At 34.6% G+C, this 72,089-nt stretch overlaps 4 protein-coding genes and 1 long non-coding RNA gene across 40 annotated transcripts; 2 read left to right on the top strand and 3 right to left on the bottom strand.

Moving 5' to 3' along the window:
- Nucleotides 1-372: 372 nt before the first annotated feature.
- Nucleotides 373-1,313, bottom strand: LOC145950152 (uncharacterized). The gene is made up of 2 exons (XR_014428259.1): nucleotides 1,023-1,313; nucleotides 373-755 (listed from the first exon to the last, which is right to left on the bottom strand). It is a non-coding gene; the product is annotated as an uncharacterized LOC145950152 (long non-coding RNA).
- A 5,732-nt stretch (nucleotides 1,314-7,045) lies between these two features.
- Nucleotides 7,046-12,992, top strand: LOC109816334 (Pentatricopeptide repeat (PPR) superfamily protein). 6 transcript variants are annotated; one of them, XM_083061136.1, is made up of 4 exons: nucleotides 7,046-9,480; nucleotides 9,831-10,052; nucleotides 10,901-11,603; nucleotides 11,722-12,992. In XM_083061136.1, the coding sequence occupies exon 1, from the start codon at nucleotides 7,137-7,139 to the stop codon at nucleotides 9,030-9,032; it is 1,896 nt and encodes a 631-aa protein (XP_082917262.1). In that variant the 5' UTR covers nucleotides 7,046-7,136; the 3' UTR covers nucleotides 9,033-9,480; nucleotides 9,831-10,052; nucleotides 10,901-11,603; nucleotides 11,722-12,992. The 6 variants fall into 6 exon arrangements, with proteins under 6 accessions (XP_082917262.1, XP_082917259.1, XP_082917258.1 ...); XM_083061133.1 differs by having other exon boundaries at nucleotides 10,884-12,992; XM_083061132.1 differs by having other exon boundaries at nucleotides 10,901-12,992.
- Nucleotides 12,993-27,297: 14,305 nt separating this feature from the next.
- ABCB29 (ABC2 homolog 12) lies at nucleotides 27,298-33,045 on the top strand. Of its 2 annotated transcripts, XM_020381280.3 has the most exons (10): nucleotides 27,307-28,130; nucleotides 29,267-29,353; nucleotides 29,436-29,543; nucleotides 29,652-29,918; nucleotides 29,992-30,075; nucleotides 30,306-30,522; nucleotides 30,739-30,824; nucleotides 31,554-31,741; nucleotides 31,951-32,080; nucleotides 32,710-33,045. In XM_020381280.3, exons 1-10 carry the CDS (start codon nucleotides 27,588-27,590, stop codon nucleotides 32,854-32,856), a joined length of 1,857 nt encoding a protein of 618 aa, XP_020236869.2. In that variant the 5' UTR covers nucleotides 27,307-27,587; the 3' UTR covers nucleotides 32,857-33,045. The 2 variants fall into 2 exon arrangements, with proteins under 2 accessions (XP_020236870.2, XP_020236869.2); XM_020381281.3 differs by lacking the exons at nucleotides 31,951-32,080; nucleotides 32,710-33,045 and having other exon boundaries at nucleotides 27,298-28,130; nucleotides 31,567-31,707.
- A 12,128-nt stretch (nucleotides 33,046-45,173) lies between these two features.
- LOC109816332 (uncharacterized) lies at nucleotides 45,174-53,267 on the bottom strand. Of its 30 annotated transcripts, none has more exons than XM_020381296.3 (12): nucleotides 52,885-53,264; nucleotides 51,219-51,267; nucleotides 50,996-51,110; nucleotides 50,618-50,732; nucleotides 48,214-48,345; nucleotides 47,821-47,996; nucleotides 47,270-47,337; nucleotides 47,063-47,164; nucleotides 46,754-46,909; nucleotides 46,126-46,245; nucleotides 45,714-45,855; nucleotides 45,174-45,521 (listed from the first exon to the last, which is right to left on the bottom strand). In XM_020381296.3, the coding sequence occupies exons 5-12, from the start codon at nucleotides 48,321-48,323 to the stop codon at nucleotides 45,394-45,396; spliced, it is 1,002 nt and encodes a 333-aa protein (XP_020236885.1). In that variant the 5' UTR covers nucleotides 48,324-48,345; nucleotides 50,618-50,732; nucleotides 50,996-51,110; nucleotides 51,219-51,267; nucleotides 52,885-53,264; the 3' UTR covers nucleotides 45,174-45,393. The 30 variants fall into 30 exon arrangements, with proteins under 30 accessions (XP_020236885.1, XP_082917271.1, XP_020236892.1 ...); XM_083061145.1 differs by having other exon boundaries at nucleotides 48,214-48,401; XM_020381303.3 differs by lacking the exon at nucleotides 50,618-50,732 and having other exon boundaries at nucleotides 51,045-51,107.
- A 4,547-nt stretch (nucleotides 53,268-57,814) lies between these two features.
- LOC109816343 (rho GTPase-activating protein 5) lies at nucleotides 57,815-61,500 on the bottom strand. Its single transcript, XM_020381322.3, has 5 exons — nucleotides 60,985-61,500; nucleotides 59,760-59,880; nucleotides 59,453-59,572; nucleotides 59,084-59,314; nucleotides 57,815-58,706 (listed from the first exon to the last, which is right to left on the bottom strand). Exons 1-5 carry the CDS (start codon nucleotides 61,224-61,226, stop codon nucleotides 58,125-58,127), a joined length of 1,296 nt encoding a protein of 431 aa, XP_020236911.1. The 5' UTR covers nucleotides 61,227-61,500; the 3' UTR covers nucleotides 57,815-58,124.
- Nucleotides 61,501-72,089: the final 10,589 nt, after the last annotated feature.

A 72,089-nucleotide genomic window follows, 5' to 3' on the forward strand; every position in this document is an offset into this window, starting at 1 on the left:
TATAATTATACTATTTTACTCTTAATCACTTATAAAATAAAATTAATTATATTTGTACATGATAAACTATGTGCCCAAATGGACGGTGGAGGAAAAAACCTAGTGGTAAACTTATTGGGATTATCTTTCGTTTCAAAATGATCTCCTTTTTACTTTTGAGCAAATGCAAGATGACATATATGTTGACATGAATATATCTTTCATTCAATATTAGGAAACAAGTTTGGAAACCTAGTATTGTGATGTGTTAAGGCCACATAATTTATTAACTCAATAGTACATTTCTTAAATACCTAATAAATAGTCGATGGCGATCATAACAATTAATGATTGAAAAGAAAAGATAATTCAAATTTAGGGAAGAATAAGAAATAAAAAAAGAATGTAAACTTTTATAACTTGAACTCAATTGTCAATCGTCAATGTACATTATAAAAAAAATACATGATATCATTTTATGAATAGTATGGGGTGTTGAGGACTTTTTTTGAGAACCCAAAACCAGAATAATGATCAAATCTAAATCATACAAAAAAGAATGGAACCTAAAAAAAACCCTAATAGGGATAATCTCTTTAAGTCTTTTATACCTCTTGGGGAAGGTGAGATCATTTCTCTCTTACTTTCTTGGTTATAGCAAAAGCAACTCCTGCCAAAGCCATAACTATGCCTGAAATTATTATAGCTGATTTTATTGTTTGCAATGCATCCTTCTTTTCTCCTACATTTTTCTTTTGTTTGGCTTCATCTTGTTCCTTCAACCAATGTAGCAAGTGTATACATAACACCAATCAGTACATGATATAATTAATTCTACACAAGCTATATATATACATTTTTTTCTTCTTTCATATTTTTTTTGTAATTAAGATACTTCTTTGATCATATATATATATGTATGTATGTATGTATGTATCTGTGTGTGTGTGTGATGAAAGAAAAAAAAGTCTCATAATTAAAAAAAGGGTATTTTGATAGCATGTTCATCATACATGACCCCTTGTATATGAAAATGAATGTACCTTCATTTCCTTGGAAGTTGCAACTTCAGAAGATACAGGATCAACCTGGACGTGTGTGTTTGTCCCAGGATAGAGTTCTCCAACAACATCTACTGGTGGGAATGTAAGATCTGAATTCTGAGGTGGGCTTGCCATCTTCTTTTAGCTAGCTTTCAAGCAATGATTGTTATGGAATAATTGTAGGGAGGAAAAGAGAAGAGAGGAAATAACTTCCAACATTACCAAGGATTCATAGAACCAATGCCAAATAGTTGTTCATTATAAATTGACATGCGTGATTATTGTGAATTTTGAGGTTGTTATAGCTTTGTGGGTCTCAATGATGTTTCCTTTTTATTCTCAAACTTGCCGATGTAGTTACTCAAACTTGGCTAAACTTTCGCGTATAAGTAAATAACTATATTTTTTCCTTTAGAAAAATAATGAAGAAAGATAATCAACACATTTAAGAATGTAAAAGAAAAACTCACTATAATAATAAAATAAAGACTCACTTTGTTTCTATTTTTTGTTGTAAGAAAATAGAACAAACGATTGTTATGTCTCTTATTATAATTATTTGGTAAATGAAGAAAAAAAATAGAAAAATAACAGACAAAATCACTAGCACTAGAAATAAGTGATTATAGCATCTACAACAAGGACATAACATAATCTTTTAAGAGAAATTGTTAAAAAGATGAAAATAGTTGTTGTGTCTCATATAAGTTTTTGTTAGAGCAAGACTTTGCAATATTCATTTTGAATGAAATTAAGTTTCTGCATGATTTCACATTTGATTAAGTTAAAGAAATTTAGGTAGTTTTTGCATTGATTTAAAAATTTTATATTGAAGTTTATAACTAAATTGATTTTTAAAAAAACACCTAAAATATAAATCATTTCATTTCAAAATCAATCATAATTTGAATCTACCCGAATATCTTCTAGTTGTTTTTATTTTGATGTGGTCATGGGTACAAACATGAATATTATGTGACATAACACAAGATCAAACATCATGTCATTTGGTTGCGTTTAACATATATTTTGCATTCTCATTTATAGTCCACTTAACTTTGGACTTGTTTATCTCTTATGTGTCATTCCTTTTCTTAGGAACATATGGCCCAAGCTCAATAATATCTCACAGATCTACATCTTGTGATTCTAAAATCAACTTCTTTTTGGCCTTCAAGTAATATTAGTGTCTTCCATCAAATCCAGGAGGTATATTTTTTGAAGCCCTTTTGGGTACGAACATAGTTGGAGCTTACATTGGCATCATTCCCCCATGCTCTTTCTAAAAAATTATTAATTGTGCTCAACTAAAAAAGTTAAGCTATGATTTCGGTTGAAGTGATTAAATAACAAAAATAGGGGTTGCATTATTTAAAAAAAATGATCCTTTATTTAGTTCAAAAACTACTAGTTAATGTTTTAAAACTAGAACTAATGATCAACTCAATTAAGGCATTAACTCAATAGATCACTAGTTGAACTAGTACATCATTGATTGAATTGCATAAACTAATATATAATTATATAATAATTTTAAATTAACAATATATTGATATATAAATTATTTAAGTGACATATGTTACACTTAGACATAATGGTGCAATGGTTATTATGATTTCAGAAAGTTAAATGCATATGGGACATCACAAGCAAAATTAGTTTTATTATTTATTTTCTAAATTTTAGAAGCTCCTAATTAAGGTGTGAAACATGAAGAAATGTGCACATATTGGGTGGTCAACAATGTTTATAACAGTTTGATAACATAACCAATCCATTATAAGGCTTAAACCTATTTGACCATTTCAATCGACCATCCAATTGTTAAAACACAATTATTAGTTCAGAATGGAAAATGTATTCTAAGCCCAAAATGCAAATTTAGTTTTTTTTATTAGAAAAACCAATAGACGACTCAAAATGATATTAATGTAAGTGAAATTTATTGCTTTACTCAAATAATTTTTAAAAAGGAAAAGATAATAGAAACAATAAATTTATACTAGTTCACCCTAAACTCAAGGCTATATCCTAATCTCTTTATACTAGTGAGATTTTCACCAATATTGAACCTTAGTTATTACATTTGGTTACTCAACAACCACATCAAGTTGGTCCACAACATTGAGCACACTGCTATTTCCAAAACACCCACACACACACACACACACACACACACACACACACACACACACACACACACACACACACACACACACACACACACACACACACACACACACACACACACACACACACACACACACACACACACACACACACACACACACACACACACACACACACACACACACACACACACACACACACACACACACACACACACACACACACACACACACACACACACACACACACACACACACACACACACACACACACACACACACACACACACACACACACACACACACACACACACACACACACACACACACACACACACACACACACACAAACACACACACACACACACACACACACACACACACACATATATATATATATATATATATGTACCTACAGTGCACATGTACACTCACCAATTCCTTAACGACAACATTTCTCAAGCCTTGGTTAGTATAGCTTGAATAGAACAATAATTTTATTTGTGATGATGGGCATAGATGAAAATAACCCTCTCTATTACATAGGTTTTCACTAAGGAAATAAAACCTCATTTATATGTGTTTAAGAAATGAGCACTCAAATTGTTTAGAAATGAGTTTCTCTTTTATAAAGAAAGATGAAGTTGAAAATGGGTTTTCTCCACAAAGGATTTCTAGCACGAGTTACACTATTTTATCTTACTTTAGTGAGTGTTAATGTTCCATATTTAGGGTTTGACGTGCATAATATGATAGAGAATGAGTATTGTCTCTAAATCCAAATGATTGCACAAAGAAACACAACAATGATAAAAAAAAGGAGAGCAAATAAGAATTTAAGAGGGCATTGAAAGAAGATGAGAACTCAATGAATGAGTTGCTCACAATGGAAAATGAGAGTAATGGTGATGATGCATAAAGTTTCCTTGTTCATCTTGGTTCTGAATTGGGTCACTCGAGATCCTAATGTTTGCTAGATTAATTAGTTGTTAATAGATGATGGAAGATGGACTCTAGAAACAAATGACAAACTCCAGCAACAACAAACTCTAACAACAACACAAGATAAGAGTGATAATGGTCGTTGTGGGTTTGGGAGGAGTTGGAAAAAGACTTGAGAAGGGAATGATCTAGTGTGGAAGCTATGAGATACATATGTGAAGCTCAAATTAATCTAACAATCAATAAAGAGCAAGACTTGTATAAACACAATCCTGACACTTCACATTTAGGCACATCTAATTAAAAATTTACACGTCGTTAAATCTAAAATATAATTTTCTCTTTTTCATCCATTCTTTCTCACACCCTCCTCTATAATCTTGACAAGATCCCTTGTTGTTTTTCCTCTCTCACCCACCTCTATGCCTACATTACCTGGATCTTTGTCTCATGCTACTTTTTTCTTAGCATTAACCTTTCCCACACACAACTCATACCACCTCAATGTCATCCCTCATCTGGTTGCTAGATTGATATCAACTGTCCATATATTCCAATTTCCACATGTTGGATTGATATTTCGTTATAGGATTAAGAAAGTGTCTTAATGAGGAAAAATGCTTGGGGGAAAAGAAAAAGCTTCTTGGTGGTTTGATTTTAAAAAACAACTTAATTATAATAATTATTTTAATTTAATATATTATAATAATGATGGAGACTAAGGTGGGGAATGAGATTAGGTGATTTATGATGTATCATTATTATTTATCTTTAGATTAATTTCATCCTTACAGTATTATGGTGGACTCTCTACACCATATGTTTTTCTTGTGTCTTCCTTCCTCTCCTCCCACCATCTGTCTTTTCCTCTTCTTTCATTTTTTCCACACTCTTCACAATAAAATCCTTTTTAATGTTCAATTATTTTTATCAACTCTTCAACCAACACTCAAATCATCCAATTTCACAATGCTTTGCTTTGTGCATGTTTTCTCATCGAAATACCTCACAACTACTATGTTTCCAATTCATTTTCAAGCACATGGTGTTGGAAACAAAAAAAATACTCATTCTTTTATAGATAAGGATGCTAAATCACAAACAAACCAACACCATAAAGAAATAGAAAAAGATGACACAAAATATATTTAACGTGATTCCAACCTTCATGCCTATATTCACATGGATATTCATTATCTCAAAATATATTATAGATATATGAAAATCATCCCTTCAAATTGTGTGGACGAAACTTGGAAAACCATCTATCATATGACTTCCTCTCTCACTTAGGTCGATGACCCCTTTATAGGTCGAGTAGTTCTTTTCACGTCAAACCTATATTTATTAACCTAAAATCCTAATCTTAAAAAGAGAAAGAAAATCTTTAAAATAAATAATTCTACAAAAGTACTAATATCTTTTAAAATCTAAACAATATCTTAAATATTTAAATTTGGAAATTTGAATTATTTTCCCAAAATTTCTGCCCTCAATTAAAACTTTCAAACTTTATCTTCTTATTGTCTTGGATACTTGTCATAGTCATCTTTAATCATATTGTTTTTCTATAGTATTTCTTATCTCCATTTTGTGAGTATTGGAAATGTCGTATATCAATCTTCAATATTTAAGTGATAGGTCACTAGATTGCAAAAACAATGAGCTTTGATACCACTGTTAGGAATAAAAAAAAACTTATTTTATGAATCAGGATGAGGGAACACAAACAAGACAATGTCATACAAAAATAGAAAAAGATCACACGAAATTTATTTAACATGGTTTGACCCCTTATGCCTACATCCACAAGGATGTTCACTGTCTCAAAATATATTACATATTTATATGAAAATCCTTCCTACACGTTTTGTGGCTAAATCTTGAAAACCCCTTCTCATAAGATTTTATAGGTGAAACTTGGAAACCCCTTCCTTAAGAGTTTTAAGAATAAAACTTGGAATCCTTCAACATAAGTTTTATGACAAAACTTGGCAAATCCTTCATCATAGAACCCCTCTCTCACTTAGAGTGGTGACCTCCTAACAAGTCGAGTAGTTCTTCTCATCTCAAGAGCCTCTACTTATTGACCTAATATCCTAATCTTAAAAGATGAAACAAATTGCTAAAAATAAATACAATATATTTCAATTCTAAACAATATCATAAATGAAATATTATCTTTTAAAATCAAACAATATCTTAGATATTTGAATTTAAAAATTTGAATTGTTATCTCAATGTGTAGAAAGACTAATGATACTTCTTGTAAGTCACTAGTTTGACCTTTCTCAATAAAATCTTCTTTTTTAAACCTTTTAATGTCAACAAAGAACAATTTGATGTTTTCCTAGAAACAATATAACAAACTAGAACCAAAGAATTCATAAAGTATAATAGTAACATGCATAGTAGAAATAACTAAAAGTGATTATTTTTCTTAGGAAAATTTGAAGAGGGTACATGGTCTTTCTTTTTAGGAGTAACCTCCATCATATAATATTGTAATGAAAGGATGAAAAGAAAAAAAGAAAAAAAGAGTGGAAGGAGGAGGAAAGACTAAGGTTTATAATATACTTTTTTTTATTCAATCGTTGTAATTTTTTTTTTAAAAACTGGTCATCTAAAATTTACATCTTAAGAATTTAGGTTTTGTAATTTTGTTTTAATTTTTATAATACATCTATTTTTAAATTTTAGTCTCAATAATATTTTGTTTATTTTTAATTGGTCTTTTTAAAAAATTACAAAAACTAAAAGTAAAATATAAGGAAAAAACAATGAGTATATTACCATGATTAAAATAAAATAAAAAGAACCAAAATAAATTTGTGTACAAAGATAAAAAAAAAATACTACGTATATTACAAAAACAAAAATATATTTAAATATAGAATATAATATTAAAATTATATAAAGATTTTCGTCTAAATTAACCCTAAGATTCAAACCATTGCTCTCGCAGAGTTACTCTAAATCTAATGCCTAATAATTCCCCAAACAAAGTAAAATAAAACTCGGTGGCGTCGTATCGGGCTTGCCGATGAGCGTCGCCGAACCCCGCGCCACTGCGGCGGCGGCGCCGCGGTGGAACCCGACGACGGCATGGAACAACCAGCTCCGGCAGCTATCAAAGCAACGGCAATACAGAGAAGCCTTAACCCTGTACCGCCACATGCTCCGTTCCTCCTTCTTCCCCAACGCCTTTACCTTCCCCTTCCTTCTCAAATCCTGCGCCGTTCTCTCTCTCCCTCTCACCGCTTCCATGCTCCACGCCCACGTCATCCGAACCGGGTCACAACCCGACCCGTATACCCGCTCCTCCCTCATCAACGCCTACTGCAAATGCTCCCTCCCCGGCCACGCGCGCAAGGTGTTCGACGAAATGCCAAACCCAACCATTTGCTACAACGCCATGATCTCTGGCTATTCATTCAACTCCAACCCGCTTGACGCCGTCAGGTTGTTCTGTCAAATGCGGAGGGAGGAGGAGGAGGATGGGTTGGACGTTAGTGTTCACGTTAACGCTGTTACTTTGTTGAGTTTGGTTTCTGGGTGTTCCGTCGCTACCCATTTGACTGTTGGTGTTTGCCTTCATGGGTGCGTTATTGGGTTTGGGTTTGGGGCTGATTTGGCTGTAGCGAATAGTTTGGTTACCATGTATGTAAGGTGTGGGGAGGTTGAACTTGCGCGCCATGTGTTTGATGAAATGTCTGTTAAGGATTTGATCACGTGGAACGCTATGATTTCTGGGTATGCGCAGAATGGGCATGCTAGGAGTGTTTTGGAGGTTTATAGTGAGATGAAGTTGAGTGGGGTGAGGGCTGATGCTGTTACCCTTCTTGGGGTTTTGTCGGCCTGTGCGAACCTTGGCGCGCAAGGGATTGGTCGGGAGGTGGAGCGCGAGATGGAGCGGTGTGGTTTTGGTTGTAATCCGTTTTTGAGGAATGCGCTTGTGAATATGTATGCTAGGTGTGGGAACTTGACTCGGGCGAGGGAGGTTTTTGATTGCTTGGTGGAGAAGAGTGTGGTTTCGTGGACGGCGATCATTGGTGGGTATGGGATCCATGGCCGTGGGGAGGTTGCAGTGGAGCTTTTTGATGAGATGGTTGAGTCGGGTGTTAGGCCGGATGAGACGGTTTTTGTGACTGTTCTTTCGGCATGCAGCCATGCTGGGTTGACTGATAAGGGATTGGACTATTTTGAGGAGATGAAGATGAAGTATGGTTTGAAGCCTGGTCCGGAGCACTATTCTTGTGTGGTGGATCTTTTAGGCCGGGCGGGAAGGTTGGAGGAGGCTATGGATCTCATAAAGTCGATGAAGGTAAGACCCGACGGTGCTGTTTGGGGTGCGCTTCTGGGTGCTTGCAAGATTCATAAGAACGTGGAGCTAGCAGAATTGGCCTTTAAGCATGTTGTGGAGCTTGAACCCATGAATATAGGTTACTATGTCTTGTTGTCGAATATATACACTGATGTTAATAACTTAGAGGGGGTTTTAAAAGTTAGAGTCATGATGAGGGAAAGAAAGCTTAGGAAGGATCCTGGATGCAGCTATGTGGAATATAAAGGAAAAATGAACCTTTTTTACTCGGGGGATATGATCCACCACCAAAGTAAGGAAATATATAGGATGTTAGATGAATTGGAAAGTCTTGTGAAGGAGATTCATCCGCCAGATGAGAAATATGAAGGGAGGAATGAAGAACTCTTAATTGGTGCAGGGGTACACAGTGAAAAATTGGCAATTGCATTTGCCCTCTTGAACACTAGGAGTGGAACTAAGATTACTGTCATGAAAAACTTGAGAGTGTGTGTGGATTGTCATTTGTTTATCAAGTTGGTTAGCAAGATTGTCAATCGGCAATTTATTGTTAGAGATGCCACTCGCTTCCACCATTTCAGAGATGGAGTCTGCTCTTGTAATGACTACTGGTAAAAACAATGCAGCACTATTTCTGAAACTTTGGCTTTTGATAATGATGCCTGACCTCACCTAAGTGATTGTTGCTGTTGGTGGAAGGGAAAATTCATGACAAAACATGAGGGGATATAATAGTAATTTATAGATGTTCAAGTGAAAATCCCATTATTTTTAAGTTAGATAAGACATTAATGGAATGGGAAGAAATGACAACACTGGATGGAGTAACTCTTTTTGCTAGTTTCTTGTCTTCTCATTCAAGGACTGATCTCCCTGAAACGATGAGAAACAGTGTCTACTTCTCTAAAGTTCGTAGCGTTGCATTTCATTCTCTCTTGATGACTATAGATACTATCGTCGTACGCTGTGGCATGAATGGGGAGAACAAGACCCTTTTGAAAACATATGGGTTGAACCACCAAAGGACTTTGCTGGGTTCACGTGAAGAACTTTAGTGAAACAAGTAAGCATTCCCAAATCCCTATCCTGTAGATCTATTTGTTATGACTTATAATGTCTTATAACTGCTGGATATATGCTTTCATAGAAAATTAGCAATGCATGATAATTGTTGTCATTCTTTATTAAGTAATTATGCATGGTTGAAATTTTCATCAATGTTATTGATGTTTATATTATTTAATTATCAATGCTTGCTCCATGCAAATTACAAAGTAATCCAGGTTGCTCTCATTCAGTCATTCTTTTCAAGGTTAAGTTACATGATTTAATTTTGATCCACTATCAGTGTAAAAGTATTTTCACACTATCATCTAATTATTTATTGATCTGTCACAAATGATTGAATGATAGTGTAAAAATTGACAGTAGTCAATTAATCAAAGCCAGACTTGCAACTTTCATTCAATTCTTTTGACACATCTGAGATCGCTAAATGTTCAGGAGTTCCTCTATTCAATCCTTTTCCTTCTTCTTGTTGCTGGATATCTCGTTCGTACACATCTTCTCTTTGTTTCTCGAGTCTACTATGAGTTACAGACAGAGTTAAGGGATTTTTCCTAAATGGTTACATGTGTAAGTATCTCAAGTTTTAGTATTAGTCATCAGTATAAATGATACTCTGCATTTACTGCACTTTTTTACTTACATACATATTCTTTTAATTGCTATTTAATTTTTTTAAAATGGTATGGTTACTATCAAATGCTTTAAAAATGGCCAGGGTCATAATGCTTTGGAAAAGGGAAAAGGGATTAGAGCTTAAATTATGAAACATTATTGATTATGTGTACCGAACAACAGAGCTAACTAGTTTATTGTGACTTGTTGTGAGGATAAGAGGAGTGAATTCACATCTGGATCTTATGGGAACAATCACGATTGGAACACTAGAGTCATATGTGTCTGCATTGGAATTTATGAGTTATTTTTTATAAGTCTTGTACAAGTTCATTCATTTGCATTAAGAAATCAGCTTTCGTAAAATTTGTCTAAAATTCCATATAATGTATAAAATTTGCAAAATCCCTACAGGTAGTTAGGATCGCAAACATTAATGGTAACTTGTTCTATAGGGAGGGAGAAAAAGGAGAAGAAAAAAGAATTACTATCGGGGGAGAAGTTGTGTAGTGAAGATTGTAAAGTTGTAAGATGAAGCAAGAGGTCCATCGAGAAGAGCCTTAATAAAATAACAATTGCTTTTCTTAAGCAAAAATCTACCTACATACATTAAGCAATAAATATCTTATTTTTGGTTTCTTTCTATTTATTTGGGGATGCATGAGGGGTTACAGAGTAGTCTTTGTTTGATTTTGCATCAAAGTCCATAAACATGCATCAAAAACATAAAAAAAGAGAAGCTTTATAACATGTGAAATTGACATGTGTTACCTCTGAACTCCGAAGTGACACTGAACTTATAGGGTACGGGCCCTTGTTAGGCAAGTCTACAAGAAGAGGAAGGTACAAGGAATGAGGCAGGATCTGCTTAAGTACAAAGGGATCGGGTTCTCTTAAGCTCATCCAAGGGGCTTTACATGATCAGGGCATTCACTTCATTTTGGAGTTCAATCAGATTAAGCATCCTCAAGAGAAAAACAGTATTCTACCAGATATTTTGGAGCGGTTGGAGGAGTATGTGGCAGTTTTCCAGACCCCACAAGGCCTGCCACCAATGCGGAGACAAGATCATGCAATCGTCCTTAAACCCTGAGCTCAAATTCCTAATCTGGGACCTTATAAATATCCACATTACCAAAAGGACAAAATACAGAAGTTGGTAAGAGAATTGTTGTCAGCTAGATTTATCTGGCCGAGCACTAGTCCTTATGCCAAGCCCGTCATATTAGTCAAGAAGAAGGATGGAGGGTGGAGATTTTGTGTTGATTATAGAGCCCTAAATAAGTAGACAATGGCAAACAAGTTCCAATTCCAGTGATTGAAGAGCTATTGGATGGGTTAGAGAAGGCTACTATTTCTAAACTTGAAGGAAGGAGACGTAGAGAAGACCACGTTTAGAACCCATGAGGGGCGGTATGAGTATCTTGTCATACCTTTTGGACTGATAAATGCTCCCTCAACCTTCCAATCTGTAATGAATGAGGTGTTAAGACCTTTCCTAAGAAGGTTCGTGCTTGTTTTCTTTTACAATATTCTCGTATATAGCTCAACTAGGGATGAACACGTTCAACACCTGAAATTAGTTCTACAATCATTACAATCATTAGTTCTACAATCGGGACAGGGTGTGGCAGCTGATCTGACGAAGGTGGAGGCACTGTGGGCTTGGTCAATACCAAAGGATCTCAAAGGTTTTAGGGGATTCTTGGGCCTAACAGGTTACTATTGGAGATTTGTTAGGGGATTGGGAAAATAGCCAGACCCTTAACTGCCTTACTTTAGAAGGATGCGTTCCAATGGACAGAAGCGGCTCAACAAGCTTTTCAAGAGTTGAAGGTTGCTGTTACTTCGCTACACATCTTAGTAGTGCCAGATTTTTCCAAACAGTTTATAGTAGAAACCGATGCTTCAAGCTCCGACCTAGGTGCAGTGCTCATACAAGATGAGAGGCCCCTTGCTTTTTTGGAGTAAGGCATTATCCAAAAGGTGCCAAGAGAAGTCTGTATATGAAAGGGAATTGATGGATGTGGTATTGGCAGTAAGGCATTATCCGAACCAAACACCCTCATAAAAGACAATTCATGAATTTTAAGCCTAACAATAACAGATAGCATAACAAAAATGCAAGTCAGGCGGCATTGTAAGGGCATTGTGAATAAGAAATTTGACAATGCTAGGGGAAGATCAAAGATTGAGGCGTATTTAAAGGTCACATTCCACCTAGTGAACTTGACAACCTGGCCTTCTTCCGTATCTTATCTACGTAAAAGAGCCAACTTATGATTTTGAATTTGATTGGCTTACATTACTGTTAGTGCACCATTTTAACTTTGTCTGCCCTCCTTATTTATCATTAGACAGCTCTTATGTACAAAAATTAGAACATACTTCGGCAGTCCTGAAAAGTTATCTTCCGTACTTGGCAAACTTACGGACAATTTCTTCTGAACTGGTGTTTGTCAAAGATAGTTGTGTTCTCTGTGCCAAGCTCGTGACTAGGTTCCCTGCCTTTACAATTGAGCTTGTTGGCTCGATCTGTTTCTGTGCATATAATAGGCAGTGACATTTTCATCTAACTGTCTTGCATGTCATTCGTCATCCAGAGCATGACAATTTAAGTTCCCCTTAATCGTTCTCTTGGGCTGTTGCAGTTCGTTAGTGAGGCTCATATGGAAGCATGCCGAAGGCAGCTTCTTTACCATATAATATAGGAGGCTACTATTAAGTGAAGAATCACATCTGTTGGGTTAGACTTAAACCTTTTGATTCTCTTGTCTCAGCTGTAGAATTTTTAAGATTTTTCCCAACACAATAGTTATGTAGTGCTTATGCAGAATAATTGAAGTTCATTCTAGAATTACCTACAGATTTGTCAACATATTTATTTTCATGATTGTTACTCGTCTTTAACTTTTTGTTTGATTGGATTGTCGGCTAATTCAATTTTAACTGCCATTAGTATTACCAACCGGAAGCTTGTTTTAATGAATTCTCAGAAGCTGTGAGTACTATGTACACCCAAGGAAATGAATAATATACCCAAGGAAGTCTCTGATAATATTTTTATTTTTTTTTACTGCAAAAGGATAATACATCAAAGAGAAAGAAACATTCAGTGGTAGACACATAAGAAACGATCAATGCGATCCCTTGGTTGTTGGTTGTGGTTGCAGTATCCAACTACTGGGGATAATGGAACTGTCCTAGTGTTTTATTCTAGTTCAAGGATAACACTCGCACCCTTTCCGCCATCTCTTTTATACCAACAACCTTGTCTCTATAATTACTATTATTTCAATCCCCCCACAAAGTCCATACAGCAGCGTACCACACAGCCAATCCTCTCAATTAATTAGTGTAGTCTTGATTAAAAACACTTCTAGCTTGTAGCAAATTTATCTTAAGGTATAAAACTGCGTTAGAATGTGAGTTAATCACCTATATACTGTCAGTGTAAAGTTTTTTTACACTGACAACCAATCATATTTTTTAATAGTGTCATGTCAGTTGTTTTTTTAATGAAATAAAAATAAAATAAAATAATTTAAAAGATTTGATTAGTTGTCAGTGTAAAAAAACTTTACACTGAGAGTGTATAAGTGATTAACTCTTATAATGTTACCAAGCCAACAACCCAAGCCATAATTTCCAAGCTCTTTAACACTCAAATAATATATGTTTTGAGTCTTCTATCCCCCGTCAAGTCTCTTGCATCTAACTCCTCTCCTCCTGGCCAAATTTTTGAAGAGTTGGTAATCTATCTTGTGCTGCCAACCTAACAAAAAAATTGCATTTTTGGAGGAGCTCCTCTAATCCACTTGGTAAAATATTATTCTTTAACCCACATCTTCTGATAGTATTTTTAATGCATAATAAAGAAAAAAAAAAATATTAGTTCAAGACTGTCCGCAATCTATCTGAGCATCAGGATTTCCCTTTCTTTTCCTCCTTAAATGAAGATAACTCAACTATATAGCCCTTTTCAAATTCCTTCGATATTTAATTTGAATGTAAAATATGTTTGAACACAGTATTTAATTCCTTCAATATCAAGACTCGGAGCCCAGTAGTAGCCATTAAGAACATCTGAAGCCTCAAACCCAAGGTCCAAACGCTTTAAGTTGGTGTGTTCTTGGTTGTTAAATTGTTGTAAATTGTGATACTTATGTATCGCCAAGTATTTTTTAGTAGTGTCAACCGTCAAGTATTCATTATGTTAAACATGTGCAGTTGTGCACTTCAAAATAGTAATTTAAGGATTTTTGGAACTGTTCCTTTGAAATTTGGCCTTTCTATTCTAATACTTCATTTTGAAATATATTTAAAATAATCAATTGAATTTAACAAGTCAGCTTTACTGAAAAAAATGATATTAGATGTTATTGTTTAAATTATTATAGATATAATAGGATGAAAATAAAAAAAAATATTTTAAAAAATATTTTTCATTCTAATTTAAACGGTATGAGATTAGAAGTGTATTGTGGCTTAATTTCTTTGCTAAAGGCAATAAAATGGGCTACTTGGTCCATTGTGGCCTAGTTTGGTACAGACTATGAGTTACCTCGAGTTTGATCGAAAAGGTCTAAATTAATGTGATCTTTTTAATTGGTGTCCAAGCTTAGTGTTATGTGACTTGTAGGTTTTTTGAGTTGGCTCGCTTTTTTTTTTTCTTTTTTTTTTTATATATTTATTTTAATTTTATTATATATTTATTTATTTATTTTTTTGTTGATTTTTTTTTAAAATTTTATCTCAAACAAAATTTAAGATTTACATCGATTTTTTTAGCATATATTTATATAGTCTTAAGTTCTAAATATCATCTTTAAAATATGTAAATAAAATAATAATTTTTATTATATATATTAAGTAATAGTTGTAGATACAACATGAAATTGACAAAGAATTAGGTAGTCCAAACCCAACCTGATTAGTCTAGCCTAAATATGTTTATGAAAAGAGTTTTATCGAATTGTATTAGAAAATTTGCATTTTATTTGGTTTCATAATTTTAAACCCAACACCTATATTTTAATAGGTGGAATTAGACTAATTCGACAAGTTTGTCCTATCTCTATTCTTTACCAATTTATCTATCGCTTAAATTAAGATGGAAACTATATTTTATCTCAATGTTTAAATAATTTATTTTATTTTATATTTCTTTATTCTAAATTTTTATTCAAATTTATTATTCTTTATATATTTAAACCTAATTTTAATGATATATTCTTATATCCATGCTTGAAAAATAAAATATTGTATTTTTTTGAAAAAAAAACTTTTCATTTTTCGATTAAGTCAATTCTTGAAATTGTTAATATAATAATTAAATTGATCAAGTTTAACTAAACTTATAGTCTTTGTATGTGAGAAAATTTTTAGTAACGTATTCTTTGATACTCTCTTTGAACTACATTCTTTGTAATTGATTAAAATTTATTTGAAATTATAAAAATGTTTAGATTGAGCTTATACATTTCAATAAATGTTGGTCAATAGTAGAGTACTATATTAGAAAAAGTATGTCAGAAAGTATGTTATTAATATTATATATATATATATATATATATATATATATATATATATATATATATATATTTAGTCCATACACAAAAATAATTCAAACCAGTTCATTCACGCAAATATATTATTGCTTTAAATTTAATATCTTTATCGTTTATGAACGAGACAGTGACTTGTATAACAATAACTTGTTAAATTATAAGTTATTTTTAAATAATATTACACGTACAACAAAAATTATATAATAATTTATATAATATTACTTTTATGTCTATTTCTCTTTATCATTAATAATATTTTTGTACTATCTGTATCGTTATGCCGAGCTCGAGCTCGGCATCATAGTGCACGTTGATCTCGGACAAGCGCTAAGCTACGTCAGCTCGACATCCAAATAGGTCATAATTGATCTAAGGCCTAAGGCCCATCGAAACCCTAATCCACACAAAGGTACGTGCATTACTTATACGAGACTTATACACCCACAAACACTAACTTTAGCATCGGAGTCTCTTTTGCAGGTATCACCCCCATCTTGGAGCATCAAACGTACCAATGAAGAAGGCTCGCCGATCTTACCCATCAGATCGTCTCCTACGACTGATCTCTGGTAAGAACATTTGGCGCCTATCGTGGGGCTGATCGAGACAACTCTTATCGGCCACGCTTATGGTTTTCACTCGAAGCCATAGTAGACGAGCAACAGACGACGTCGATCACACGACAAACATGGACAACAAAGCAACATTGAGAAGGCTGATCGAGCAGGCGAACAAATGCGACAGCAACACATCGTCGATCTGCAAAACATGCGTGCCAAGCACGAAACTGACTTAGCGGCGCTGTGTACCACTAACGAAGCTGACCTAGCGGCGTTGCGCGCCGAGAATGAGCGCATTCGCGCCTAGCTTCCTCGGCAACCTTCTGATCAACCTCCTCAACCGAGTCACCAACACGAGGAAGAGAGGCACTCGGTTTCTCAACCGTCGACAGCACCTAGGGCACCGACTCCCAAGCCTGCCACACATCGGTCACACGCACCGACAAAAAGGTCGGCCCATGAAGTCAGCATTGCTCTTGCCCAGGCTCCTAGCAATCGAGCGAGCATCCGCCGTCACCCTTTTGTGGATGGCATTATGGAGACCCCCTACCTTTCGGCTGGAAACCCCTCCACATCGACCGCTACGACGACACGACGGATCTGGACGAGCACATCGACCTGTATATCACGCAGGTAAACCTTTACACTAATGATGATGCTATTTTGTGTAGGGTTTTTCTGACCTCGCTCAAGGGGGCTGCGCTCAATTGGTATACCCAGTTACCTGCTGAGTCGATTGACAACTTCGACACCTTGATAAGGCGATTCACGGCGTAGTATGCCACGAGTCGCCCTCACCACGTCACCTCCGCCACCTTGGCCAGTCTCCGACAAGGCGACGATGAGTCATTGAGGGCGTTCATGGAGTGCTTTGCCAGCATCTCGGTGAAGATTCGGAACATGAACCCCGAGGTCGCCCTGCTCGCCATGCTCATGGCGCTCAAGCCAGACCCTTTTGTGGACAGCCTGTGTCGCCGAGCTCCTGCTGACATGGACGAACTCCGTGCCTGAGCTGCAGGGTACATACAGATGGAAGAACACTCTGCCTTTCGTGACTAGGTTCGCGGAAAACCACAAGCGAAGCCTGACAATGGTCACAAAGACAAGATGAAGGATACCAATGACAGCTAGTTCAAGAAGACTGCCAGGGCAAATAAGGGGGGGAGATACGACTTCTACACTCCCCTGAATATGCCCCGAGTACACATCATGGAGGAGGCCAGTAATAGCAACCTGCTCACCCTGCCACCACAATAGTGCAGACAAATCCAAGCACTGCCGATACCACAGAAACCACGGTCACACCACTAAAGAGTGCCGCACACTCCGAGACCGTATCGAGGAACTCATCCAGGCGGGTCACCTCGGCCAATACGTCCAACGACAACAGGGTCACAGAAGGGGCTACAATGGACGAGGACGAGGCAAAGGTCGTGGTTCGGGAGCTCGCACGGACCAACCCTCTAGCTCTCACTAAAATTCCGGTGGCGCAGTGCAAGCCGAGGTAAGCCAGGAAACAGGGTCAGCTCTCTTGCGGGGAGTAATCAACACAATTGCAGGTGGCTTTGCAGGGGGAGGATCCAGCAGCTCAGCCCGAAAAAGACACCTGCGCAGTATCAACAACGTCCACTCTGCTACCTCGGCCTCGCACCAAAGCTCACCGCCGATCACCTTCACCGACGACGACTACACTAGCGTCTGCCCCAACCAGGACGACCCAATGGTCATCACCGTGGAGGTCGCCAATTGGGAGGTCCACAAGACGTTGATTGACCAAGGAAGCTCGGCTGACGTCCTATATTGGCCGACGTTCCTCAGGTTAGATATCCCTCACTCCCTTATCCAACCTCACATAGAACCACTAGTTGGATTTTCAGGAGAGCGAGTACACACTCGAGGATACGTGGACCTGTTGACAACCTTCGGAACCTCTCTTGACACAAGGAGGATTATGGTCCGATGCCTCCTCGTTGAAGCCAACATGTCCTACAACATAATTATTGGAAGGCCGACGTTGAACCAACTCGGAGCAGTGGTGTCTACCCCACATCTCACCATGAAGTTCCCAGGGAGTGATGGCAAGATCATCTCTGTCAAGGCAAACCAGAAGACAGCTCGGTAGTGCTACGCCGAAAGTCTGAAAGTCTCTTCGTCCGACGAGCGATGTCGAAGTGATCCCCCCACAGTGGCTCACATCACCCACGTGGACATCACTGACCTGGATCCGAGGTCGGACTCCCATGATGAATGGTCGAGCCCCATCGACGAGCTCGATAACCTCCAGATCGGAAAGCTCCCTGGGCAATGCATGAAAATCAGCAAGCAGCTGAACCCGGAGTTACGACAACAACTTGAAGCCAAAATCTCCAAGAACGCCGATCTCTTTGCATGGTCGAGCGCCGACATGCCAGGTATAGATGCTAACTTCATCTGTCACAGGTTGACAATTCATAAGGAAGCGAAGCCAGTCGCCCAGAGGAAGAGGAAGGTCGGTGGTGAGTGGCGGGAGGCCATCATCATTGAGACGCAAAAGCTACTGAATGTAGGCTTCATCCGTGAGGTCAGGTACACCACGTGGCTGGCGAACGTGGTCCTGGTGAAGAAGAGCTCGGGGAAGTGGCGCATGTGCGTCGACTATACCGACTTGAACAAGGCATGCCCCAAGGACTCGTACCCCTTGCCGAGCATAGACAGGCTGGTTGATGGAGCATCCGGGCACGCCCTCCTCAGTTTCCTTGACGCCTACTCCGGATACAACCAGATTATGATGTACCCACCAGACGAGGTGCATATGTCATTCATCACCGACCATGCCAACTATTGCTACCGAGTGATGCCCTTCGGTCTCAAAAACGCAGGAGCCACCTACCAGCGGCTGATGGACAAGGTTTTCCACTAGCAGATCGGACGGAACATGGAGGTCTACGTCGATGACATGGTGGTTAAAACCACCTCGACTGATGATCATGCTGTTGACCTGGCTGAGGTGTTCGGCCAAATCAGGAAGCACAACATGCGCCTCAACCCAGAAAAGTGCATCTTCGACGTCCAGGGAGGTAAGTTCCTTGGATTCATGATCACTAATAGGGGGATCGAAGCCAACCCGGAGAAATGCAAAGCTATCATCCAGATGCAAAGCCCTCAAACTGTAAAGGAAGTCCAACGTTTGGCGGGAAGGTTGGTTTCCCTGTCTCGTTTTATCCCCAGGCTGGCGAAGAAAGCGGGGCCCAACTTCACCCTGCTGCGCAAGCCGAAAATTTTGAATGGACAGACCGGTGCGAAGAGGCTTTCAAAAGCTTCAAAGCTTTCCTCACGACTCCGCCAATTCTCCAGAGGCCAGATCATCAAGCCGACCTCCTCCTCTACCTGGCCATGGTAGAAGGTGCGATCAGTGCAATTATAATACAAGAGCACTAGAAAGTGCAGACGCCAGTCTATTTCATCAGCCGAGTCCTCCAAGACGCCGAGAAACGATACCAGATGATTGAAAAGCTTGCACTGGCACTCATCACCGCAGCTTGGCGTCTCCAGCCTTACTTTCAGAGTCACCAGGTGATAGTCAAGACTGACTACCCAATCAAGCAAATCCTGAGAAAGCCAGAGCTCGCCAGGCGGATGATAGTGTGATTAGTCGAGTTGTCTGAGTTTGGCATCTAGTATGAAAGTCGCGGAGCTCTGAAAGCTCAATGCTTGGCCGACTTCGTAGCCGAACTGACGCCAACCTCGGTCTATGAACCATAGGTATGGACTTTGCATGTTGACGGGTCTTCCAACTCTAAGGGTGGTGGTGCAGGTATTATCTTGGAAGGACCGAATCAAGTCACTTTGGAGCAATCCCTCAAGTTCAGCTTCAAGGTGACCAACAACCAAGTGGAATATGAGGCGCTTCTCGCAGGACTGAGGCTGGCTCGCGACCTCAGGGCACAAAGAGTGAGTTGCAACAGCGACTCAAAACTCATAGTGGAACAGCTCAGCGGGACGTACCAGGCCAAGGATGTTCTTCTACAGCGGTATTTCCACATGACATCACACCTGATCTCGTTCTTCGACGAGTTCACTATACAACATGTACCGCGAGAGCAAAATACTAGAGCCGACCTCCTATCAAAGCTCGCCAGTACCAAATGTCCTGGATAGCATCAAACCATTATTCAAGAAACCTTGCATTCACCCAGCTTGGACGACAAGGTCGTCAACACCAGCGATAGCGAAGAGCAAGGGTGGATGACAGGTATTTGGAATTACTTGAAGGCAGGAATTTTACCCGAGGATAAAGATGAAGCTCGAAAGATGAGGGGAAGGTCGGCTAAGTTCGTAATTATTAGAGATGAACTGTTCAAGCGTGGCATCTCCACCCCTTTGCTCAAATGCTTGACTGCACCTCAAGCCACCTATGTCATCGAGGAGATCCACCGAGGTATATGTGAAATGCATTCCGGAGCGCGCTCGATGGCAGCCAGGGTACTCCGAGCTGGGTACTGCTGGCCCACCTTGAAGTCAGATTGCCAAGTCTACGTGCAAAAATGCAAAGAGTGTCAGCAGTTCAGCAACGCGCATCGACAGCCACTCGAAGCTCTCCACCAGATGATGTCCCCGTGGCCTTTCGCCCAGTGGGGAATGGACATCCTAGGACCGTTCCCCCCCACGAAAGGTCAGCTCAAGTTTCTCTTGGTAGCAATCGACTACTTCACCAAGTGGATCGAAGCATGCCTACTCGCCAAGATCACCACTGAGAATATACGAAAGTTCACCTGGAAGAACATCATATGCAGGTTCGGAATTCCGCATTCCCTTGTCACCGATAACGGCCGACAATTCATCGCGCAAGGCTTCGAAGACTTCCTTCGGGAACTTGGAATTAAGCACATCCCGACCTCGGTGGAACACCCACAAACTAATGGCCAAGCCGAAGCCGCAAACAAAGTGGTACTCCGAGAGCTCAAGAAGCGGCTAGGGAACGCCAAGGGACAATGGGCTGACGAACTTCCCAGCATCCTCTGTGCGTACCATTGCACCCCCCAGTCAACCACGCAGGAAACACCTTACAGGCTGACTTATGGAGCTAACACCATGATCCCAGTCGAAGTCGGGGAGACATCTCACCGACTTCAGGTCTTCAACAGCGAGCAAACCGCTCAAGAAATAGCAGCTGACCTTGACTTGATTGACGAGCTCAGAGACGAAGCTCGAATTCATGAAGAAGCTTGTAAACTCTGAGCTTCCAGAAGATATAATACGAGAGTGCGACCTCGCTCTTTCCGAGTTAGTGACTTAGTGTGGCGACTGTTGGGCGACGCACGAAGATACACGTCAGAAGGAAAGCTTGCACCCAACTGGGGTGACCCATTTCGAGTTGTAGAAGACTTAGAAAATGGGGCATACAGGCTAGAAGAACTCAGCGGCAAAGCTATCCTGCGGACTTGGAATGCCACGCATCTCAAATTTTATTTCAGCTAAATTTGTACGAATGAGCTATGCACTCTTTTCCCGCCTCAGTCTTTTGTCCCAAAAAACAGAAAAATGGGTTTTGGCTGAGAGGGTTTTTAACAAGGCACACATAAAATCAATAAAATAACTCATTCTTTTCCATTCATATTCTTTTAATTCTGCATCTTTTTACCATAAGATGCTTTATACTAAACCGAGGTCGAGTTCGAACCTTGGTACGATTTATTTTACTTTACACCGAGGTCGAATTCGAACCTTGGTACAATTCATTTCACTCTAAATCGAGGTCGAGTTCGAACCTTGGTACGATTTATTTTACTTTACATCGAGGTCGAATTCGAACCATGGTACAATTCATTTCACTCTAAACCGAGGTCGAGTTCGAACCTTGGTACAATTTATTTTACTTTACACCGAGGTCGAATTCAAACCTTGGTACAATTCATCTCACTCTAAGCCGAGGTCGAGTTCGAACCTTATTACGTATTATCTTACTTTCCGTCGAGGCCGAATCCAAACCTTAAAAAGGAAGCCCGACCCGAGGTTGAGTACAAATCTCGGCACACATTATTCTATCTTACACAGAGGTCAAGTTCGAATATCGACCCAAATCGTTCCATCGGTCTAAATCGTTCTATCTCACCAAGGTCGAGTTCGAACCTTAATACGAATTATTTGCACCAGGCCAAGTTTGAGCCCCAAAAAACACAAGTGCAAAATACACAAGTTCAAAAACAACCGTCGAAAGCACGAGGACAAAATCTCAGAAAATGATATATACACGAAAATCTTAAGCAAAACAAAATAAACTAAGTTATTACAAAACTGGCCTAAGCAGAGGCATTTTCGCTTGAGCTGTTCTGGAGGTCGTCCTCCTTCACCAGCTTCCCGAAGCGCACCTCTTTCTCCACATGCATGGAAGAGAGGTCGACCCCCGGCGCGAGTAGCCTCGCCTGGCGAGCTGCCTTGAGGAATCCCTTCTTGTGCTCGAACAGGAGAGCCCCGCTCAATTTCGATGAGCTTCGTCTCCAGTTCCGCCCTTGTCGTAGCCATCTTCGCAAGGTCCACCTTCAGAGCGATGACCTCCTCTTCCTTCCCACCAAGAAGCACCTCGTCACACAGACGCTTCTCGCTCGCCGTCACCAAGTTAGCCTTCAAGGAAGTCACCTCGTCTTTTAAGGCACGCACCCGGCCTCGGGAAGAATTGGCGAGCTCCTGTAGCTCACTCACTTGGGCAGCGTGAGTCTCATTGGACCTCAGAGCAATCTCTAAGGACTTTTGAACTCTCTCCAGCTCCCTCCTGGTGGCTTGAAGCTCGGCCTCATTCTATAGCTTAGCATCCCCGAGAGCACTTGCCAAGGCCCGATTCTCCTCCTTCAAGGCCTTGTTCTCTTCCCTCAAAGGCTGGACTCGGCCCTTCAGCTTCGCTAGGTCCTCCTGCTGCTTGGACCACTTGTGCTTCCAGTGATCCACGATGGCCATGGTCCTCTGCAGGAAGACCTCAGCAGAATCAAGGCCTTCCACTGGCCCAGCCGTCTCGATCATGGCTTGATCAGCCGAACTCAGCGACTCCTTGGAGTAGAACTTCTCCGAGGTCACCCCCGCGCTCCACAAAGAATCTATGTCCTCTGAAGCACTCACATGATCCAGTTGCACCCGAGAACGATCCTTCCCGAAGCGATGGGCAAGGTATTGGCTTTTGGGGGGCCCCTTCGACGAGCCAGACGGCGGCGCCGAGGTTGCGGGAGTAGGTGTCGGGACCTCGGAGCTCGACCCCTTTCCGCGGGCCTCAGCAGAGACAGAGGCAGGCGCCTCTTGCTCAACCACGGGGGCACCCGCCCCTGGTACCTCCGAGCTCGGAGCCACCGGGACCTCGACAACATGCCTCACCTACAAAAAATACAAATTTCCCCCTAAGTCAGTAAGTAAGAAAAGAGCAATATAAAAAACAAAAACCGCAAAGAAAGGCACCAACCTCGGTGGCCTGGGCAACCTGCTCGGCGGCCTGGGCGATCTCCTCGACAGCCACCTGAGGAGCTCCCTCGGGTGGAGAACCCCTAGTCAGGTCGACCATATCAGCATCGGCAGCCTTGGAGGTCACCTCCTGAGCATCTCGAGGGGCAAAGGTCCCCCGATCTCTTTTTCTCCCCTCTTTCTTTTTCTTCGTGTCTCCAGGGGGCCACCTCCTCCTCTTGAGGCTCAGGGACCTCAATTTCGGCGACGTTGTGATGGAACTTGGAGAAGAAAATTGATTCTTCAAGTTTTCCATGCAAGGACTGAAGAACTCTTGAGGTAGAACTCCTTGAGGTGGTAGAATCACCTTGGAGGATTCTCCAATGGTGGAGAAGTAATGGAATAGGTTCGGTTACTTCCTAGCTTATGAAAGAAGCTTGAGGAACCAAGACAAAGTTTGAAGAAACTTTGATAGAAACCTTAAAGAGAGAGTTCTCTTCGATTTTAGGAGGGACTTTTGAAGAGAAATCTGAAGTTTTATTTCTCAAATGCTCAAAAGTGAATACAAAAGTAGAAATTACAAATATATAGGGAGAGGTAGCTTGTAGTGTAAGCTAACCTTAACCATGGTTCACTAGGAACCATGGTAAGGTGTAGCTAACCATCCATGGTTTCTAAAACTTGTAGGAGAAGCTAACCTTGACCATGGTTCACTTAAGAACCATGGTAAGGTCAGCCTAACCTACCAAGGTTTAGAGACTTGGAAGGCAAGCTTCAAAGCTTGTAGGAGAAGCTAGCAAATTTCGGCCAAGAACACAAGTGAAGGCTAGGCGGCCAAGGCTCCAAAATGCTCCATGATTTATTTTGAAATTATTTGATTTGGTTTAGTTAGGTTCATCATATGATGATGAGACCTAGCTAAATCAAATCTATGAAAAATTAGGAGCAAAATGAGTCTAATATGCAAAATTTTTCCTAGGCCCAATTCTGACCCAATTACTAGTCACACCCTCAAGCATTGCTAAATGCCACCCCTTTTTTCCTACTGAAAAAATATAAAATGAATGTATCAACAAAGGAGGTTAAATGGAGTTAAACTCTCCAAGTAACCCACCCTAAAAACAATATACAAACACTAATAAAAGCAAGTAAAGTGCCTCACAAATACAAAGGCAAAAATAAGCCTATACAAAGAAACTACTATATGTACAAACATATGAAAAAGGTCTTTAAGTTCATCCCATTCCTCTTGGTTCTTTTAAGATATCACCTCTTGGATTCCTTGGCCTTGGCCTGGGTCTATCACGTTGTAGCGCGATTTCAACTCGCGCCACTTGCTTCTGCCCATGATGCCTGCAAATACAAAAAATCAGAGACGTCAGTAGAAGAAAAAATTTGGCGAACCCTAGCAACTAAAAAGGACAAGATACTCACTCTCTAGACCCCTCTCCTTATACGCCGAGTTGGCAAGCGACAGGACAAGCTTGTAATCCAACGGACGAGGGAGTACTTCAAGGTTTGCAATGGCAGCAGTATCTGAGGTTGACAATTGCAAGTTCGCCGCCCAATGAAACCGAGCCGGGGCCGGCCGCTAGTAAAAGGGAAACTTCGGCAGGTCGTCGAAGTGGAATACCTCATCTTTTAACGGGTCGACACCCTGGAGCGTGACCCAGAAGAATTCTTGTTTGAAGTTCTTGTACGACTGGGAGTACAGAGAAAACAATCCCCCAGCCTTACTACCACTCAGGGACGCCCAACCATAAGGAGGGACGCCCAGTTTTAACTGGTAAAAATGAAGGAAAATAGGAAGAGATAACCCTATCCCTAGGGCCGAACACAGGACTTGAAAAGCCCTAAAAAAACCCCAGCTATTGGGGTGCAACTGGCAAGGAGCCGAGTTGACGAAATTCAAAAAATCACACTCAAATTGAGTGAAGGGAAGACAGACGCCTAAATCCCTAAAGAGACATTAGTAAACGTAAAAGTGGGGAGGGTCAGAAGAACTCCCCATGTACACACGCTCACCGGCTTGGCAAGGCTCAAGCCGGATAAGTTTGGAGATGGAAGGGTCACAGATCCTATGCGATTTCCGAATCGCATTGATCTCCATGAATGACCTAAGAACGCTTTGAAACTCCCCGACATCACTCTTGACCCACTCAAAGCCAGGGATGCCAGAAGAGGGTTCCTTTGGTTGGTTCCCCCCTTCTTCTTCTCGACAGCGGCCATCTCGGCGACCGCCACCTTGCCGCGTGCCTTGCCTTTACCTTTGGCCGGCGCGGAAGATGCGACACCACTTTCTCCAGCCATCAAGAAAGCAAAAAGACTCGAAGAGGGAAATATTGGAGAAGAAAGAGAGAACAGGGAAATCGAAGTACCTGGTACCCCTTTGACAAATGAAAGAGCAATAAGGAAGGAGGAGAACCCAGTTGCCGGAAACGGCGACGAAAACAGAGAAGATGAAGATGGGAAATGAACATAAGCGAGGAAAGCAGTGTGCGCAAGAAGCCACAGAAAAAGAGTAAAGTGAAAAGGGAAGAGGCGCGAGAGAGAGAAAAGGGCTTCCCGAAATTCAAACGGCCACGACACGTGTCGAAGAGAGAGAGCACCTGACGACACATTTAATGAAGCTCATTATGATGAGGCAAAACCATCATTGCATAACCGTCACCCCCATCAACACGCCGCCCATGCGTTTCGGAACACGAAGTGACAGTTATGACACATGGCATTGTGACAGACAGGCGTACGCGAAAGGTCACTGCCCCCTGTCGAGCTCGGTCTCAACTCCTCGACCCGCGGTCTTCGGAGCTCGGGGGGCTAGTGTACTATCCGTACCGCTATGCCGAGCTCGAGCTCGACATCATAACGCGAGTTAACCTCGGACACGTGCTAAGCTACGTCAGCTCGACATCCAAATAGGTCATAACTGATCTAAGGCCCAAGGCCCATCAAAACCCTAATCCACACAAAGGTACGTGCATTACTTATACGAGACTTATACACCCACAAACACTAACTTTAGCATCGGAGTCGCTTTTGCAGGTACCACCCCCATCTTGGAACATCAAACGTACCAGTGAAGGAGGCTCGCGATCTTACCCAGCAGATCGTCCCCTACGACCGATCTCCGGTAAGAACAATCTCTATTCATAAATTCTAAACCCTTTATGTTGTACAAGTGATAGAAGATACAAACACAAAAATAATGTAGTAGAAGTTATATAATTTTTTTTTGTCAATGTAACATTAATCTTTATTTTTTTAAGTTAATTTACGTATGCTATTAGTGTATAATATTATTAGAGTATGTGTAACAGTATAATTATGTGAAGTTGCATAATGTTTTTAGTAGGTTCTTGTACAATGTTACATGAGATTTATGGATTATAATATATATTTTTTCCAATGATGCAATATTTAAGAACATAAAATGAGTTTTGTGTTTGCTTCACAATTTGTTAAGTAGTATTGTTGATATAAGTAACTGTTGCATAGATGGAACTGTCACATCAATGGCTCTAATAGTGAAACAAGGGCAGATGTAAACCGAGGTAACTCATGAATCATGATAGCTACTCTCTACATGTAATGACAAATCTCTTATGGTAGGAAATCAATATATCATTTATTGTTCTAATAATGTTCCACTCCACGACCATCACCGAAGGAGAGGAGAAAGACCTACCTTACTTCCACAATCTAAACACGACTCCTCCTTTTGGTTTGTATAGATAATCCTTTTCCAAAACAATTATCTTCAAAATTGGTTTTAATCCTATAGTCTTTCCATTTTTTTTTGGCACTTTGATTAAACTATCGCACCAATCCAATCGAGAAAAAAAAAATCCTTGTTATATTTAATTAAACAGTTTCCAATTTCCATAAACCCAAGGCTAAACCAATTTCAATGCTAGAATTGGCGATCATTTGGAATTGGAAGGGGAAAGAGAATCCCAATGCCAATGCCAATGCCAATGCCAATTTCAATGTCACTAACACTATCATCGATTCAACCAAAGCCTCACTCACTCTCTTTCCTCAACTTATCCCTAAACCGCCACAACCACATCCCGCCAAAACCCGCGTCCCTCCGAATCCACAGCGCCGCCAAAGCCCAAACCCTCCAATTCCTGAAACCCTACATCGCGGCCCAACACAGGCCCATCCTCTGCGGCTGGCTCTGCAGCGCCGTCTCCGTCTACTCCCTCTCCGCCCTCCTCAACAGATTCTCCACAATCGCCGCCCTCAGCGCCGTCGACGCCGCCCCCCTCGCCGTGCTCCTCGCCGCGCGCCTCGTCGCCAACTACGCGCAGCACGCGCTCCTCTGGGAAGCCTCGTTGAAGGCTGTGTACGAGCTCCGCGTGGACGTGTTCGACCGCGTTCTCCACAGAGAGGTGGCGTACTTCGAAGGGAACGGCGGCGTGTCCGCCGGAGACATTGCGTACCGAATCACCGCCGAAGCTTCCGACCTCGCCGTTACCTTGTACACTCTTCTCAACGTCGGTGCCACTCTCTGACACACTTTCTATAATTAGAATATTTCATTTTAGTTTTTATATATATTATTTTTATTTTTTTAATGTTTATAATTTCATAAATTTTTACTTTTTAATTTACTATAAAATTGGCCACAATATCTAAAAGGAACAAAACTAATTATACTTTTAATTTTTACTTATACTGTAAACATCTTTTGCTTTTTATTTTTATTTTTTTATTTTCTAGTAATAATTACTAAATCATTGTACATGAAAATCAGTATTTTATGCTTATTGTCCACATTTTGACAAAGTGAACTTATTATAGAAATAATTTAACTTTAATTCCGCGAAATACTTCTTAGACTCCCATTCAAAGAATTTATTATATTGCCAGGGCCACGTTATCCAATTTATTTATCAATATGATATAGCAGTAAAATATTTTTTTTAAAAAATGTTTTATAATGAGTGTGTATATAAGCTTAACTCACATAAAAATAGGATAATGTTGGATTTAGTCTGAAAAATTGTTTTTTTTTTAATTTAAAGAAAATAAACAATATATGTATCAGTAATATAATTTTTTTTATACATCCAGTCACAGACTCTCAGTTTAAAATGTACCATAAACTTGTTGATTTTTATAATATATTTAAAAATAATTTAATTTATAATGTACGATAAGTTTGTTAATTTTTTTAATAAATGTTTTAAAATAGTACAGTGATAACTTTTTTTTATATCCGTCTCTTGCCGGAAATTTTCAGTCCGGAGAGGATCCAAACCCACTGACAATACAGTTTGTTAGGCTCTATATGTTACACTACATCAGATAGGATTTACACAATTTGCTATGAAAAAAACACGTTATAATATAAGATGTTTTTCAAAGCCAAAATTTTCTCATTCCAGCGGGATGGAATTTTGGTAAGTTTAAAGACAGTTAATTAAAAATGCTGTTTCATTGTGAGGTTTTGGAATTTTTGTTCATCTTGTAACATGGCCCAGTTGGTACTGTACTTTGCATGATCCTAGTTTTGATGAGTTCGTTTTATCTCATGGCTTTGCTTGTCATTTTGAGAACATTGCACGGCAATTGCATTTATGTAATTATTAATATCTGATGATTAGCTTTTGTTTTTTGTTTCTGACAGACCATAGTACCCAGTACTCTGCAGTTGTCGGCAATGATGATGCAGATGTTAGTTATAAGTCCTGCCCTTTCTTTGATTTCAGCCATGGTTAGTCACGGTCAGGTCCTTATGCTTATTTCATGCTGGTTTAGGGTAATTTGATTTTGAGTCTTGTGTCTGCAAATTGCAGATTATTCCTTGCATGCTGCTAGTTGTTACCTTTCTTGGTCAAGAACTTCGCAAGATATCCAAAGAGGCACATGTTAGCATTGCTGATCTCTCAGCTTATCTAAATGAGGTAACTTGAACTTTCACCAGAAATAATCTTAAAGGGCATGCATTGTTTTGAACACTATGCTCTTCTACCTTGTGTATCAATTTTGTTGTTTTTTCCTTCTTAATTAAGGTGCTTCCTGCAATTCTCTTTGTGAAAGCAAACAATGCAGAGTCGTGTGAGAATACCAGGTTTACGAGACTGGCTCTGATGGACTATTCTGCGAAGCTGAAGAAGAAAAAGATGAAAGCATTGATTCCTCAGATAATACAAGCAATTTATTTTGTAGTTCTTGCCATACTTGGTGCTGGTTCGCTGGTGATTTCAAGAGGTTCATTTGATCGCTATAGCTTGGTTTCATTTCTGACATCATTACTTTTCTTGATTCAGCCAATTCAGGTATTGTTATCATGTTCAGTTTCTGAGAAACTGTATTTGGTTATCATAAATCTGAAAATAAAGAATCACGCAGGACGTAGGAAAAGCTTACAATGAATGGAGGCAGGGAGAACCAGCTGCTGAACGTTTGCTTGCCATGACTAGGTTCAAAAATAAGGTAAATGTGATATGAACACTAATTTAATATTGTTCTGTTTTTAATTTTTGTGTTTTCTTTTAAATTTGAGCGAGCATTTTGTTTGAAAATGACAAAACTCTGATAACAAAAAAAAAAAAAAATACAAAATGGTTGTTGGCTGCAGTTTCACTGTTCTGTTTTTAAAAATTCCGTTAAGGTAATATGTTGCACTTCAATAATAGATCATTTTTTTTCTCCCCAATTAACAGGTGGTTGAGAAACCAGATGCTGTTGATTTGGACCATGTTACAGGGGACCTGAAATTTTGTGATGTCTCCTTTGGGTATAATAATGACTTGCCTCTTGTTTTAAACGGATTGAATCTTCACATTAGAACTGGTGAGATAGTTGCTATTGTGGGTCCTTCTGGTGGAGGGAAAACAACACTTGTAAAACTGTTGCTTCGGCTTTATGATCCTATATCTGGTGAGTCATTTAAAATAAATCTCAGCATGGTGATAGTGATTTATCAAATGTCTTTAGTATTGTTTTTTTTAGTAATTATGTTATTAGTGCGAAGTATGTTTCGACTTCATCAATAACTAATTTCCACTGAAGAACTCACCACCTTTAGTCGAAATGTCTTTAATACACCAGAGTTTATTTTGCACTCATTTTTCATCTATCTTTTGACACCTGCAGGCTGTATACTTATTGATAACGATAACATCCACAACATTCGGTTGGCAAGTTTGAGAAGACATGTTAGTGTTGTTTCTCAAGATATAGTAAGTGATTCATGCCTTTGTATTGTAGCAGGATTCGGACTTCAGTTCATGATGCTTATAAGTATTTAAAATGTACTTGTTTTGCCAGCTCGAATGATTTGTTCTATTTTTTACAAGCATTTAGGGTTTTTTTTGCCACTTTCAAAACTGGTTTAATATAAATAAACTAGTCATATAAATTCAGGTTATTTTGTAACTAGTTTGACCCAAACTTTGGCAGAAACGTATTTAAAATTTAAACCAGATCTTGCCAAAAAACTTAGCTTGCTAATAGACCATTGGTTTACACTTTACAGCCATGTCTGACCCAATAACTACCCTAAGCCCTTTAGATCTAACAGAAGAGTCAAAGAGAATGAAAAAAGATTAGAGACAATAGGAAAAGTTGTAAACTGATAACCAACTTTAAAATGATTTTTAGAACTATTTTTTATCTCAAAATTGGTTCCTCTAAGATCAAGTTTAAAAAAATATAGGTAGTTAAGAACCACCATGTTAAAAAACTGGTCTATTGCATGTAAATCTCGTTTTTAGAAGTTACCAGAGCCTTTTATCTTGTCTTTTTTCCTTCCCCAACATCAATTGTTGATTTTTCGGGTATATGTTAATTCAGCTATTTTTTTCATTCTTGATTGCTAGCATGAATGGTTTATATTTACTGGTGTCTTTGTTATCTTTTGTACATGCAAATTCCTCATGGTTCAACTATAATACTGATGTATACTCTAGACACTTTTTTCAGGTACAGTAGCTGAAAACATTGGCTATAGGGATCTAACAACAAAAATTGACATGGAGAGGGTAAAGCATGCAGCTCAAACTGCTAATGCAGATGAGTTCATTAAAAAGCTTCCAGAAGGATACAAAACCAATATTGGACCAAGGGGCTCAACTTTAAGTGGAGGCCAGAGGCAAAGGTAAAATTTCAAATTCAAACTTCATTCTGTTCTCCTATAAGCTTTGAATGAACAGCTAATTCTGTTTTGTATTGGAGGGAGCATTTGGAAGGTATAGTTAATCTGAAGTCCAAATTTGATGCTTTGGATATTTATAAGACATTAAGACTTTATCACTGATTTATGGTTTCTTTTATTGAGCTGTTACTTCCTTTCTAAAAAATTTACAGGCTGGCTATTGCAAGGGCTTTGTATCAAGATTCTTCTATATTAATTCTGGATGAGGCAACTTCCTCCTTGGATAGTAAATCTGAGTTATTAGTGAGACAAGCTGTAGAGCGTTTGATGCAAAATCGTACAGTAAGCCAACTAGCTTTTTCTGCTATTGACCCAATGACATGTTACTTTTTCTTTCCTTTATAATTATTTGGCGTGCATGTATCTTATTTCTTCCATACGTTTAGGTCCGGGTTTAAATAACAGGACCTTTATGGGTCTGTTTGAGTAAACTTTCTTAAAAGTACTTCTAGTTCTAAGTAAGTAAAATTGAAAGAAAAAATAAAATAAGTTTCTCCATAAGCTAAAATAAGCTTATGCATAAGTTATTTTGTAGAAGTTCTCTCTTATTCATTTTTTTCAAAATCTTATATTTAGTTCATGCTAAGTTCCTTAAAAAAAAAAAAAAAGCATATAGAGAAACTTATTTTGAATTTTCATCTAGAAGTGCTTCTGTAGAAGCTTATTCAAGCAGATCTTATCTCTAGATTGAACTTTTGGCTTTGAGAGCCATTTTTTGTTTTGTTATTTGTGCTTCTCATTTTGTTACTTGTAGTTTTGAGTATGTTTGTCATTGGATATGCTTCCCTTAGATCTCAACTAATTTAGATAGTTTTCTTTGGATTTATTGGTTAATCTTTTGCATTGTGTTGGTAATTTACATACCTTTTTCTTCCCTCTGAAGTATTCAAACATTCTTCCTACGTCCATAGGTGCTTGTGATTTCCCATCGCTTGGAGACAGTTATGATGGCAAAACGAGTATTTGTTTTGGATAATGGGAAGCTAAAAGAGCTGCCTCGATCAACTATGTTGGACAGTCAAAAGGACTCATTGCTATCATCTGGGCTTGTTATTTGAATATTTCCAGCAATCACTATTCACTGGGGCGATATATGTATAGTTTCACATAAATGGATTCAATTATCATATTTATGGTAGTCTTGATATTATTCATTTGTGTATAGCGTGCATTCATTCTTTTGTAATATATTTCTTTATTTTCATTGGAGGGTCTTAGTATTTTAATTTATGCTCCCTTCTGCTTTCCATGTGCTTATGTTCTTATTTTCAATTTTTAATAGTATTTAGTCTGGGTAATGTAAAGACATATTTATAATAAACATATTATATTTAGAATTTGTACAAATAGATATTTTTAAACATATAAATTATATTTTAGATTTGTGATAAATAATTTATATTGTAAAAAAAGTTATTTTTATTTACTGATTATTTATTTTAAAAATATTAATATTTAATTTATAAATAATTAAGATCAATTAAAATTGAATTAGATAAAAAAAATTCTTACAAATCCTCCCATAATAGAAGTCTCTAAAAATATTATTTTATATATATTCGTGTTTAATATATAAGGGGTTGATTTTTAAATTTTCATGAGAGAAGTGAAGATATTATTTTATATCGAAGTTTATGCACTAATACTAACAAAAATAATAAATGTCAATCAAAGAGAGAGGAAAAACACATATTTTCATAATATTTAATAGGAACAGAAAAAAAATTTAATGTTATTTAGAAACTATAATATGCCTTACAAAATAGATCAAATTTTTTTTCTAAACTATGTCTTATAAAAAGGATCATAGAGAGTACTTGTTAAGGTAAAGTTAATTACCATCCAACATTTTAGTACCTTTATGTCATTGAAACATATGTTGATAATTGTATATAATTATTTTTTTTTGCTCTTAATTACTTATGGGGCAAAAAATAATTATATTTACACATGTAGTTAATCTCGGATAATAATAATTTTTATATTATTAACTACTTGTGAGGTAAAGTTGGTCATTATTAAATAATTTAATCAACTTATGATACCATTGACCACATCAATAATTATATATAATTACATTCATTTATTCTTAATCACTTACAAAATAAATTATTCATATTTATATATGATAAACTATGTGTACCAAGTGGATAATGAGCGAAAAAATCCAATGGTACGTTTATTGGGATTATTTTTGGTTTCAAAGTCATCCCTTTTTACTTTTGTGCAAATGCAAGGTGATATATATATATATATATATATATATATATATATATATATATATTGATGCGAATATATCTTTTATTCAACATTAGAAAATGAGTTTGAAAACTTGGTAAAGTGATATGTTAATGTCACAAAATTTACTAATTTAATACTACATTACTCATATGCCTAACATATAATCATTGGTGACCATAACAATTGATAATTGAAAAGAAAAAAATTTTGAAATCTAGAGAAGAATAAGAAATAGAAAAAAAAATATAAAAACTTTTATAACTTGAATTCAAATGTCAATCGTCACTGTACATTGTAAAAAAAAAAACATTTGTGATATATTGGGGTGTTGAGGACTTATTTGAGAGCTCAAAACTAGAATAATGATAAAACCTAATTCATATAAAAAGAATGGAACCTAAAAGAAAATGTAACACGAATAATCTCTTTAAATCTTTTATATCGCATGAGGAAGGTGAAATCATTTCTCTCTTAATTTGTTGGTTATAGCAAAGGCAACTCCTGCCAACGCCACAACTATGCCTGAAATTATAATGGCTGGTTTTATTGTTTGCAATGTGTCCTTATTTTCTCTTACATTTTTCTTTTGTTTGGTCTCATCTTGTTCCTTTAACCAATGAAGCAAATATATACATAACACCAATCAATACATGATATATATATATATATATATGTGTGTGTGTGTGTGTGTGTGTGTGTGTGTGTGTGTGTGTGTCTGTGTGTGTCTGTGTGTGTGTGTGTGTGTCTGTGTGTCTGTGTGTGTCTGTGTATGTCTGTGTCTGTGTGTGTCTGTGTGTGTCTGTGTCTGTGTGTGTCTGTGTCTGTGTGTCTCATAACTAAATAAAAAAATGAAAAGAAAAGAAAGGGTATTCCAATAGTATGTTCATCATACATGATTCCTTGTATATGAAAATGAATGTACCTTTATTTTCTTGGAGGCTGCCACCTTAGAAGATGTGGGATCAACTTGAACATGTGTATTTGTCCCAAGATTTAGTACTTCAGCAACATCTACAGGTGGGAATGTAAGATTTGAATTCTGAGGTAGGCTTACCATTTTCTTTTAGCTAGCTTTCAAACAATGCTCGTTATAGAATAAATGTAGGGAGGAAAAAGAAGAGAACAAAATAACTCCTAACATTACCAAGGATTCATTGAACTAATGTCAAATAGTTGTTCATTACAAATTGACACATGTGAGTGTTGCAAATTTTGAGGTTGTAATAGCTTTTGGTCTCAACGATGTTGCCTTTTTGTTCTTAAACTTCTCGATATACTTTCTTAGACTTGGCTAAACTTTCAATAACAAGAAAATAAATATATTTTTCTCCCCTAAGAAAACAATGAAGAAAGAAAAGCAACATATTTAAGAAGGCAAAAGAAAAACTCACTATTATAATAATAATAATGATGATGATGATAATAATAATAATAATAATAAAAATAAAAGACTCACTTTGTTTCCACTTCTTTCTTGTAATAAAATAGAATAAATGATTATTTTTTTGGTAAATGGAAAAAAATAGACAAAATCACTAACATTGACCAAAATAGTGACTATAGCATCAACAACATAGGAAAGATTTAATCCTTTAGGAGAAATTATTAAAAAATTGAAAATGGTTGTTGTGTCTTATATAAGTCATTGTTTGAGCAAGACTTTGCAATATCTGTTTTGAATGAAATTAATTTTGTGTATGATTTTATATTTGATCGAGTTAAAGAAATTTATATAGTTTTTGCAATGAATTAAAATTTTTATATTGAAGTTTACAACCAAATTGATTTTAAAATAAAACACCCAAAATATTAATCATTTCACTTCAAAACTAATCATAATTTGATCCTATGCTATCATTTTTCTTTTGATGCGGTCATAGGTATAAATATGAGTATTATGTGACGTAACCCAAAATTAAACATCATGTATTTTGGTTGAGTTTAACATATATTTTGCATAACTATTTATAGTCCACTTAGCTTTAGACTTGTTTATCTCTTATGTGTCAATCCTTTTCTTAGGAACATATGGCCCAAGCTCTATAATATCCCATAGATCTACATTTTTTGATTCTAAAATCAACTTCTTTTTGGCCTTCTTGTAATAATAGTGTCTTCCATAAAATTCAAGGGGTATGTTTTTTTATGCCCCTTTTACTATGAACATAGTTGGAGCATGCATAGCCATCACTTTCCCAAGATCTTTCTCATACATTGTTAAGTGTGCTCAACTCAGGGAGTTTAGCTAAGATGTCAAGTGAAGTGAATAAAATAACAAAAATAAGGGTTGAATTATGTTAAAAAAAAAAAAATTACTCCATTTTCTTTAGTTTAAAAACTACTATCCAATTTTAAAACTTGAACCAATGATCGACTTGGTCAAGGTACTATTTCAATGGATCACTAGTTGAACTAGTAGGTCACTTGTTGAATTGCATAAATTAATATATAATTATATAATAATTTAAATTAAGGATATACCACTATATAAATTATTTAAGTGACATATGTAAAACTTAAACATAATGGTGCAACAATTATTATGATTTTAGACATTTAAATGCATATGGGACATCACAAGCAAAATTAGTTTTATTTTTTTTCTAAATTTTAGAAGCTCCTAATTAATGTTCAAAACATGGAGAAATGTGTAGACATTGGGTAGTCAACAATGTTTATAACACTTTGATAGCATAACTCATCCATTATAAGGTTCGCACTCATTTAGACCAGTTCAATTGACCAATCCAATTGTTAAAACATAGGTTTTAGTTTAAAATGGAAAATGTATTATAAGCTCAAAATGTATCATAAAAAGATTATATCAAAAACTTATCTTTTACCATATAACCTTACTAAGAGTAGTAAAGCAAAATAAAAAGAAAAGATAGTAGAAACAATAAATTTATACTAGTTCACTCTAAACTCAAGGCTACATCTAGACCTCACTATACTAGTGAGATTTTTCACTAACATCAAACCTTAGTTATTACACTTGGTTACACAACAACCACACCAATTTGTTCCACAATATTGAGTACACTACTCATTCCAAAACACTCAAATACAAATGCACCCACAATGCACACATACATTCACCAAATCCTTAGCCAACTGTTTCTCAAGTCTTGGATAAGATAACTCGAATAGAAAAATAGTTTTATTTATGATGATTACAGATGAAAATAACCCTCTCTATTCCAAAGGTTTTCACTTAGGAAATAAAATCTCATTTCTATGTGTTTATGCAAGGAACACTTAAATTATTTAGTATAGAAGTGGATCTCTCTCTCTCTTTCTCTCTCTCTCTCTCTCTCTCTCTCTCTCTCTCTCTCTTTACAATGATAGATGAAAAAGAAAATGGATTTTCTTAATAGAGGATTCCTAGCACAAGCTACACTATTTTATTTATCATTAGTGAGTCATTATGTTCCTCAAGGCTTCCTTTAAATAGGCTAAAAGGTATATGCTGGAGACAAAGACTTTTAGAAGTAAATAAATAGTTACTTTTAAAATGTACATGTCAATTGGATTTTCTTTGACATCTTGAAATTCATTAAAGGGCCATTTTGATGTGTCATTCTAATGTCTTATTATGATACTCATTTTCAATATTTTATTATAATGTGCTAATATGATGGTCCATTCAGATCTTCCATTCTTTCATACGTGGTCATCATTCAATTGACTTCATTTTTTTTATCTTGATGAGGACTTTATACAACAAAAGATAGTTTGGTAATTGAGATTGTTGTAGGTTTGGTCAATGATATATCCTTGTATTAAATTCTTTCTCACACATGTTCATTTTTTCATTAAATTCTTTCTCCCACATGTTCATTAGTAGTTAAATTAAAGCTTCCATTGTTATGTGGATAATATGGAAGGACAAGAATACACAAGTTTTTAGCCAAAAAGAGCAACTCCATTTAGGTAATAATTGAACAGATAAAAAAACTCTCATATGTGTAGTGCAACATGTTTTCCTATTGAATGACATTTGTCCTCAAATGAAACATGATGAGCAATGGGTTAATTGTACTTTAACATCTCGTGGCTATCTCATTACACATGGATGAAACTGTGATCAAAGTCGTATCTGGTCAAATAAAACAATTAAATGTAGTACTAGGAAGTTGTCCTAGGTCGTCTCCCAAGGACCATTCCTTCTCTATCAAAGGTTAAAACACGAAGTGGGGGGGGGGGTTGGTTCAGATTTATCAAGGTTTAAAACACAATAAAATGCAAAGTAGCACAACAAGTAAAGTAGGTTGACTCCTTGTTGAGATTGTAACTATCTTATCCATGGTTCTTAAGAGATTCTCTGTCAACTTCCTTGTTCCATCCAAGTTAACCAACTAAGCGAAGATTAACCCAAGATTTCTCTACACGAATTAAGCAAACATGTACAACATTAAACCTTCCCACAGGATTAAGCAAACTGTAGCTTTAACGCAACAACCCAGATTCATTAAGCATGAACATGTGTTGAAAACGTTTTAACACAGAGGTCCAATGAAGAAGAAGAAAGCATAATAGAGATGCATAATAGAAATAAAACCTCAAACAGAGATTATAATCCGCTCAAGGAGTCAACCCCAAGGGTTTTAGCCTTCCATTAAAACAGAAATGAAAACGAAAATGCAAGGAAGAAGGAGAAGAAGAAGAAACTAACAATCTGTATTCAAACGGAAATGCAGTCTCAAATTACAACTAGAGAAGCAAACATAATTGGAGATACAAAATAGAGGAGAGAATAACGTAAAGGAAGGGCAAAAAAAAACATAAAGGAAGAAGGGGAAAAAAAACTCAAAACGTGGTCACATCAAGTCTAAAGGTTGGTGGCTGCATGGTCAGCCCTACTAGGTCCTAAAGACCCTAGAAACATAAAATGGCCCCCTACCCATGTGTTTGGCCCGAAATTACAAAAAAAAAGATAATACAAAAATAGTAAATAAGTTGCTGATGTGGTGCTGATGTGGTGATTTGGTGCTGACGTGATACTTATCTCTTGAAGTCCAAAAATAATATCCAAGCCCAAAAATGCTTCACAATTAACCTAAAAATAATTAATAGACAAAAAATTAGACCAAGTGAATTGGAATTAATTAAAATTCAAATTACTAGCCCAATGAAGCCTAAATAGTGAAATCGTGCAACTAATAAGCGATTAAGCCCAAATCAACAATTAAAATATGTACAAAAAGATAAATAAATAAGGGAAAATAATGACTCATCAAACTGCCATGAGGAGCCCTAAGGAAGTTGGATATGGAGGACTTATTTGGAATAGTGAAGGAGGGTGGATTCATGGGTTATTGGAAATATTGGAGTAGCTAACAATTTTAAAAGCAGAGCTTTCGACCATCCTTTTCGACTTGAAATACGCATGGGAGAAAGGCTTCTGACATGTATTGTACATTTTTGATTCAACATGTGCTATTTCCTTGTTTCAAGGAGAGGTGGACCCTTAACATTAGTATGGGAGACTTAGTGCAAATATTAAGGACTTGTCGAATAGAGAATAAAATATCGAGATAAAGGACTCTATTTGCAAAGTGAATCAATGCATCGACTAATTTTCCATTCTTAGACCTTGGTCCGATGCACTTATAGTGAATGTTGAATCACCCCTTGTTAATGTATGTAGACTTTTGACGGTTGATGTCATTAGAACTAATTTCATTAGAATTTAATGGAAGATTAATAAAGGAACTCAAGCTTTCTCGTCTAATAAATCAAGGTTTGGTCAATTTTATGGGTTGTTGGTAATGCTTATATTTTTAACATAATAATTGATTGTTGTAATACAACGGAGGATGGTCTAATGAAGTTAAGCCCCAACATTTTTATCCAATTAAAGTCAACAATTTTTTTTGGCATTTTATATAAGTATTTGATAAAATTACAAAAACTATTTTACTACCTTTTTAATTAAGTTTCAATTTTGTTTTAAATTTCTAATAAATAATTGGTTTTTATTTTTATAGCTTAGACAATGGAATATTAAATTCAATCGAGTATTGTGTAAGTTTACTTAGTCTTACCAAGTTACTACTTATGCAATTTGATGCGCTTACCAAAATATTAATAGACATCTTGTGCCAAAAAGGGTTGTAATAAAAGTTTTAGTATGGAATGTATGTTTTAGTTTTTGCATAATCTCTATTTTTGTTCTTCTTTTTCCACTATTTTTTTCCTCTCATTCTTTGGATTTGATTTTGATTTGTAGGAGTTTGACTAGTTTGCGACTGCTATATTGTTGGGATGTGTGGACCTATGCAAATGGGTTCCATGGATCTTAATGGACCTATCAAAAGAGGTAGATTTAACGAGGGGGGAGGGGGGTGGGGGCAAAAAAGGAGTGCAATCAAGGATTTGAGTAGGATACAAGAAGAGTGATTGTGCATAACTAATATATCTTTTAGTGCATTACATTAGGATTATTTTACATTTATAAGTCTCTTAAATTGATAAATTGGTTGAGATATGTTTTAGTGGGTTATATTAGTTTTAATTTCAAATTCTAGTTTTTTTTTTTTGTATTTTCTTGCCACTTTGACATGTTGTCTTGTATATACCATATCATGAGCTCCCAAACTTGGAATTGGACATTCTTTATGCCTTTGGAAAGCTAAGACAGAGCTCTAAAACTTCTCTATTTGGAGTTTCAACCATTTTAGACGTCTCAAGGTCCAAAAATGCACAACAAGTTTCTGACTTTGCATTTTGTATTGAGTTTTTTGTAGGAAATTATTTTAAAAGTATCTTAGCCTTGTTATTAGGTGATTAGTGGGCCGGACTTGTAATTATTTTGATTAGGCTCACTAATTTAGTCTATTAATAGGTTTTTAGAGACTTGTTTTATACACTTTGAAGTTGTAAGATCGTGATTGCATCTTGCATTTTTATAAAATTCTATAGACCTATATTTAAATCTACATATTGAATCACTTTTGTGTTGATTTGAGGATAGTCGAATTCAAATTTCATTTTAAATCATGACAATTTCACAACAAGGATTAAATCTTGAATTGATTTATTTTTCAATTGGTATTTTCCATTAATTATGTTTGCTTTCTTAATTTTGCGATTAATATTGATTCTGTTCATAAATCCCTTTTCTAACAATTCAGGATCAATTCAAATTCTATTGATTTGTATCTTTGAGAAGAATAACCTAAGTCGTTTCCTATATTAAAAATTTAAGGAGAAATATAGTTTTTTTATAGTAATCCAACAACACTATCATAGAGCACACACGATGGCAGGAACAAGTATTGTCTCTAGATCCAAATGATTGCATAGAGAAGAAGAGGGAGCAAAAAGGAATTTAAGAGGGCATTGAAATAATATGAGAACATGATGAATGAGCCATTCACGATGGAAAACATGATTGATGGAGATGATGAATGAAGTGTCCTTATCTAGCTTGGTTCTAAATTGGGTCACATGCACTTGTTGTGTAATGGGGGGTTACCATACACACACATGTCTTTACAATGATAAAATATTGTCCACTTTGGGTCTAAGTCATCGTGACTTTGCTTTTGGTCATCTTTCAAAAGGTTTCTTACTAATAAAAATAATTGTATATATAAACTCATATCCATTCTCTTGTTCGAACTATGTGAGACTTTGATTATATTCCAACAATCCTCCCTTCAAACAAATAATCATAGTTTAACCCCTCCCTTTTCAACAAAAGTTATCAGTCCTCGAGTATATTTGATGGTGGTCCATATATCTCAGTCATGCTTTGACTACTTGTATCCCCACTCCATCGTTAACTCATGATAGCAAGACATACCTCTTAACTAATCGATCCATCATTAACAAGACTTTCAACATAAGGGGTCATATACCTGAATCCACCTACCAATCATCATACTTGCTAAATTGGTCACCTTATTAGACCATTGGCTTTGAAACCACTTGTTGTGCATCAGGAGGTTACCACACACACCCATGTCTCCACAATAATGATAAGATATTGTTCGTTTTGGGTTTAAACCCTTATGATTTTTCTTTTGATCATTTTCTAAAAAATCTCTTAGCAATAAAGACAATCATATATATATATATATATATATATATATATATATATATATATATATATATATATATAATTCAAGTTCATATCCTCTGTTCGAATGGTGTGAGACTTTAATTGTATATCAACAATAATGTAATAAAAACATGCCAAGAAGATCACACTTTATATGGGTTTAGAACAATGATTTAAATTATACATTTACTTGTTGAAAACATAATTGGATGTACCTTCCATGTGTTCTTTACCTGTTGCATGAACCTTTAAAATTGAGAAGCCAAGTTTTCCTTTACTTGATCACATGCTTCAATATTCTAGATTTTCAATGGGGAAGACCTAAAGAGAAGTTGTTTGTTATCGTGACAACGAAACAGACCTACCCATACTATTTAATTAACCCTAAGCACCTGCCATCATGGGACTTAAGTTAGGCCTACATTATTTTCCATGAAGATCAGAATTAGGTATCCAAGGCATGTTATATTTGATCACATTATTAGTAAGTTTAAATATTATTAGATAGATCATAATATTAGCTCTTTTTTTACAAAATAAAATTCACAATTGAATTGTAGCCCACAAGAGTTTATAGGAAATTCCAACCCACTCGAGATCCCAATGTTCACTAGATTGATGTTGTTACTAGATGCTAGAAGATGGTGTCTAACAACAGCAAACTTCGACAACAACAAAAGATTGGTTGACAAATGACAAAAAACTTTGACAGCAACACAAAGTGAAAAATTAGCAATTGCATTTGCCCTCTTGAACACTAGGAATGGAACTGAAATTACTCTCATGGAAAACTTGAGTGTGTGTGGATTGTCATTTATTTATCAAGTTGGTTAGCAAATTTATCAATCGGCAATTTATTGTTAGAGATGCCACTCGCTTCCACCACTACAGAGACAGAGTTTGCTCTTGCAATGACTATTGGTAAAAATAATGGAGCACTATTTCTGACACTTTAGCTTTTGATAATGATGCCTGACCTCACCTAAGTGTTGTTGCTGGTGAGTGAGGAGAACTGAGGAGAATGCATCCATGTTGAGAAATTCTATATATATGCATGACAGTCATTTAGGAAAAATAGAAAAAACTGTGAATCCTCTCAAGTTGGGAGAGGAAAATTGCCACTATGGCTCAATGTTGTAATGTTGTTTTGCTCTAGACTGTAAATATTTTTTGTGAGAGGATCTTATGGCATTGTGAGGCTAACTCCTCCAATTGGTTAAGTTGTGCAATTTTTAGTGGAAAGTGCCTGGCAATCCTTCATTTGCTGACTTTTAAAAGAAGATGATGGAAAAGATTAGTTATCTAGCATAGCACAATCAATGGTGTGCCTGTGTCTACACAAACTTGGTTATGATATTCTAGAAATTCAAGATTCAATTTTGGGCAATTTTTTGTGGCATTCTGGAAGAGAGAATTCATGGGGATATTTTGAAGCTGTTTTGACTTGCATATTTAGATCCGTCCACATCATTATTTTAAAAGTGTCCTCCAAAGGAGAAGGTGACCAAGTTTTTTTGCCCAATAAATAGTTTTGGTACCGACGATATCCCCTCAAATTTTGTATACGCTGCCGAAAAAAAATTACGGTGGAAATTATATCAAAAATGAGAAATTCAAAGGATGTTTTAAGTCTGTTTTTAAATGACATTGTGGTGTTACAACCCGAGAAGTAATTGATTTTAAAAAGAAACTAGTTTGATAGTTTTGTCTGTCTTTTTTTTTGTCAGTTTGTTGTTACTTAATTGCGATTTTAGGTGGTAACGATCAAAAAGTATTGCCAATTTCTTAAATCAAGAAATACTTGTTGAAAAACGAGGGACAAACTATCAGTGCGGGAATGGGAGGTTATTGTGGAGAAATATCAGTTTAATGCAAGTACTCCACAGGTCTAGAACATTAAGAATGAACCTTTAGTTTGATTATTTAATTTTTTTTATCAAGTTATATAATGCTAGAGTGAAATGTTATCTTGTGAACTTTGAGCCTCCTAAGATGTTTCTTAATTCTTTAAATCATTTAGGTCATTTAGGTCATGTTTGTTGTGATGCAATGTCGTTCTACCCTCGCATAACTATTTTGAAGGAATAAAAGAGTAAATTCACTCTCCTCTTGTTAAAAATACAAATATTACATTATTTTCTTTGTTATAAATTATAGTCTCATCCCATTATAGATTTTCAATATACACTTTAGTTATTATTTTTTAATTTTCTATTATAGTTCTGTTAATTTTCATTATAAAAAAAAAAGTTATTACCAAAATATCTTTTGTGCTAACTTCTCTCTACATCACTCTCTTGTGATAAAATAACACTTTCCTATTTTAACAAATACAAATATGTTATAATTTATCAATTTATCTCTTAATTTACATTTTTAACTATTATTTAAAAAAACTACTATAAATTTTGCTAAAATTAATTATATGTTTTAAAATATTTTTAATTATTATCCAAAATATTTTTTAAGTTATCAAAATAAAATTATATATTATAATAAAACCAAACACTAAAATAATATTTAATGAATGTAGTTAATGTAATATCTTTATAAATATTCAAATAAAATATTATTTTTATTATATAGTATTAATTATATATATTAAATAAAATCTATAAATATTAAAATATTATTTAATTGGTGTTACTAATAAACTATATTAATAAATATAATGTTAAAACATGCATATTAATGTTTAACACTCCGCAGGTTTTCTATCTTTTTCTCATTGTACAAAACAAGTAGATTAAGAATGACATTCAATCATCACAATTACCAGAAAACATAATTAACGAAGCTGTTAGACTTGATAGCATTTTAATTTTATTCTATTATGGTTTATATATAATGCAAAGAAGTTTTGTGAATTTTTTCTCATGACATAAGGAAGTCTATACAAAAAAAAAAAAAAAAAACCACAAAGAAGAGTAATTTCTCAATGATTTTAATAAAAAAATAAAAATTTTCAGATAATTATAAATTTTTACTTGGATTGAATGAACAAGAGTTATATCCAGCATGTGCAACGATAACCACCGATTAAGATGATAACAATGAGGCAAACAGTAAAAACGGGGCAATGCGACTTTGTTGACAAGATTTACATATTTAATGAGACCAAGAAATCCAGAATTGCAATATGCTCCAAAGTTTCGGTACATCTCACAGAACGTAACCTAGGCAACAAGAACAAAGAAAGCTCTAAAATAAAATAAATTGGAACCACTTATTCCAAAATGCTAAAAGAAGGCACTATAGCCAAAACTTCCATTTCATTACTGAATCACTAATCACACATCAACAGTCTAGCCAAGCCACCAATCACTACAGCACTGTCAGTTGCAGAAATACATTCATCCTCAACAAATGGGATTGTTTTCCTTAGTGTCAGATTTATTGGCATACTCCCATTGCCTGCAAACCACAAACACGAGGCTCTAGCAACCATTCAAACTCATAATAGTAGCTCAAATTATGCTACTCACACATTTGTTGAGCCACAACTACTTATCTGGCTGCTTATAAGTGCAACGAATAATAGTTTAATATGCAGGCATGCTGCTATCGTGATAGTAATGTGGTGTTACTAGCATTAATGCAATATACCTGACTTGCTACCTGTATCGATGCTGTCCTGTTCTATACAAATGGCAACATAATGAGAACCAGCCAACTCTAGAAGCACAAACTCCCAATTACTTGAGAGATTCTTCAAGTCACCAGAAGGCTCAACAGTAATAGCAGGTGCCTGTCGGCAGAGTAAAATGCTAAAGATAGACAAAGCCAATATATCACATGACAAAATTTAATATTGTTAACCTGAAGCGAGAATTCATACACTATACTGCATTAGTGACCTGAATATTAGCCATTTAGCCTGGCCTATATATTGTAACACGTCATATAATATCCAGCAGTTTACTCTAGAGGAAAAATCAATATATCATCATTTAATATCTCTTGTCAAGAACTCTCTATGTTTCAAAGTTCAAACAAACTTTGCATGAGCAAGGCATACCTTAGAAATCATATGAGGTGGAGCATGGATGTTTCCATTTATGTGGTCTCTTAATCGAACAGTGAAAGTCTTAAAAGGTGAGGCTGAGAAGCCCTTCCCTAGTGCTTTTACATATGCCTCCTACAAATGGAAAATGTTTCGGCAAGTGACAAACAGAACCGTAAAACATTATTGAATTTCAACCTACAACAAGTTGTGCTGACTCTACATTTGATTTCTACTTGAATACTTTGCACCTCTTGTTCTCTTTATTATGTTTCTAATTGTTTTAAAAGTTAAACATAAAAGTTTCAAGGGAAATTTGTGCATGACTCTACATTTGGTTTCTACTTGAATACTTTGCAGTTTGCACCAAAAAAAAACACAGCACTAGTAAATAAATCAAAATTTAAAAAGGCATTTTAGGTATCTCTCGTGGGAGAGAGCTACATTGTTTTTATTGGAGCTAACAAAAAAAAAAGGAAGAAATCATCTAGACACCTTTGAAAATATTATATTAACTTGCATCTGTACCCATCAGAAAGTTTTAAGTGACATTTATACGGCTTTACCTGAACATCAATTAGTGTAATTCTATTTTATATGGGAAGCCTAACAGCAGTAGTGGCATTCAATATACTGAACTAACCTTCAGAGTCCATAATTTAATAAACTCCTGAAGCCGAAGTTCAGGATCTGCAATGTGAGTCAGCATTTCTATTTCATGGGGTGAAAAGAATCGTCGTGCAAAGGCTAAAATATCATTCTTTAACCTCCTTTGCTTCTCTTCCACATCAATACCAATCTACAATGAGAATGGCAAGTTAAATCAGTTAAAAGACAACGGTCTTCATCAAGAAAAATGACTAAGATAGAAAATGTCATAAAAGTAGAAGAGAATACAAATGACTTATTTAAAAATAAATAACTTCTGTGAAATAGAATACTGAATACATACAGGTGAACCAACAGTTACTCCACAAGCTATCAAAGATGAAGTGTGCGAGATATTAAAATGCAATGGCGGTAGGCTCCAATCATCAGCATATTGCCCGTCCATCTATTCAAATATGCTACTATAAACCGTTAGTGCATGAACAAGGTACATAAATAATGCAAGTGCATAACATACAAAAGTTAATAAATCAACAGTTTAAAAACACACCTCAGGCTTTCCATAATTGTTTTTCCTAAACTTTAAGGATTTTGGATCAATTTGGCATTTCGTCTGATCTAGCAGAAACAATATTGTTTAGATATATGATATCTGTCATTTAGAAAGATCAAAACCAAATGAAGCAGAACTGGAACAATATACAAATTACAGATGTAACCATGACAGATAGTTCAATATAAATCATGGTCCATGAAAACATGCAGGCGATATGTCTACTAAGTGGAAACCAATTAAATCATGTTAAAATTATTAAGCTAAGGTTAGGAGTAAAATAACGCAGTTGATTCTATTTCTGGATGAAACAGGAAACCAAGTCAATTATGTGCTATAATGGTTTCAATCACGATATGAAACCACAAGACTGTGTTCCATAAAATTCTTAATTGTACTGAAAATATATGACTTGCATAGATCCCAATTCCCAATAACATAAAATATATAGCTTGGTGATTGATACACATTAGAACAGTGTTAAACAAAAGAAAGAATGAAAAAGGAAGGAAAACTATGAAGTACAGCACCGTAATAATAAAACTTACATCTTGCTAATGTAGTGCGAACCAATGCACGTGCCAGGAGTGCGCTTTTCTTCAGCTGTTCCCCACGCATGCGAAATATATCTTCTTTCTCGCAAGGTGATAGAATTTCTAAATATTGGTTCAATAGGTTTGTGCTCTTTACCTCATCAGGCAAAACATACCAAAAATGCACTTCCCTACATTAACATAAAATATTTGGCACATGATACATTTAATAACATTTTGCAAGATACATAAGCAACGTAAAGCTTAACTGAAAACACAGATGACATCTACACCACTAACATCATCTTTATTTAAATTAAAAAACATCATTGTACATAAAAAGTAAAAACAAGTTTAATGGTATAAAGCAACAAGTAGTTAAATAATAAACAATCAATAGTTTTATACCTTTGTGCTGGGAGTTGCACAGGAGGCAAAGAGGATGAGGCAGTGACAAGGTTCCTTCCAAAGCAATGTATATTCATCATCAACCGTGCTTTGTCTCGCAGTGAAGTCATGCACGCACAGGACCAAGCATACCTAGTATTGTATTGTCATCTAAAGTAACATAAGAACAAGACAAATATAGCTACTACCTACATCCAGGGAAACATCAAAATGCTAGTGAGATGATAGAATGTGAAAAATTAAAGTTGACATACAACTCAAGTATAGCAGTTAATCAGTGATTAGTTAAAAAAACAGCTTTCAATTGAACCAAGATATATATGTTTCACAATTTGCATCCTGTTTAGATTCAAAAGAAAGTAAATATCATTAGGCAATCTAATTAACCAGAAAATCAATAACAATTATAAATTAAAGGGAAAAACCTAATTTGAGAGGCTTGTGGTTGTGATTCAAACAAAAGCAGAAACAGAATAAATTAACCCAAAGTGAAAGAGAGAGGTGGTCATCGAGCCTTAAATTAAATAAGTCACAAAAAGGTTTGGTAAACAGCAAAGTCCAAAGGTTCTACGTACTTTCGTCAACATTGTGTGCCCGCCATTTAAGTAAATAACTAAAATGTCCTTTGTTGTTGAAAATAAATTGATGCAAAGAAAGGGAAAACATGTGAAGTCTGGTCATATAGATTTTTTTTAAATGCAATAAACATCAATAAAAAATGTCAGAACTTTATTAATATTATACTAGCAAATTGATCTCAATTAACAATTCTACATTTCATGTTTTCAAACTATGGAAACTATTTAAAACATGACAAATTTAAATGAATCATCTTTATATGATAATAATAATAATATGGATAAAAACCATGGCAATAGACCTTTTTTTTTTCAGTGGATTCCTTTTATTAGATAAAAACCAGGAGACCTACTAAATCATGTGCCTTACTCGTATTAGTAAAATATATGATAAAAAAAAATATGATATTTGTGTTTTTTTTCAATAACTAATATTAAGAGCATTTGGTGTAAGCTAAGCTTCTAGGTCGATTAAACCGTATCAATGATGCTATATGTTTAATTGTCCAAGGTCAGCTGCTTCCTCCTTTATGCCACACTAGTATTCCAGCCCAGCAATTTCCGGGTTTTGTTTTTATTTTTAAAGACGAAGAAATAGCATGAAATTTTTTTGGTTACAAAAAATATATAGCATTAAATAAAATGAAATTAGATTTAAAAGAGAAAAATATTATACAATTTTTAAAAACATATGTATACAATATAATGTTTTTAGCATTTCAACTCTTATTTTTGTAAAAGAATAAAATGTACAGTATATAGCCACAGTTACTTCATCTGTACAGTTGGCTTAAAAGTTCAAAACGACAATAATTGAATCATAACATGTGATGAGAATAGAAAAAAAAAAAAAAAAAAAAAAAAAGGAGATAAGATTTTAAATCAATAAGATGGTTGCTTTTAGAATTAAATAGATAGAGGGTCTCAACAAAAAAAAATATATATATATAGAGGTCAAAACGAAAAGGGAAAGAGGCCAAGGTTGGAGAACGGCATTAATAGCAGTTAAACATGTGTTGATTTTGATTGCAGTGTCACTCACTCTTTTGAAATGTAGAACATAACCATGCCAATTGCCATTCAACAGAGCCACTTTTTCAAAATTACACTTTCTCTTACTCCTTTAATCTTCTTTTTTTTTTTTGACAACAAAATATGCTAAATTTACAAATGATTTTCTGTTAGCTGTTATGTTGTCTATTCTTGTTATTTTTTGTTCAAAGCCATTCTGAAACTTATTTGTCGTGGGCGTCTTTGTTTTCTTTTTACTAAAGTGATTGGATGTTGCATCTCAAATCAATGAAGTAACATCATTAAATTGTTTCTGACTTGTCCTCTTTTTTGCTTTCGCAGTTTGATAAAAATGACACCTGTTCTGTTTTCTTGTATGCGGGTGGTGCCATTGCGGCTCTATGACTAACATCATCATTCTTTAATATTGTTTTTCTTACACTTCTTTCAAGCTACTTTGGACACTTGAATAGGAGAACCCAAGGAAGCCAAGTCAAAAATATTGTTAATCACTTGCAGTGCCATGTCAAAACATAGTAGTCCATTTTATGTTAAAAAAAATAATTTCTCCCTACCATATATGCTTCTATATATAAACACAAAGACAGAAAAAATTCATCTCTTGCAAAGGAAACTTAAGCTATCATTGAGAAGTCAAGAAAACAAATATATCATAAGAACCACACAAACCCAAATGGAAACCCCAATCATCAATTGAGAAGCATAAATTTTCAAAGACCATGTTGGATTTTAAAATCATATTAACCCTGTTTAATTTATAGGAAGAAGTATAAACTGGATTAATTCACCCGCACCCGCTCTTGCACTTGAGACTCAAACACCGATTACATCCACTGGCCAAAGGATGCGCTTTAGAGCCTCGGTCTGTATTATGTTCTAAGACCGAGACTCTCTGCTTCTGTCCTGCTCCTGCATCCAGGTTTCGAGTCAATGCTATTCTTTGATATTTATGCGTGATGGTGATTTCTCTCAACACTTGCTAATTGCCTATGACTCTATTTAGAAATGTACAGAACAGATCAATACCAATCCCACCCCACTTTTTATTCCATTTTCCTATTTATATTAAGTTATACTCCGTAACATCATCAATAACCATTTATGTGCTATTTTGTTCAAGTTAAACTGTTAAATCACAAAGAAGGTTTTTTTGAAGGGTAAGCAAACATTACCTCAAAAAATCAACTTGCTATTTAGGGATCAATAGTGCCATCAACCAACCTTTTAAAATTGCTTGAAGCGGATGCAATCACTGCAGCAACTTTCTTTCTAACAATGCTTAAGCTGCTGAATTTGTTTCAGAGCACACGAAGAAGAGGAAAGTTAATCAGTGTGAAATACTGTGTGTGAAGAAAGAAATAGCATAAAGTGAAGAAATGTTACCAAGTAAAATACCTATCATAACCTTCAAACAGAAAGATTGACAGTTGTTCCAAAAGAAAGCCTGAAACATTAAATTTAATGATATCCCCTTGAGCAAGTGTTCTATGTAATATATAAAAGAAAAAGATGGAAGTAACCCAAAAGGTATCTTGTAGAAAGCTGGTATCTTATTATAAAAGAATAAGGGATTTCTTCCCCACAAATACAATACCTAACTTGCAGAACTTCAAGGTTTAAACTGCTCAATGCCCAAAGGTTCCAATTCCTTCACAAATAACAAGATCCTCTCTCTCTCCGCATCCTCTCTTATTTATAGCGTTATTTCTTCAACCAACTAACCTAACTAACCAATGGGTAACAATCTGTATATGTTTATCCAACAAGGCATATAGTTATCATTTTGGATTGTTCTACAGATGATATAATGTGATCAAGTGATGGATAAAGAAATTGTTTCTACCCTCATCCCAAATACAAACAAAAAACTGAAATAGTACAACTGTTTTGACTAATACATTACTAGAGAAGGATTCTCTGGAGTTATGAAACAACTTAACTCCCTATAGCTCAGCAATTCCCAACCATCCCTACAGGACAATATGATGATTCAGTCCTATTCCTCCCCATTATTTATTAAAGATGTAAAGCATAAACACTTGTAATCAAGAAAGATACTAACAGGACAATTAAATGTGAAAAAGGAACTATAAGAACTCCAAACAATTAGTGATGACTACATTTAATAATGAATAAGATTTAAAAAAAAAAATACTAAGTATTTGATTACAATACTCAACACAGTGGTGTTGCTGCACTCTCATTCTCCCACATAAGTCTCTGTTCAGAGAATTTCAACAACTACACTGGTTTACCCTATATTTACAATTTGAATGCTTCACTCACACCTCAGAGATAGTAATTATAGTTTTCTTTCCCATTAATTTTCTTCGGCAGTGGTTTTCTTCACTAATTCCAATTATTACACTATTTTATAACATGAAAATAGATTAAAAAAAAACAAAAAAAAAACATACAGCATATTGAAAACAAGATAGCTGAAAGAGAGACAAAACTATCAATATGAATCTAAAATGCATTAAACATGGATTGAATGATCACTGTTCAAGCAATGCTTCTTTTATTCAACAAAATCGAAGATGGCTAAACCTTTGAGTTTTTTTATCGGACTACATTCGGTTGGTTTACTTGTACATCTATATCCATAATAACAGAACTAAACTACACAGAGCAATACAGTAAACCAATGTAAGATCCCAATTCAAAAACAATGAATCCTACTCTGTTCGGAACCACAAGTATATGCGCGAAACTAAAATATCACTATCTTCAGTACACGGAACATGAAGTGCTCAAGACTAAACCGGAAGTAAACACGGAACATGAATCATGTCCAAATTCGTTACGGTTGAAGTGCGAATTGATTCTAGAAGGAGAAAGAAAAGTGTGGCTTCAACTACCAAATAACTTGTCATTTTCTTTCAAGCATTTCGTCGAACACTCGATAGGCAGGAGGAGAACAAAAAATTGTTATCACTCTCACAGGCTCAATAAATCTGTCTTACAGCAACTACCAGTGACTCTAATTTGCACCATAGCTCGAAACGAAAACAGCAAAATAACAAAATGCTACGAAACAAATGATAGAGAAATTCCTTACCCTATAAATAAAACTCTGGAAACGCGTGAAAATGTGCGTATGATGTGAATTGAAGCAAAGGGCGATAGAAGTTCCTGCAAGAGTTCGTTTTTCTCCGCGAGCTTCGCCGGCGATGGAGATGTGAATTGAGAAAGTGTTTCTACACTTTTTGTCAAATACAAATAGAAAATTGAAATCGTTAGTTGGATTAATTCCAATAGAATCAAATCAAACTGATTCCAACATATTTAATTAGGTTGAAATATTTTATTAATTTTAGTTTATGAAATTAATATTAAGGTTAATTTGATGGAGGCTGAAGCAGTGATAACTGTTCATCTCATTTTAAGGGTGAAATCGGGGAGACTGAGAGAAAGAAAAAAGAAGAAGAAAAGAGAGAGAGAGAGAGAGAAAGTTAATGTATGTTAAATATTTTTCGATTAAATATGACCCAAATTATTGAATTATTAGGGAAAAAACATTTTACGTTTTTTTATATAGTTTTCAAAAAAAATAAAATAAGAGAAAAAAAGAAAAAGTGAAAGACTTGAATACAATTTTACTTCCTTAATAATGTGTTATAATGAAAAATTTTAAAAGAGTGATTCGTTTTTTAAAGAGTTTTAATTTTTATGAAATAAAATATTTTATTTGAATGTATAATTTATAATAAAAAATATATAAAATTTAAGTATTTGTGAAATTTTTTAAAATAATAAAAGTTTTAAATTTTTTAAAAATAATAATTTGTAATTCTTCATTTATTTTTTCTATCTTCATACACCCTCTATTTTACATGCATTAAATTAATGATTTAACAATAATGTTTTGAAATACTTCATTTATTTAATGTCAAATCTCCAAAATAACAAAACTACATCTAAAAACAATTATAAGGGATATTAAGCTAATACTAAAACAACTCTAAGAAAATAATCTAAATTCGTGATACGAATAATAATAGAAAACAATTTCCTACCTAATTAATATCTCAATATTATAACTTATGAGAGCATTTTCATGAAAGACTTACACTTCTCCATTATTACAATCAAATTTAGTAGCACATGTACAATAAAACAAAATACCAAAAGAGAAGAGAAAGTGAGAAACATCTCACTCTAACTACTTGTAAAAAATGATTGGATAGTCACACACAATAAACACAAAAATGAATATGCATATCACTAGAGATGGCAACTAGGCAGGTCGGGTACAGGTTTTATGATACCCGTCCCTGTCCCTGCAACACAAACCCATCCTCGTACCCGTACTCGTCGGGTATATAATTTTCATCCTCATTCCCGTACCTGTAAATTTTTTTTTTTGCAAAAAAAATACACAGTATTTTTAAATTATTTTTCTATTATATTATAATTATAATTAGATTTTTCTCTATATCATATTTTAATCAAGAGATTTCTTAATAATTACACAATTATAAATATTTCACATTATAATAAATAATTACACATAATAAAATATTAAAAAAAAATTAATATAATTAAATCAGGTACGAGTACGGGTACGGGGCGGGTATGTATATACTCATACCCATACCCGTACTCTGTTTAATTTATCGGATTTTACCCATACTCATACCCGTACCCGGTCAAATCGGGACGGGTTTAGGTATTACCCACGGGTACGAGTTTATTTGTCATCCCTACATATCACTCATCGACAAATATTTCATCCATAGATTATAACAATCAAGGCAATATACATTAAATCACATTCTATAACAATATTATTCATCGCATTTAAACAAATATCAAGTTCATAATTCAAATTTAATGGGGATGTTATGACTATGCAATGGACAAAACCCTCCTAAATTATATATGCATGTGATGTTTGTAAAATTACGTTATCTTGACCTGAAAACATGAATAGTAAGGAGAACATGTCGAATCATAATGATCACAACACTCTACACTAAGAAGATATACACTAGTGGTACTTCAAGATAACTATGTTGGCCAAATTTCACCCTTTGCACACAAAGGGTGAGACTAGGTCTCCCAAACCTAGTTATCTCCAATGTCATGAATCCCCAAATTTTAACACAAGAAGGTCTTTCCTAGCAATGTATTTCACATCGTACTCATCACAAAATACATAATACATATAATGCATGTTATACAAACTCAATGCACATCATATCAATCTTATTCACAATCCCCAATATTCACATTCCCAACTAGGCAATTCACCCACACTTTTCACTACTAAGACATACCTAGACTTGGTCACATCATTCATCCAAAGTTTTTCACATAGAACACATTTCACTTGAATCCAAAACACATACCTTACTCATCACAATGAACTAATTCGCAAGGTTCACATATTCAAGAGCTATTCACTTAATCAAACAAAATTATGTATTTCTGGTGCAGGTACATGGTGATGTCTAACATGGGATGCCCTATGCTTGACACGGTCAAGGCCAAGAGCACTCCAAGCTTTCTAGAAGGATCGCACCAGACATAACCCTTTTTACGTTTAGCGATTTTCACAATAGGGAGTCCTTGGAGCTCTCACGATTGGCATGACCATGCTCATACTTGCAACACCACTAATAACACTTTGTGGCTCTCACACCCTACAAGGATCTCCCCACATTCGATGTGATTGCCATAGAGAGCAACTGATGCTCTCTATCTTGTCATGTGCCCAATGTGCCTTGCATGGAACCCAAAGCAGTATTATATGAGTGTGTCTTTTGCATAATTTATGAGTCATACTCACATTAAGTCCCACAACTTAGACAAATTCATTTAGTAAAAAGATATCTATAATCTAATTAATTCATCCTACTATAAGGGTCCCCTATTCACATTTGTTTCTCTAATAACTTGTTTTATATTAATTCTTAGGTTCTCTCAAGAACCCACAAATACTTACAAATTCATAAATAAGGACAATTCCACATATCAAAACACAATCACACTTTCAATAATACATTCAAAAGCACTGGGAATTTCACAAATGATATAGATCTATAATTTACGAGCAAAATTGGGAGTACTTCCTCATGCCATCAAACAGAAGTAAGCAAAATTGGGGTCAATTCCACTACGCGCAAATAATCCACACCCAAAGCGAAGTTCTCACTCCCCTCTTACCTTGATACTTGCTAAACTCCAAATATGGATCTTTGAGGTTGTCTCCAACTACTTTGAATCTCCCTTATCTTCAGATCCCAAGAATGCACATTAAAAGGTGTTTATGAGGAAATCTTGTATTACTAAACTATTTTTTCTTTCTTTTTCATCCTTCTATTGAAACTACTGTTTTTAGTCATTATTTTTATATTATATTTTTAGAAAAGATTATCTCCCAACTTTTTAGTTAGTTTTATAGAAAGAAAAGAAAAGTTGTTTATGAAAAAAAATTGCTTGTTATGGAAATTAGCTAAAATTTATAAATAGGTTTTTTTTAATAAAAAAAATTATTTTTATGATGTGAAAATTTGAAACTTATGATTATTTGTTAACTTTTTTTCCTTTTAAGCTAATTTATTACATAAAGATTTTTTATCCAAATGAAATTAAATAAAATCATTTATCAATAAACTTATCTAAGCAAAATTTCATTTTAATTATAATTGATTATTAAAATAATTTAATTTTCATAACTTTTCCAAACATACCCTAAATATTAGGGTTGTACAATTTTGGTTTTTGAATTTCAATTGAGTAATTTAAGTTCTCAAGTATTGTAAGTATAATAGTTGTATAATTTTGGTATCTTTGTCATTTTTATTAAAATTAACAAATTTTGCTAATATAACTTTGTCAAATGATGCGATTGATGACATAACACTAATGTGACAAATGATGTAAATGTTTTTTTTTTCATAGGCATGCTTCACTTAGTATTCCAAAATTGACCAACAACCAAGACTAATTATCATTTGTAGGACGTGATTTTGTTAACCAAATATTATTTCAACATTTTAGAAATTAATTGGTCAAAAGACTTGTTTCAAATGATATAGATATTGAAGTGTAATGATGAAGTAACTAGTGAAAATTAGATAAAAAATTGTCCACGTGTTTAAAATAAGATATAATTTTGAGACCCTTAACTCAAACAACCACACATAAGATAACAAATTTTTTTGATAAATATCCACTTTCGTTTTGTTTAACATTTTAGCAATTCTTGTTTGATTCAATTTGATTGTCGTTTTACGATATTAATACAAACATTAAAAAAAAATTACTATACCTTTAACCATTAGTAATGTATTCCTTAATTATTTGGGGAAATCCAAAGGGAGTCATATAATTTATTTTTCAAACATAATAATTGGATTTCTTAAGCTTATGTCAAAACCCTAAATGTCAAACAAAATCTTGCTTTAGTGGACATACCTATGTTATGTTAGGAGATCCCTTGCCACCAAAAGTAAAATTCCTCTTATTGGTCTTTAATGGCCTTCAATTTGACAAGTAAAGTCTTAAGTCAAACTAGAGACTGTCAGGTTCAACTAACCACAAAGCATGTGTTTGTTTTCACATTGAATGAAATTAAATGTTAATTCATCTCTCCCCTTCTATGTTTCTTTAGAAAATGTAAGAACAAAATCCATTGAATGATATTCAAACGATAAGACAAACACGCTATAAGTGAACAGTAGTGTTTGATCTGAAGATCCCAACATGTCATTAGCTCCCTGTACGATACTCATGGGAGTCTCATCTCCTATCTATTTCTACAAATCAAAAACAAAATAAAATGGAGGGAGTGCATGAAACTGGATGTAGTTTGATCGTTGAAAGGCAAGGTTTCAGCTGGCTTTGGCTCCCAAATGGTGCTTTTTATCGTACGTATTGTATTAGCAGAATGTTTCCTCCCAAATGGCATTTTATCGTATACTACATTGAAGTAAAGATGAGACCATTACTAGTTCTATCCACTCTTCAAAACTGAAAATGTATTAGTAAGAAAATAGAGATTGAGTGAATTATGATTCATGAATTCATTAAATTATGTCCTACACAAAACGTTTTAGAACTTTTAGAATGGTTAATGGGATAGAAAAAAGAAACTTGGTTAAGAAACAGACCTAGAAACAAACAGAACACACACATGAAACCAGGACTAACTATTACTAAGCATTCCCAAATGTGGAAACACACAAAAACACCTCTTTGCTTGTAGTTGTTTCCTAGAGCTTGTGATATTCTCACAACATCAATGCCCTCCTCCAATCATCCATAATCACAAAATCTCAAATGCAGTTCCTCTCAACGCCAAGCTTCAGCTAAATCTGTTGTAGAGTTTATAAGCCCTGTAATTGAAGTTCTCGTACTTTTCTCAACCATAATTTTTGAACATGTAACCTTGTTAGAACTACTCAAGTCAAGGCTTTTGCTCTTACAAATGTTTTCTTGATCTCCTTTAGTCAAACCAGTAAAGATTCCATTTGTCAAAGAGCACATTTGAGAGATAATGTTGCAAGGTAAAGTGACAACCAGCCACGTATTTCCTCTAGTAATGATACTCTCAGTAGGTGTATGCAAACTTTTGGATCCACTTTCCATTTCATAGCCATCTTCAACGAGACGACTAGAGTGGCTTTGTGGAGAAGGTTCTTCATCAACAAATACCTTACCCTCTTCACTAAAATCACTTCCACTTTCACTACCATCCTGAAGTATCAGCTGCGAAGAGCTTTGGTGCTCATCATCCGCAAAAGAATTTTGGTCTGCCATAGGATTTGATTTTATCATAGACTCATCTCTTTCTCTTAGTGTCTTCATCACAAGGGTCTTTAGAAAATTCATCACTTGTACTACATACATCAAAGCCGTCAAAGGATCCGCCATCTGTAGCAGGCAGGTCAGAAACGATGTTATTGTACCATGGATTTATATTTAATGATGAGTGATATAACTATAATCTTGCATAAAACCATCAAAGGAAGAAAATAAAGTAAACCATTTATTTTAGCACTTAGTGGGGAGAAGTTCACATATACCCACTTAACCATAGTTAACCTCTTTCAAAAACTTTCTAAAAACTTTAAATGTAAACACAAAATCTTAATAACAATCTTTTTCTAGCGAACATGTTATTGATTCAGTATGACAGCTAAACTAACCACAAGGGGTAAACATTATATGTACAAATTGAAGTTAACTTGTATAAAAATCACAAAGTCTACAATAATACAAAATACAAGAAAAACATGTTCTTGACTCACCTGAGTCATGTTTGGTGCAAAAACCATTGCAACATTATGAGCATTCATCTTGTTCAAATGTTCGAGTTGAGCAACATCAGCCATAAGGTTTATCGCCCAATCTAGTAAAGTTGCTTCTGTTTGAGGAAGAAGCCTCAAAAGCTGAGCACATTCCTCTTCTGATTGAGACTGCATTACCTGCTCTGGTGAAAGAGGGTCCAATACCCCAGTTGGAAGTTCTCTGAACCAAGCCTAAACAAGAATATCAAATTAATGCAATAATCTCCATAATGAAGTTTACTTAACAAGTTCATGGTCTCTGTTAATACAACGATCTCTATAATAAGTGATCCTAAAGAAAAAATCTAATAATAGTATAATTAATAATACCTTGATAAGACCTGCTAAACAGTGGACATCAATTCCATCTGGAACAATCCCTCGATTTAATTGTTCCCTTACAAACTCCTCTTGACCATTCTCGGCATTAATTCTGAAGATTCCTTCAGCCTACATGTGAACATTAAAATATCAACTTCAAGCTTGGTACAAAAGCAAATCATATAAAAGCTTTAAGGTAAATTCAAAAACAATATCAAATAAAATTTTTAGAATGTCAATCTACATCCATAACTAGCATTATTTGGCAAATTATGTAATTATTCTAATCACCTTTAGGTAAACATGGGAAATATACCTGAAGACCTCCTTGTGCATACAGCTGCCTTTGCATTAACAAGAGTATTGTAGGTACACTATTTCCTCTGGCATCATAGGAAAGCTGCATTGATTCTGTTGAAACCCCAAAAATATTTGCACTGTGGATAAAGAAGCAAAATATATATCAAGATCAACACCACAGGATGATATAGGTTGAGACTTGAGAACTCTACCAAAAGTCCAAAAGTAGGTGAACAAAATGCAAACTGGATGGTTTGTCATCTAAAATGCAAATGGAGTGTGCATGCATCAACAAGGAATGTAATGGAAAATATGATACCGAGTTGTAAGAAATGACCAGATGTTTCAAGATCTTAACCACTTCATATTGATCAAGTGGACAACAGTTTCGAAGAAACAGCACTTGTACCCTTCATCAAGCTTGACAAAGACAGATAAAATAGAACACAAAAAAGACAAATGAACACTCAAACATAATGTCGAACAAGACATAAGGAAGAGAGAGAATTACTGTTTTCATGTCTAATTGACTAATTGTACAACATCATGCTTCAATTATACTTCTGGAATAACAACCATGACAAAGGAATCACAGCTCCATGTAGAACAACATAAATTCATATGATAAGAGATACCATACTATACGTACAAATTAAAATAAGAAAAGTAAGCACAGTGGTGTAAGGTTAGGCCATTTTCTTATAAACACTATCAGTGTAAAACATCTTTACATTGACATTCAACATGATTTGATCTCCTTACTACGTCATCATATTAATTAATATGAAGTGGTGATAAGTTTTAATGTTTTACAATTATAATATGTATAAATTAAAGTTAATTTTAAAAAAAAAACATAAAATTCTACAAGAAGAAAAATTCTATTTTAGTACATGCATTAGAAGTTTAAAATAGTAACTTTGGAAAAACAGCTCTGAACTTGACTGTGTCACAAGTGGATCAGCAAAGGCATTAACATGACATCAATGTAGCATACAAAACAAAAGAATCTAGCTGCAGTAAGCACTAGCAGTTACTGCAAGTGTGTTTGGGAACTAGTTAAATTAGTTAAATTCAACTAAACTGAAGTTGAAAAAAAGTTAGACTTACAAGGTTTTGATTTTTTTCCATTTTCTGTTGAACGTAATTTTAAACTTTTAAACTGGTATGCAAAAGTTACACTAACACATTGAAAGAGAAAATAAAGAAAATGATTTGGCATAGCCAGAAGGTGAATTGACCTGGCACTAGGAACCCTTCTCGGGACTTCAGGTTCGAACTCCACGGGCAAGCCAAGAAAACCATTGAAGCGATCAAAGGTAACATGTGCAACATGTCTAACATTGGAAGGCAAGCCAATCTCCATGGAAGAGAAGTCAGTAGTATTATTTTTGCTGCAACCAATGAAAGACTTTCTGAATGCAAGAAGCAAAAGTGCCAAAATGGAGACATGGTCACCCTCTTTGTCTTCTTCTCGGTTCATGTTTTGTTTTGTTTTGTTTTGATGGAGTTCTCGTGGATGTGGAACATGTTGGTTGTAGTACTAGTAGTAGTGTTGAGGGAAGGAGTCACATGAGTGTGACAGAAAAGGGTGAATGAGTTTGATTGAAGAAAAGGGTGCTGGAGGGTGTGATGTCACGTCACTTTCGTTACTGTGCCAGCCTCATTGTCGTCTTGCCCTTTTAAGGTTGCAGAAAGAGATAAAGAGAGGTTGTTGGGGTAGGGGAGAATGGAAAAACAAGATGAACAAGTGAAAGAAAGTGAGTGAGGGAACAATTAATCTATCTTATGTGGTAGTATAAAACAATTTGTTTGGTACATTTTCAAGTGAATCTTGCTTGTACGGAACAATTTATATTTGTATGGTTTCATTATATTTTTTCCTTTTCAATTGATATAATTAAAATAGTTTATTTTCTTTTAGTATATGTAGTTTGAATGTTTGATTAGTTTTTTGGTAGTGGGAAATTTTAAAAGAATATATCGCAAGGAAACTAAGAATACCCAAGGGGTGAACACCTATCCCACCTTATTGTCTTGTCTCAAGAACAAAGGCAGGAGGCTTATTCCAAACTATATAACCTCCTGATTCAATGGCACCCCTACCCGCTAGAATATGTGTCACCTTGTTGTTCTCCCGGGGAATGCTTAGAAGAGAAACCTGCCACTCTCTGGACAGCAGCTCCTGAAGGTATGTACTTTACTTTTTTTAGTCCTTATAAAAATATATTAAAAAGAAAAAAAATGTATGTACAACTAAGGTTGAAAATCTTGACTCCTAATATTTAGTTCAATTTGTTGTTCAACTTGAGTTTAATATAAATTATTTTTTCAATTTAACTTCGACCTGATTCAAACTTATTAGCGTTTCAATTCAATTTGTTTCCTTGAGTTACATGAGCCAAAAGTCAACTTTAACAAAGAAAAACATTAAAAATACTTAACATTAAACTTTAACAAAGAAATTGTAGCATGAGTTATTATGTTTTTCAAAAAAAATCTAACTAGTGAGTTGATAGATCCACGAATAACATGATTGAGTGTCAACATTTCTTCTATTCAATTAGTTTTGCTTCAGTCTTGCAATTTTGTGAAATTATCTATGTGTTGAGACATGATCAAGGTGATTTTAATTTCTTAGCCATTAGTCAAAAAACTAACCCGAAATTTTTTGTTTTAACACTTGTTATTCCTTTGAGCCAAATATTAGTTTTCTTGTTTCATTAGAATTTGAGGATATTAGAAAAATAAATTGTTACCCTACAACTTTAGGAATAAAGAAAAAAATTTAGTGATAATAAGAGAGAAAGGTTATAAGTTTTGGTGTGAGCATACATTATACCCATCATATAAGTAAGAATTCTAAGTTTGTTGTGAGTATGTTACACCCACAAAAACATCAGAAAGGTTGATGATGACCCAAACACTCATACAAGGAATTAAGTACCCTTTTGTTAAAAAAAATAAAATAATATATATATATATATATATATATATATATATATATATATATAAATCAATATTAAAAAACAACAACAAAAAATTTACAGCAAAAGAAGGATAAAATAGGGTGCTTTAGGAAATTTGGAAGGAATTGTAAAAATTAAAATAATACAACTAAGTGTTCTCCTAAAGCCTTAGGTGTTTTGGAATTCTAGAAAAATAATGAATTTATTGGTAGTCTAGTCACATGACAAGACAAAGAAAGACCTTAGTGATCTCTACACACTTATAATCCTCACTTAATTGTTCTAAAAAGGAAAGATGAAAAGCAAAACTAATCTGGGTGGTATTGAATGTGTGAATTGAGTGAAACACTAACCATATGATTACATTTGAAAATTACAATATGGTGAAAAAAGCAAGTGTATTGAATTACATAATTGTGAGTGTCATGATGTATAGTCCCTATGAAATTTCTTGCATTTCTTGTGCTGATCTAATGTTCTTACTATGGTTGATGATGTGATTTCTTAAATAGTTATGAAAAAAAATTGAACAATAAAATTTGTTCATACTGAGTGCTCCTTATACATTTAAGTTGTTTAAAATAGAGACAGTGCTTGATTTAGATTTGCTTGAGAGTAAGCAACATTCTAAGTTTGGTATGTTTTGATAATTGTCAAATATGTCCACACTTTTTATCCAATTTAGACAATTATTGAATATATCTTATACTTTAGATACTTTTTTTTTTTTTTTTACCATAAATACATAGTTAGATTTAATTTTGTTTAAAGAATGAAATTGTTTAATTTTAGGTATTTTTAATAGTTTTCTTTGTTAAAGTTTTGAAACACAAGGAGAAGGGAACTTGAAGTTATAGTTAACCCATGCTCGCTCCAAGCCAACCAACTAGGCACTCTGAGCGGGACAAATTCGCTAAAGCAAGTCAAGGCAAAAAGCCACCCATGAAGATGGTACTGTCTTACTTAAAGCGAGCAAAATGCTCGCTTTTGAGTGAGTGAATAGAGAGCAAACCTAGAAGATTGTTCAAGCTCGCTCAAAGCAAGCTACATAAGCACTCTAAGTGAGCATACATGAAAAAAAACCCATTACAAAATATTATAAAATAGGGTTTTTAGGAGGGTTCTGTATATCATACTTTTCTGAGTATAATTTTAGAGAGATTAAAGAGAAATATTGTGAAAACATTCTTGTAATCACGGGTTAAACAAAAGATCTTTCTTTTCTTATGTAATCCTTATTCATGAGCAACTAAGTTTTCTACTTTTAGATATTGAAGTAGCTACTATACCTATGTGATTACCATGTGTTTTTCATTCAGTAAAGTTTTTATTTAGTTAACCATTTTTATCTTATGTTTAATGTTTGTTGTGACTTGTGACCTGATCAACTTATGCATGATTTTATAATTTTTAATTGAGGTTGAAAAATCCTTTTAAAATTATGACCTAGATAAAATGTTAATAATAGGTATTACTAGGAATAGGATAAACCTTATCAGTCGATTTTTGGTCCCTAACCATAATGCAGGTTTTTTTTTAACAAAAATTACCAAAGAATTGAGATTTTCTTTAAAAAACCTAGAATTTCTTACTTAAGGAATTAGAATTTAAATATAATCGCAAACTATCGAATTAATTGTATAATTTCAACATTACATGGAAAATTAAGAGGATTTGAATGGGGAAAATTAGTGAATCAATCTTTGATTGTTCTCATTATAAATTTACATTCTTCACAATTTATTACTTTATTTTTTCACTAAATTTAATATTTATTGCTAAACAATTCTAAGTTTTTATTAAATAATTTGTTTAGTACCAGAATTTCATTAAACAATTATAACTCAAGTCTATGTGGATTCGATAACTTAGACTTTTGTCTAATTTACCACCTATGACAATTAGTATAATTGTCAAATGCATATCAAGTTCATCTTGCTATCAAGATAGGGCTCGACCCTTTCTTTTTTTAACCTTGTAACATCTCTTTTTACTTCTCTATCTCAACCTGTTGTGCAATAGGGGGTTACCATACATATACACATGTCTCCACATTGGTGAGATATTGTCCGCTTTGGGCTCAAGCCCTCACAGTTTTACTTTTAGACATCACCCAAAAGGCCTCTCAACCAATGGAGCCAATTGTGTGTATATAAACCCATGTCCATCCTCTTGTTTGAACGATGTGGGACTTTGCTTGCATCCCAACAATCTTTCCCTCAAACAAAGGACCACGGTTTACCCCTCTCCTGCAACGGAAACTACGAGTATTATCCGATTGTGACCCACAGAGCTCATTCATGCTCTGAGTACTTGCACCGTCGCTCCATCATGACCTCCCTCATGATAGTGGGATACGCCTCCTAACCCTCCCTTGTTTAGGAAGACTTTCGACACAAGGGATTCCAAACTTGGATCCACCTACCACCCATCATACTCATCGAGCCAGTCACCTGATCAGACCATCGGCTTTGATACCACTTGTTGAGCACCGAGGGGGTTACCACACATATACACATGTCTCCACATTGGTGAGATATTGTCCTCTTTGGGCCCAAGCCCTCACGGTTTTGCTTTTGGACATCACCCAAAAGGCTTATCAACCAATGGAGACAATTGTGTGTATATAAACCCATGTGTATCCTCTTGTTTGAACGATGTGGGACTTTGTTTGCATCCCAACAATCCTCTCTTCAAACAAAGGACCACAGTTTAACCCATCTCCTGTAGCGAAAACTACGAGTATTATCCGATAGTGGCCCCATAGAGCTCACTCACGCTTAGAGTGCTTGCACCGCCGTTCTATCATGACCTCTCTCATGACAGCGGGACACACTTCCTAACCCTCCATGTTACTGGGAAGCCTCTCTTCCACATGGACCCACCGCTAGGAAGACTTTCGACATAAGGGATCTGTTGAGCTTAGGGGAGCTGAAGACTTTAAGAGTTTTGATGATCACAACAACTTGGAGACAACAAGTGTACAACAACAACATTGAACACAAAAACAAAGTCAAGGAAGAGTCAAGAAAAATATCTTGAAGTATAGCTATGTAATAGAGCTTAGGAAGCAAATTGTTATAAATGAATTATTATATTTGTGTCTGTGTGTGCTTTGTGCATTGAGCAAATCTTGTCTAGAATCAAGTAGGGAGTAGATGATGATGAGTTAAACATTGGAAAATTATTTTGAGACTTAAAATGAAGTTTTAAGAACTGACTCAAAATAATCGATTATTGTTAAATATAATCGATTATTTCAGCAAGTGGGCTAAGTGGAATGCCTTGCTGTAATAATCGATTATTTGCCAAAATAATCGATTATTTCAGGAACAACTCTCTGGAATAATCGATTATCCAGCTAAATAATCGATTAAATTGTTCTTGATTGATTTCCAGAAATCTGAAGAACAAAATAATCGATTATTCTTTAAAATAATCGATTATCTGGGTTTGAATTTTTATAAATAGTTTGAACTCTTTTGAAACTTCACAACATTGAGTAAGAACTGATAATCAACTGGTAAAAACGTTTTAGAGAGTCTGTGTGACATCTTGGAGAGTTTTCTTTGTGAAATCCAAGAGAAAAACGTTTGTGAAAAGCTTGTGAGGAAATCATCATCATCATCATCATCATACTCTTGAAAGAAGAAGACAAAGATTTGTTCAAGAATTCCAGGTGAATTCGTTTCATTTTATTCTTTGTGAATCTTTGTGAAAAATCTTGAGAAGGGTTTCTCAAGTGGTGAAGTTTCTTGTAGTGGGTTCTACAAGGGTTACTTTCTTGGGGTCAAGAAAGTGGTTATCTTTTTGTAGTGAAGTATATGCATGTGTGTGTGCTTGTAAGGACTGGATGTAGGTCACATGTGGAGTGGCTGAACCAGTATAAAAGACTTGTGCAATCTTCTTCAACCTTATCTCTTATTTTGTAATTTCTTGGTTGTGCTTTAAAGAAGATAAAACTTGATTAACATGTGTATGTGAATTTTGATGGTTTAAATCTATAATTGGATATTATATTTGAACCTCATTGTCTTGTAATCAAGTTGCACATTGCATTCATATCATTGTAACAAGTCTTTAAGAGTGCTTCATTTGAAAATTCTGTCATAGAAAAGTTTTGATTGAATTTACGATCCAAAAACTCTGATAAATTTTTAAAGGGTCATTGAATCCAATTCACCCCCCCTCTTGGATTGGGCCATTCTTTTCTAACAGGATCCAAAACTTGGATCCACCTGCCAACCATCATACTTGCCGAGCTGGTCACCTGATTAGACCATCAGTTTTGATACCACTTTTTGTGCAATTGGGGGGTTACCATACATATACATCAGCTTTGATACCACTTTTTGTGCAATAGGGGGGTTATCATACATATACACATGTCTCCACATTGGTGAGATATTGTCCGCTTTGGGCTCAAGCCCTCACGGTTTTGCTTTTGGACATCACCCAAAAGGCCTCTCAACCAATGGAGACAACTATGTGTATATAAACTCATCTTCATCCTCTTGTTTGAACAATGTGAGACTTTGCTTGCATCCCAACACAACCCTTCCTTCAGTTGTGTATCCCTTGATGATATAGGATCCTAACCACTTATACTTCTGCCTTCTCATAAAAATTGAAACTAAATAGTCTTGAGACAATAAACTTATTGGCCAGGATAGAAGTTTCCTTCTCTTGAAATTGTGGCCTTCTCCTTAGGCGAATCTATCGGTCTGTCCCCTCTTTCCTTTTAATGGTTTGTCTCTTTTGTTTCTTTTATCATTGAACACACCCCTTGCTCAAGTGGTTAACTCCTTCCTTTAAACACATTAAAGGTTGTTTTCTCATCATGTATTCTCATTTGAAATTGTTTATCAACCACATCAACTAGTGCTCTAGTTGTAGTTATGAATGGTCTCTCCAAAATGATGGGGATATTCACCTCTTCCCTCTTTTAAAATCTATTTTTTTAATAGAAACAAGGAAAAATTAGTAAAATTAAATAAAATTATAAAGTAGTAAGTAATTTATAAATAAAAAAACATCTAAATTTTATTTTGACTCCTTCAATTTTTTTTATTCAAGTTTCGTCTCTAGACCAATCATATATGATATTTTAAAAAGATTTACGTATGATTTTATTCCTTACAAAATGAATAAGTTTTGATTTTGATCCATCCCTCTAAAATTTTAAATTATTATTTTTAGTCTTTATTATTATGTGATCATTTTAAATTATTTGCTTGTTTATTAAAAGATTATGTGACTATTTTATGTGTTACTTAAAATCATTAGTAATAGCATGTCAATACATGACACTTCTAAAAAAATTTATAGATCATTAAAATAAATGTTATTTATCTACCTTAATATAATTGTTAGGGACAAAAGATAATGACTTTAGATTTTACAGAGATAAAAATCAAAGAAAATATTTTACAAGTATTCATACCAAATTTTTTTCATTTTACAAGGACCAAAACATAATGTGTACAAATTTTAGAAGGATGAGAAACAAAATAAAAATTATGTATAGACCAAAATCAAAACTCTTTTATTTTACAGAGATCAAAAACATATTTAAGTTGAAGTAAAAGACATATTTATGTTTTTTTTTCTAAAACCGTTAACAATTTTATTAGGAATACGTTTTTTCAAATATTTTTTTTAAAACAAATCATATTTTGAAAATTAATCTAAATAAATCAATTTGTTAAAAAAAGGTTACATTATACTTTGGTCTTCTATCTTACTTTTATATATTCATTTTGGTCTTTTATACGATAAAAATGCTCATTTTGATCATTTATCTTTTATGTTTATATCAACTTCCTCTTTTTAAAAACAATGATCATGTGGAGAAAAGAAAGACACTAGAAGGGAGGTTGAATAATATCATTCAAAATCTTAATACTTTTTCAAAATAGTGAAGTAATAGTAAGACCTTTTAAGTGCAAACAAAAAGTTAAGAGACAGAACACATAGTATTTTTATATGAGTTAATCACCTATACACTGCCAGTGTAAAGTTTTTTTACACTAGCAACCAATTAGATCTTTTAATTGTGCCATGTCACTATAAACACATTTACTTTTAACAGTGACATGACACAATTAAAATATCTAATTGGTTGTCAGTGTAAAAAAACTTTACACTAGCAGTGTATAGGTGATTAACTCTTTTTATATTGATTCGTCTCAACTATTAAGACTACTTCTAGTTCTTGTTAACCCAATCAAGTTTTACTATCATTTACCGAGATACAAGTATTTTTTCATAAGTCACTTCTGACTCAATTTAGATGTTCTTTGACTTGCCTCTACAAGCAACTAATTAAGTATTTTTTCAACATAAAGCCTCTCCAAGCTTCAACAACCAAATATTATCTTATAATTAAGTCTTTCCAAACTCTAATAATCAAGTATTATTTTACAATCAAGCCTCTTCAAATTGAAAGCAATAATATAAAGTTAAAGTTGAGAAATCACTATGTTATTTTTTCTTATTGTCAAGATGTGATATAACCAATTAAATACAAAGTTTTTTTTATAGAAAAAATGTAATGAATTTTACAAATGATATTCTCTATATGTTTGTGAGTGTCTCTATCTATATTTTTTAATCTTCAAGCTTTCTTACATAGGTGCTTCATGAAAATGATCATTGCAAGCCCTTGAATGTCTCTTGCAAGTTGGTTTCATTTATTTTCATCTTTGTTTCTTGTGAAGGAAAGTGTTTATTGATGCATTGAATGTGAGAATTAAATGTATTTTGTAACGCCCAATCGTATTAATATTATTCTCAGTAATATACGTGTATATATATATATATATATATATATATATAATATTTATAGATACAAAACACATGTATAGTAATAATATTATACATAATAACACTATAAATATTTATCACTACGTGCGTAGTTACTTACTTTTACATATATATTACATATTATTGAAAATATTTACAATACGTGCCTATTTACATATCATAGTTTCTTTTTCTACTTCTATTATAATATTTACATGGGTGGTTGAAACAAATTTACAATTGGATTCACATGGTTAGCGGGGCGGTAAAAAGAAAGTGACTATTATTGGGCTATCGATCAGTGTAGGGACTTCTTGGTTTGGAGAGAAGGTAAAACTCGACACCGCCACCCCATTAAATGTGACTGCGTTTGCTACCGCATCAACACTCCATGTAGTTCCAGAAAATACTGCAGATATCACTGAAGGAAAAGGTCGTGGAATGTGGGGTGCATCCATCTATATATATATATATATATATATATATATATTTGTTTTTTTATATATATAAATTAATACAAATTTTAAACAAGAAAGATAAGGAGTGAGAACAATTTTTAAAGAAATATTTATAATCACAGAGCATGCGTAACAATAGTTAATATTAGAAAATATATATAAAAATTTGAATTACACTTACAGTGACTAGTCAAGATAAATGAACATTATAATATCAACCAATGAAAGAATTTTTAATCATAACTCCTTACTCATTTAAATCCCCAAGGTCAAACCTCCAACTACAAATAATTCAAATTTTATCTTCTATGACCATAAAATAATATTTATTTTTAAAACGAGTCAAAGACATTTTAACAAAATTATATTATAATTAATCATAAAAGCAATCACGTTGAATAAATTTGAGAATTTATCATTATTTAAGCTTTAATTAAATAACATATACGTAAATAAAACATATTAAGAGCACCAATTAATTAAATGACAATGATAATCATTATAAAATAATTAAACAATATAAAATATGAACATATTAATAATTATTATGGATAACAATAATCATAGATTAAGCAAATAAATGAGGTTAGTGGCACTTCACTAAATAAATATACATAAAAATAACACAATTAAATAAACATAGTAGTATATAAAATTTTAAAGAGATAAAGTTCTCCTTCTCCTTACCTTAGTAGAGATATAAAATTGTTCCCAAAACAGTGTCTTTCTTTCTCACGTACTTTTTTTTTTCTCTCTTTTTACGTTCTCGCTCTCTCCCACAATGCTCGAACGTTTCAAATGGTTACTCCTATTTATAGGGGTGTAATACCCATTGATTAGGTAAGATTATGCGTAACCTACATTATTAACTGTTGTGCTGTTCAATAATTGCTCTACACATTTATACGTTATACGTTATCTACTACTGTACATATTTATCTACCGCATCTCACATTCATATTTATCTACACCTATTCATCATTTCACTACACCTCATATTCCTATTTATCTACACCTATTCATCATTACACATGTCACACATACACGTACACCATTCACCACACATCTCACATTATCTACACCTAAGCACACACGTCACACATAATACATCACTTATCTTTTATTATTTAATTATACAAATTTATTTAATTACTTATTATTAAAATATATAAGTTATTATATACATTATAATAGATAGTTTTATATATAATTATAATATTATAAATATTTATAATATTATTGGATATTATATATATATATATATATATATTTAAATATGATTATTTATATATATATATATGTACATGATGATTAAAATATTATTCTAAAAATGTGAATTATAACAATATAACTATCTAAAAAAAATACAACCAATTTTATTTATTTTAAATAAGGTAACTAAAATTTAAAAGAAATATTATTTTAAAAATATATATAATATAAAATTGAGAATGTTGTATCATAAATTTAGAATATTACATATTTTACTAAATTGTCACTTCTTATTTAATTAAAGAAACTGTCTATCACCTCCAAGGTATCAAAAGAGATAAACAAATATGTGTTTGTCAAAAATAACTTTTGAATGTTTCAAGGAATTTGTTTGTTCTTTTTATGACACAAAGTATGTTTGTGTTGTTTTTTAAGTCAATATCAAATGATTCTACATTATCTCAGTTTGTCATGTGTTATTAAATTAATCAAATTAATAGAATAAATTGATAAAAAAAAAAGAAACCAATTTAAACAAACAAAGGTACTTAAGGGATGAAAGTGAAATTTAAAATAAAAATAAAGGACAAAAATATATTTTACTTTTTATTTTATATTTCATTATTTTTTGATAATAATATTTCTTCATTAAATTTCAAAGATATAATTTAATATACTTTATTTAATTTATGGGTGTGCAGGATGATATACCGATACCACCATACCACGCCATGATTTCTACCACCTTTGAGTATTTTATACTTATGGTAGTTTATTATTATTATTACTATTTCTATTACTATTATTATTATTATTATTATTATTATTATTATTATTATTATTATTTAGCTTTTCTTAAACCAATACGCAATGAGAATGTCAATTGCGTGTGCAAAATTAAGA

Source organism: Cajanus cajan, chromosome 7 (genome assembly GCF_000230855.2).
Source record: "Cajanus cajan strain Asha chromosome 7, NIPB_CcT2T_4, whole genome shotgun sequence".
Classification (NCBI taxonomy): domain Eukaryota; kingdom Viridiplantae; phylum Streptophyta; class Magnoliopsida; order Fabales; family Fabaceae; genus Cajanus; species Cajanus cajan.

Excerpts from the sequence above, each read along its gene's own strand:
- LOC109816334 (XM_083061133.1), top strand. The coding sequence starts at position 7,137 with ATGAGCGTCGCCGAACCCCGCGCCACTGCGGCGGCGGCGCCGCGGTGG.
- ABCB29 (XM_020381280.3), top strand. The coding sequence starts at position 27,588 with ATGCCAATGCCAATGCCAATGCCAATTTCAATGTCACTAACACTATCA. Across the intron at positions 29,544-29,651 it reads TCTCAGCTTATCTAAATGAG|GTGCTTCCTGCAATTCTCTT; the intron begins GTAACTTGAACT and ends TTCTTAATTAAG. Across the intron at positions 31,742-31,950 it reads AGTGGAGGCCAGAGGCAAAG|GCTGGCTATTGCAAGGGCTT; the intron begins GTAAAATTTCAA and ends AAAAATTTACAG.
- LOC109816332 (XM_020381303.3), bottom strand. The coding sequence starts at position 48,323 with ATGACTTCACTGCGAGACAAAGCACGGTTGATGATGAATATACATTGC. Across the intron at positions 47,997-48,213 it reads GTGCAACTCCCAGCACAAAG|GGAAGTGCATTTTTGGTATG; the intron begins GTATAAAACTAT and ends ATGTTAATGTAG. Across the intron at positions 47,165-47,269 it reads ACAATTATGGAAAGCCTGAG|ATGGACGGGCAATATGCTGA; the intron begins GTGTGTTTTTAA and ends ATATTTGAATAG.
- LOC109816343 (XM_020381322.3), bottom strand. The coding sequence starts at position 61,226 with ATGAACCGAGAAGAAGACAAAGAGGGTGACCATGTCTCCATTTTGGCA. Across the intron at positions 59,881-60,984 it reads AGAAGGGTTCCTAGTGCCAG|TGCAAATATTTTTGGGGTTT; the intron begins GTCAATTCACCT and ends CTTTATCCACAG. Across the intron at positions 58,707-59,083 it reads TTGCACCAAACATGACTCAG|ATGGCGGATCCTTTGACGGC; the intron begins GTGAGTCAAGAA and ends TGCCTGCTACAG.